Here is a 72089-nt window from a genome sequence, read left to right on the forward strand (position 1 = left end):
CGACTTGCAGCGTCCAAGACTCGAGCAGAGGAAGCAGCAGCTGGTCCTTGCTAGCTGCAAACCTCACCGATGCTCTGGACACCCCCAGGGAGAGGTGTGGCGGCACCGCCGCTCTGCTCCCCAGAATTAATAGCTTTTTAGTTCCCCAAATAAAACCCTCGTACTGTAAACCAATGCGATTTTGGGAGGGGTGAAAAAAAAGGATGCTCAGGGGACTTCTTTTGCCTTCTTAAAAAGTAAAAAGGGGGACATTTAGATGAGAAGCTGAAACGCTTTGATAAAGGTTGTTGCTAGCCAGATTTCTTGTAATTGGATCCAGATCAGCGCCATATGACCCCCAGCACCGATCGCCAGGCTCAGCTGCAGACCCAGGTCTGAATCCAGACCCCAAACAGCTGTTGAATCCCACTTGAATTGGAGGAGACCTTTCCCTCCCCCGTTATTTCCAGTGGAAAGGGACCTTTCCAAGCATATTGGAGTCTGAGAAAGGGCTGGCTGCCTAGAGGAAGGTCACTCACCTGCCAGTAGACAGACAGCACACTGAATACCTGCTCAAAGGAGCAATGAGTTTAAAATGTACGTACACTGAACTTTTCCAAATACTCCCTCTACAGACCTCCGTTCCACTCCTGGGACTTCCCTGCACACACCCCGGGGCTCACAGCATCATTGCAACACCCGGCCAACACCACCGCACCAGTAAACTGAACCCAAAGTCTGAACACCGAGCCAGAGGCTTAAGCAGGGAATCGGAGAGCCAGACGAGCTACCGGGACAGGACCCGCAATAAGCTGTGCAGCAAGGCGCAGGTGCTGGAGGGGTTCCTGGAAGAGGTCCATTGTGTCCACCCACTTTGTCACCACAAGAAAAACCAGGACCGGTTGCAGCCCAGGATCCCAGGACTTTCCTCTCCGCGCAGGGACTGCCTGGCAGAGCGAGGGTCTGTCTGCGCCATGTCAACCAGGCCGAGCATGCCCGTCCCAGAGTCCGCCAGTGCCCTCTCCCCATTGCCAGCCTCGGCCAACCCCAAGGGGCCTGGGCCAAGAAGCGTGGCCATGCAGGAGCCCCACAGCCTGTTTCTGGGTGACCGTAGCGTGAACCTTTGCCGATGCGACAACCGGCTTGGTCAGCAAAGTAAAGGAAACCATCAAACACAATTAAGCATAGCACAAGGCTGGAAAGGAAACATTATAAGGGAAGACTACATTAACTAATCCAAATAAGATAAAGCTATGATTTAGTGTAAGATGTTAGTAGTAATGAGTGATGTAACCAAATGTACTAATGTTATTGTGCTATACTAGATATATTTTGGTTAAGATGCTTAGATAATTTGTAAAAACAAAAAACAGCCTGTCAGAAACGAACATAAACTAAGGTAAAGAAGCAGCAGGCTGGCGTTGAGCAGGGAGGAAGAGAGATAAACCCTCTCTTCCTTTCCCAAGGATACAAATCCCAACTCACAGCAGCCTCCCAAGGCCACACAAGACCTGGTCCCGTCCAGTTCCAAAAGTTTCAGAAACAAAGACATTTAAATAAAACCACTCCAAGGTCATTTTTTAGAATATTAGATCCACCCCACTATCAACAAGGGGCACGGGCTGGAGGGAAATTTGGAGAACTCGGCAAATTCAAGCAGACCTCCTGCCACGCGGCGCGTGCCCTCCTCCCACCTCCCACGTCGCCCCGGCCGGTACAGGGGAGAATCCCCACTGTGCGGTTGCGGGAGCCACGTAGACTTTGGGATCGTTTGCTTTTATGCAAAGAAAAGGTCGGGCTCTAGACTTGTCTCTGCCTCTTTTCTCAGTAGCCAACTCGCACGGTTACCTGTAATCCGGGGAACAAGACCTGGCCAGGCGTCTGCTCTTGCAGCCCTTGGAGACCCTCTTCTTGGGTCAGTTTGGAGGAAGGTTGCTCTGCATTACCGCTCCGTGCCAACACGCTGCCTTCAAATCCCCTGCTTGAGCATGTGGTCAGCCGAGGCACCGTTAACTTTCAATGTGTTTGTTTTAGAAATAAGCAGGTAAGTCTGCTCACCTGGAACCGCAAAGCTCAGGCAGCGGTTTGATGCTGGACGCTGGTGGCAGCGTCAAGTTACTCCCACTGCGCCTGGGCATCGCTACTTAGCAAGGCAGCCAGGAGGGTACATGGCAGCTGGTCACACCAGCACGACAATCAAGGGATTGTTTTCCAAGCTGGCTTAAGGAGAAACAGATTGCTAGCATCCTTGACTGTGCTGAGCAAACAGCAATGCTTTTCTCGAGAAATGAAGAGGGTATGCAACTTCCGTTTCTATTTTTATAAGCTCTTAAAGAGGCTTTGCTTTGTTTTCCATTTATTTTGAGATTTTTGGGTTTTCTGACTCCTGGTATATGTGATGGCTTTTCATAAAAGCATCTTAAATCAAAACTAGAGAGAGGTAAAAAATAGAAAGTTCAAAAGGGCACAGAATTAAATTGCTAAAACAGGCTGCTGCTGATGTCAGCAAAACAGCTAGGGTTACACAGGGCACCATGTGGATTCAGGACCCCTGTGGAGTTAACTCTTACTGGAGTTCTGTAACATGAAAGGCCTGTTGCAAAACTAACATATGAATCATTTTTCGGGGCATGCAAGACAGCACAGTGCTGCTTGGGTCCCAATAACGTGCTAAATAGCCATGTTGTCATTACAGCAGTGCCTGTTGTAGACTAAAGATGCCTGGGGTTTTTTGCCACCCTTGGAGCTCGACTGCAAAAGGAGGCAACAAGGGCCAAAACTTTCTCCAGTTCAAATGCTTGTGCATGGCCTCTTTATGGCTGGGATGAATATATTCGCAGCAAAAACAAATGGGCAGGGAGGTTACTTACGCCCGTGCACCTACTGGGGAAACAGCCATGCAGTAATGACAGCTGGTCTGCAGCTAAATGGCTTTAAAACATATAGTAGCAGAAGAGTGATGTGATAGCCGTGATGATCCAGAAATACAGCAGCTGTTTGGGTGAGTTACAAAGCAGTCCCCTAAGGTTTCAGCTCTGGAAACATCTGTGAGCTCCAACTGCAATTCAACATCTGAACAGAGTCGAAAACCCCAATTTCAGGGGTTTATGTGTCAGCCTCAGAACCTATTTTTCTCCCAAATGTGGTAAGATTTGGGGGGGTGTTATTTGTAACTGGTGGGGCAGGGCCTTGCAATGAGGGCGTCCCCGTGCCCGATTTCTGGGTTTAAGGGGCTGTGGCGTCAGGGCACAACTCCCGACTGCGCTCTTGGGAGCGCTGTGGGAGCAGCAGGCGTAACCCAAGTGGATTAAGGTCATAAATGGAGTGAGTGGCAAGTACATACCAGCACTTCTCACCCTCCCCCCACTTTTGCTTTACTTTGGATGATTTCAGGTACAACCTAAGTATATACACCTGCTCATCAACAGTCAGAAAGTTGAGAGAGACAGAACCCAAACAGTCAAAGCAGAAAGGTTCAAAGCCCTCCCTGCAGAGACTGTGTTGTATCAGATTCATAAATCAGGTGGCAGGGAGCTCAGAAGATGACATCTAGTCCAACCCTCTGCTCACACCAGAACCAGCCTCAGTCCAGCAAAGGCTTCATCCAACCGGGTCTTAAACACCTCCAAGGACAGAGAGGCCACCACCTGTCTGGGTCACCCATGCCAGGGCTTCACCACCCTCCTAGTGGGAAAGTTTTTCCTAATATCTGACCTCAACATCCCTTGCTGCAACTTCAGCCCATTGCTCCTTGTCCTGTCACCTGTCCCCACTGAGATCATGCTGGGAAAGTGGAAAGAGCAGAGGGTGGAAACCAGTGGGTCAAGACTGCTGTGTCAGAGATCAGCCCTAAATGGTGGACAAAAAAGGTGAGGGCTGGGCTCTTGAACCCAGTGCTCCTTTTGGGGGTCCATTGTTGACTGAGCCAGCAAGGAGGATATATAATTTGCCGCTATCACCAACAGCTGCAGGACTAAAAGCTTTTTTGGGGGCTGACATCCCCACCTCTTGTGAGCCTTCATCCGTGAAAGGTGCCAAGTGATCCAGGCAGCATCAAGCAGCACCTCAGCTTGCTTTGGCTCAGGGGAACACCTCTTTGAGAATGAGATTTGAGCTCCTGGTCTTGCTCTTCCCTCCCATGCTGTCCCTTTTTTTGCTTTTTGCCTGTTTAATGGGAGTCGCTCTAATTAAAGCATCCCCACCCCACCCCACCCCACCCCCGGAGAACGTGTAAAAGTGCCCCGTGCTCTTTAGTTTATGTGCATCAAGACAGAGTAATGTGCATTTTCCTAGCACCTCACAATGCAGGTACTAAATTTAATGTGCATTATCGAAAGCAAATGTAGATGCACCTCTTGTGACTCTTACTGCCAGAGTATAACCAAAATTAAAATTAGAAACTGGAAACTGGCACAGATGAGGGGAATACCTGTGGTTATGTTGGACAGGCTAGAAAACTTCATAGTTTCGTAGTTGGTCGGGTCGGAAGGGACCTGAGCAGATCATCAAGTCTTACCCCCTGCCTTGGCAGGAAAGAGTTCTGGGGTCAAACGACCCCGGCAAGGTGGCTTAATGGGGCTGAGCCAAATGCTCTGCAGCGAGGAAGAAACGAGATGTTCAGTTCGATGGAGCCCCGGGCTGCCAGTCTCAACCTTCAGTGAACTATGCTGAGCACGGAGATCAGCAAACAGTTCTGTGCTGTGCGAGGAGGGACCGGCACTTGGACGGCGACAGGAAACAACACGTTCACAGAATTCGACCAGAATACCATGTTCACGGGCCACGTGACTTTCTTGGAAAATAACTGTTTACACAACTTGAGCCAAAGCACAACTGCTGGCTGTAGCATCTTCATTGCAACACTGTGGAAACGCCCTGCTGAGGGGAAGTCCAGAGAGAGCCTGCCATTTGAGAGAAGGGATTACCAATGCTACTGTGCACCAAGCTTACTATGAGAATGGCTGCTTTTAAATGCACCTTTACAGCTTTGTAAGGTTTTTTTTGTTGGTATCAATCACCCAGCCCCAGCTTTTTACTGTTTTCACAGCTAACGTGCCCCTAAATGAATGGAGGGAAGTTATCAAGGATTCCAGCTACTTCTCCAAAATGCTCCTCAATCTGAAACACTTCAGCAACTATTCATCCAGAAGCCTAGACAGGGAAGTGCATTACTTATTAAGTTTCTGAGAGATGTGAGGCTTAGGGGAGCATTCACACACTTGAAAGAGCAGATGGCTGAAACGAGTTTCTCAGCAGCCTCTAAACTCGTCTCTGCCTGTTGTCCGTCAGGAACACGCAACGTTCCTGCAAACACATTTTCACTAAATCGGAATCTGTTTCTAATGGACTCACGTGAACAGAAAAGAGGGTAAAATTTGCAACAGATATTATTAACGTGGCTGGAATAGTTTCAATAGGGAAATTAAGAAACAAAAGCCACTGAACTCTGGGGGCCCAGAAACTGAAGTGCCTGTATCGAAAAACATAGCCAGCTGCAGGTCCCAAAGCTATCCTGTTGCCTTTGCATGCTGTAATTCGGAAGGTAAATACCGCCCCGTGTGGGGGCACCAGGTAACAGGGACTTGGAAGAAGGACCAGGAAGCAATGCTGCAACGAGAAGTGCTGCAGGCCAGGAGCAGCCACACCAGTATCCCTACCTGTGGTGGGGGAAGCACTGGGTGCACGTGCTGGGGCCAATAAGAAAGCCCATTCTTTTCAAACGTAGCGCGTTCACAAGAAACTCCATGAAGAAGAGGATGGGCTGCTATGGCCTGCGATGGCACTTGCCAGGCAAAGCTGTTAGGCTGGATAGCACAGAAACAGCACGAAGGAGAATCGGATGCTCTGCTCCAGGCGATGCACACGTGTCACTTCTGCTTTCAGGATCAAATTCCAGGGTCAACCTGAGCCTTCAGCGGCCCACACACGTTACAGCCGGAGAGAAGACAAGCTAGGGAGCAGTACGGGGGGAAGCACTCCTTGCGGATCCACCGTTACGAGTTAGTCCCTACACCTACAAATATTCACAGCGCTTTATAAACTCACCACATTAAAATGCCAATTAAAATAGCTAAAGAATTATTGCATATGGGCTGGTCATTAAAACATTTTCCCATGTTAAAGGGAGTTCTGTTAAAAGGATATGCAAAGAGAAATCTCCAACATAACTTTTCTGAAGTTGGTGGGTAATAAATATTTTCTAATTCTACTTTGACTGTCCTTGTGATTAGCCTCAAGTTATTCTACAGTCATGTTAATCATTAATTTATGAAGGCAATAACCAACTGACTGTTTAAACTGGAACATAAGCACCATAATTTTCTCTTTGGCTGATTAATCAGAACATTATTATTATTACTATTACTATTTCCATCTCAACAGAGCTCTCATTTAGAAATAAAGCAAACAAATAATCACATTTCATTTTTGGGAATAGCTTTGACGTGTAAATAACATGGCAACCATCATAAAAACTTGATTTTGTTACAAAAATGTATAAGTGATTTCTAATTGCAATCTAAAAGACAATTAGAATACTTGATCAATAATTTCAGTTTAATATGGTCTCACAATCCATACGATTTTGTGATATTTTGAAGGATGTTTTGAATATTGTTAAGTAACGGCACAAAAATCTGTCCCCTCCCCTCGCCCATTTCTTCTGTAAACTCTTATTCCTTCGTATTTGTATTTTGGCTATCCGGATTGAGAATATCTACATCATACCACATGCAGGTCCCTTCTGGCCCTCCTTTCCTACGATGCTATGCTCTGAATGAGAGCACATAACACAGGACTATTGTTAAGAGATTGCCTATGCTGACAAGTGCTGCAGACATCAAACATAAATGGAAAGTTAAACTTTCTTTTGCAAGTCTCATGTCTGATTTCATAGATTTCATAGACATTAGGGCTGGAAGGGACCTCAGAAGATCACTGAGTCCAGCCCCTGGCCCAAAGGGCAGGAAGTCAAGGATAAAGGAACAGGAAGCAGAACGGACCCAGACACGACTGGTGTGTGCACGCAGAGCAGACAGAGGTGAATACGAAGGCATCAGCATCACCACCTAAGATTAGGAGACTTTAAAGGAACTGCTGCGTAAATGATATTGCTTAACCAAATTAAAAGCAAGCAGGTCTTGCAATAAAGATACTCTAGACAAGGTACTCCGAGTTCAAAGGGCTCACAGCTTGCCTGCTCTAAACACCTTTACTAATACAATGATATAATGCATACACCAGGCAAAGGAACCTGCCTTTTCTATAGCTGCTATCAGAGCATTACTTGCAGGTGATCATGAAACTAAGCACAGCCCTTGTCTGAGTCCTGTTCCCAGCAGGTGACAACCTACACAGAAATGGTTAAATAATTTCTCTCTGGATCCCCCGGTCCAATATGTTATCCCTTTCCCGCAGAAATGGATGCATTGAGAGTCCCATGAGCTCGCAGTTTTCTCTGGAAATATATCCACATGGAAAATGCAAATGTGTAGCTTACTGGAATTCCTTTATAGGGCAGAGACTAACCCCTGTGAACTTAGGAAGGCCAGACCAGAAAGGACCACCTTGTCCAGTTCTCTGCATGAAGCCACGTTGTGTCTGTGCTTTCAGAAAACACCAGGCCCTTCCAAAACAGGAAACTCAGGTCAGAATTGCAAATTGAGTAACACAGTCCCAACCAAAGATCTTTCTCTGGTTAACCCTAAATTTTAGATGTTTTGCTACAAACTATGAAACTCCTTTTCATTGTCATGCTCTTCTACAATTTCTACATTGTAAATTCTCATGACGTTTCACAACTGCATCCGCTGCAAGCAGGACTATCTTACAAAAAAGAAAGAAAAGGGGAGGAGGGGAAGGGAGAGAGAGAAAAAAGCTCTTTGCCTAATGGACAGACCTCGAAACATAAAGAACAAATTACAGTGAACAAGCAACGCGGCTGAGCCATCATTCGAGCTGGACGGAGTATTTCGGATTACAGCTTGGATCATTGTAAATGCTAGACTTGAAAAAAAGGTGTCAGTTTTTAAATGTACAAGTTATAAGAAACTTGGTGGTATGATGTAATGTAAAAATAGGAAAGCTCCTATGTCAGGAAAGACCTCAAGAGAAGCAAGGCCCTCCTTGCCTTCTCAACTTATGAGCAGCAGTCATCTGCCTCGTAGTCAATACATTGTCTAAGCAACCTTACCTATAAAAGCATCATTTAGTAAACTGAAGTAGTCTGGCAACAAAAATCAACAATTAAGGGAAAATACAAGTTCCAGTTCAGAAATTCTTGGGCAGATTCATGGTTGCCTTCTAAATGGACGTACAGCCTCAGAAAAATTACGACATGCGATGAAGTAATTGTTCAATCATTACCATAAGTACTTGACTGTTATAAAAGATTAAAAGGAATAACTGGACTACATGGGAGTTAAGAAAGAGTTTGTATTTTATACACAGAATATGTACACTGGTTTTGGACGTGTGTGGGTTTTTATCCATGCAAATTCCATACAAAACTATTTACAAAAAATAACAGTAGGATTGTTTTTTAAAGAAACATATACATGTTGGAAGCTCCAGCAATAATGGAAGTTCTGAAAAAAGACTTAAGATACATTATCATACAAATAGATGACCTTTAAAAAGGAGGAAAATGCAGTTTACAGAACATGAAATGTGGAATGACTTAAAATGCAATATCAAATAAGTTGTTCAAATATTTACAGCTTAATCACCTGGTTCTTCTTAAATGATCACTTCCAAATATCTGTCTCAGAACTACGTTGTCAGTCTTGGTCACGTGTACACGTTGCTGATTTGGTTAGATATTTTTTTTTCTGAGTTTCAGAAATCACAAGAAAAGGTACAAAGGAAAAGTATCTGAATACTGACCGAGTGATAATTTAACATGTGTTTTATGCAGTCACATTTTCCTGATTCTACATAATTACACAATAGTTCAAAGCTATTCACATTAATCCCAACAAAATTCACCAGACAATCCCTTTACAAAGCCTGTGCATGTGATACACAGATGGTACAAACATTTGCATGAACTGTAGATGCAACAAATGAACAGCAGCAAGATGGAAATTCCCATGGGTTTGGCCATGCTCACAGCAGTTGCACAGGTTCAATAAATAAAACTGCCCTAGTACTTACAAGCAACAGGCTCCACCCTGCAGGCCCTCTGCAAGCAGCACGGACGTCCAGCAACAGGCGCCCACGCGTACAGCGCTAGCGTGTCTGGGCTCCGAACCAAAATCTGCATCCTGGGCAGATTTCATTGATTCATCCACATTGCAAAAACAAAGAAAGAACACCGCAGGCTTTGGTGCTTCCCGGCAAGTACCAGATTTTTCACAATGTGGCTTAATGAAATTACTTGCACTGGGGGATAACCCTGACGTGTGCCTTACTTTGCAAGGACTCTTAAATAAGAAAAGGAAATCCTCAAGTGCCAATAGATCATTTTAAGTGGCTCAGTGCTGGACACTGAAGATCAGTTATAAACTTACCGAGGGGAAATCCTGGTTCCACATAAGTTAATGCTACTTTCCCCACAATTTTTTGTAGGTTCCCAAAAGTTACTAAGTGCTAAAAAGAGTTGGCTGTTAGAGTTGAATTGTTAGAAGGGGAGGTTTGAAGCACTTTTTAAATTTGAGGATGCTGAAGCCATGAAAAAAAGTTGTACTTAATAGCTTGTTTCTAATATCTTCATTTTTAGTTGATTACAAAACATTTCAAACATTCTCTGCCAACTGATGCATCATGGCTGTTATTGTGTCCTTTGCTCCTGACCTTCGAGGTTGTATCTAGGTGATTTTACAGTAATTCTCTTTCCCCTTATTTAAAAAAGTAAGCAGAGTAAAAGCAGCTTGAAGGAAATGACCCTGAAATTTGGTGTAACATAAAAATACAACTTAAAATGGTGTTAATCATAAATGATCTACTGAAAACATTTCAAAACTGAAGGGGAAAAAAAAAGACAGATCACTTCATTCTACCATGTTACAAAAAAATCTGCAGCATTATTCCTGTGCTATGGACAATTTAAATTGGGATTCAATCATGAGGAAATCTCTACTTTAACACAGGGCCAGTACAAAGACAACTGTTTCTAGGGTCTGTGATATTTTTTCATCTGCTTACGTCACCAAAAGAACAATGGTATAAAATGTTCTGTTTGAAAAAAAAAATAATTGGGGCATGCCATATCTTTTCTTCACCTCTGAAAGGGCACTGTGTACCACACTTCAATGCGAGCTGCATATAAAATGGTGAGACGGGATTAGTGACAAGCGACTACTGTACGGTACACTGGAGGTCAAGCAGTAATCTTAAAACAGGTGTCCTTCCAGCACCACGTGCTCGCCAAAAGGAGCGTTCCTCCTGAAAGTCCAGTTACATCACAGCGATTTGGGTGAAAATTAGGCTTTAGCAAAAGTCCGCTCACCTACAACTCTTTTGAAAGAACTATTCTCATCTTCTCCAACGGATTTTTCCTAGAAGGCCAAAGCTTTATGTACCCTAATTCTGCAAACTGTCTAAGAGAAGGCAGTCAGTTCAGATGCTACACAAGAGGATTTGGGTTTGCCCAGACACAACCTCCCCTAGCCCCCTTACTGCTTTACAGCAGCTCGGCCTGCGGACAAGATGCTGCGGATACAAGCTCTCATTGCTGGCACACCGTAATGCTCAGGAAGGAGGTGAGAAGGGGATGGTCAGAGGAGGACAGGAACATCCTTCTCTGGGTGTGCAACAGGGAGGGAAGACAGCTAGTGCACCTCACCCTGAGTCTCAGCTCTGAATCCAAGCTCCCTCAGTATCCATCATCGCACAAACACCGAGAGAGGAAGGGGAAGGGTACCAGGAGCTCTCTTTAGGACTGCATAGTCAACAGCCTTTGGGAAGCTGGTAAAGCCAGTTGTTTTCTTAGCCTGGCCTGTCAAGGGAAACACAAATCTTAAGCAGCTGTAATAAGGAGCTGCTCTTCACACCCCGTCCCCAAAGCTGTGCAGTGATGCAAGTGATCCATGGTTTTCTTCACCATCTCTCCAGCACGCTAACTTGCCTCCCATGTGAGACGGTACGGACAAAGCCAGTGCCAGCTCCCTCAGGGCACTGGCTGCACTCGAATGCTGCATGCACTCGCTTGAATGCGGCTCACTGGATCTGCCTGTGCAACTTCACGTAAAAGTGCTCTTCCTTTCATTTAAATAAACCCCATGGAAATCAAAGACGATTCCATTGGAGGCTGTTGAAAGGGAACGGCTAGTATTTCACATAATACACCTTTCAAAAAAGGACACTGGTATGGCCAGGTAAGGAGAATCAGCACAGCTGTTTTACACCAATGCAGAGTAATTTCTCAAAGGGAGCGACGTCAAAAACCTAGTATGGACGTCTCCTGGAAATATCAACTGGAATCTACTGTAATGAGATTTTAAGTACAGTAGATCATATTGTGATAAAACAGGATTTTTAAAGAGTGAAACTTCAACGGTTTTGTCAGTTACTAAGTTCTAAAATACGTGTCAGAAAAGTTACAATTTGGTCAAATTTCATCTAAGGCTTCAAGTTCACCAATCACAAAGCTTTATTGCTGCCTTGGCATGCCAATTTTGTTGTGGGGGGGAGGGGGCGGGACGAAGATAAAATATACACTCTATATTACATGCTAGCATTATTACTACAAGGAGAAGTCCGAGGCTGGCATTCATTTGCATTTGCTCTGCCTGCATGGACTGTATAAGGTTTGAAATGATGCATTTCAATGCACCATCTTAAATGTGGGGGAGAAATGTGGAACATAATGAAGACAGCCCCTATCTTGGCAAAAACACAATCAAGACTGAACACGTTTATGGCTTGAATTTGGCCCCTGCATTTGCTCAAAATTTGGGAAAGAAGAGCTGCCCCCCACGTCACATCCTAATTAACAGGAATAGTTTTCAGTGCCGCAAAAGAGCTGCTGGTAGTTCTCACTCACGCCATTCACTAAAGCTATTTAGCTGTAATATGAAGATTGACCTTCTGCAGGTATTGTTGGTCTCTTACCCTTCACGCTGCATACGGCACATAACACCTTAAAGCATTTACTGAATAAAGGTAGAAGTGTACCTATTTTAGGATTCCCTGAGGCTGACCAAACATGAATAACTCAGTACTTTTTATAAAACAGGCTAATTTACGGTGGCATAAGCTAAAAAGTGCTACTAGAGACTTTTACACCCAGGGTCATTACATCTTACAAAGCCTAGTTCTGATCTCAAGTGCCCATACCTTCCAGTTTCCTTATATAAATGGCAGGGTGAAATCCTGCCCCCGCACAGTCAGTAACTAAACATCAACTGAGTTCTCAATAAAACCAGGATTTTGCTCAGAATCACTTCTGATTCATGTCATAGTTAAACTCTTGCAACTAATGTCTCAATTTGCTCCTGAATTTTGTGTGGCATTTTAGGGACTTAGGTACATTACGGGAAAGCTTTGGAAATCTGGACACAGCTGAGGGTGACTGTCTGCTATGCCCGAAGTCACAAGTCTAATTAGTCTAGCTCTAGCCTTTAATTATTTGTGTGTAAACAAATAAGACAACTCAGTAAATGCATCTCTGAGACAGTTCCAAGTCACTCTACTGTCCACTGAGCACTTTAATGCCACTATTTAACACATGCTGGGTGCATCTACATGTGCATTAATCCACTTTAGTTAATGTGCATTAAATCTAGTACCTCCATTGTGAGGTACTAGGACAATGCTCATTAGCCTGTCTTAATGCACATTAACTAAGAGCACGGGCATTTTTACACATGCAAGTGCCGCAGTGCCAGGCACTTTGAAAAGCTCCCGGAGCTGAGATGCTTACAGTTGTATAAGCAGCAAAACGGGCATCAATGATAAGAAAATGGCAGTGGCACACTCTTGAGCTAAACCACATCAAAAGCACTCCACTGCCATTTTCTGAGTGCTGATGTGCATTTTGCCATTTGTACAACTGCACACAGCACAGTCCGCTCTGAGTGGGGGATCTCCAGCGCATCGCAGGACAAAAAGGTATGCGTATAAATGCTCCACAGTTTAAGTGACGCTTAATGCGCATCAGCCTATTTTAATGTGCATTAACTAAATAGAATTTTTTCCAGTGATGCTTTAATATGCATTAAAACAGGCTAATGCACATTAAAGTGCATGTGTAGACGCACCCTCCATTGAGGTCCTAGGAAAATATGTATTGGCTTATCTCAATATGCATTAACTAAAGAGCACAGTTTTTCACTGACACCTAATGCGCATTAACAAGACAGGACTTTTAATGTGCATGACGATTTAATGTGCATTAAAGTGCACACGTAGATGTGCCTGCAGAAGCCATCTAGGCAAGACGTACTATACTGCTCAGAGAAAAGAACACTCCCATGGGACACACTACACCCAACAAAATATCCTGAACTGATATAGGAGAATATTCGACTTCTCCACACCCCACCCAAGGAAATATTTTGGTACGTTCAGTCACACAGAAATGAGTCAAATGCACCAGGCCATAGCTTTATCTGACTGCAGTCACTCTGATTAAGGGGCTCAGTACTGAAGAACTCTAGCTCCTGGAACAGTTCAATAATCAAAACTCGAGGGAGATTTCCAAAAATTCTTAAGTCTTGGCATAACTCTGCTCCCAGCCAAAACCGGGTGGAAAAAAACTGCAATAAGATGCAACAGGAGCCACTGCTGCACCCTTCTGAAGCCCCCACACATCAAGGCCAAACTCTGAGTAACTGCATGACATCCTAAATGAAATGGAAACCCCAGAGCTCACCTAAGGAGGACTAAGGAGAGGCAAGGTATTGCCTGCACTTCAGTAAATGCCACAGAGCAGTTTCCCACAAGTAAAGGGAAGGACAGTCTCCCGAGGTCATGAGAAGGCAAAAACATATAAGAAAATGACTGATGATTCTTCAAAAGACTGGAGACTCTAAGGAACAGCACTTTAAATATACATACAAAACCTCACTAGCATGGTTCTCGCTAGAGATGAGGAGCATCTTCCCACTGCCGCTCTCCTCTGGGAGCCGGCACTGCTAATCACAGGCTTCACACACGGTATCCTGTGCATGTCTTTGCTTTTGGCATGAAAATCTAGGGCTCGCTTGAGAGATCCAGTGATCCCAGCCATTTGTTTGCTCGCTGGGGCCGCAGTTGTGGAGTTTCTATTGAATGCTGTTGGGAGTGCTGGTGGTAGCCATGTTGGTCTAAGAACATAGGCAGACAACGCCAAATGGCTACAACCAAGACCCCCGCACATTTACCCAAATAACCTTGTCTGCCTATTGCACGCTGTGGCAGGGACAGGAAAGGGGAGCATGCCAAGGAGTCAAGAGCTGTCTAAATGTGGGGGTCCTCTCCCCAGAGATTCCCAGGCTCGCACTCCCATACAGACTAGAAAGCCACATTTTTCTACGTGGTGAAGAAGAAAATACTGGAGGAAGAGTCTTGGCTTACGTGCACATCTTGGCTTATCCAGTGGGCTCTTCTTGCCAGAGGACATGGAGTAGGGCCAGAATCGTATCTGCGGACAGTGGGCAGGCAAGGCCACTTGCAGAATAGTCATGAAGATGCTACTTCTAAAAAAATTAACTGATAGCCTTAATCAACATTAACTGGCATTTTACTGTTTATCACACATATACGGAGATAATCCACAATGACTTAACGTTTAAATTTCTTTTCCAAGTCATTTTTTAAAATACTGACAGAAATATGCACTAACTTTTACATAATTGTTAAACAACTGGCACACAGCACAGAGCCAGACTTCTTAATTTTTCCCTGTGGGCATAAACTTCTATCATCTTCTGCCACATGATGATAATCTGTTTAGACTGGGAAAACTTGTTTCAAGCGATCAACAAAACAGTTCATGCGAAGGGGTACTAAGTGCAAGGTTCAGTGAACTGAGCATGATTTACAGGGGAAATATTGGTCCAGCAAAAAAATAAATATAAGACCAGTGGAAATATTTAAAGCACAAGAGTCCAATGCTTATGTCCTCACAGTCCAAATCAGATAAGCAACCAGCAAACCCATGGCTAACATACTGGAACAGAAAATTGTATGCTTGTTGTCCAGAGGGCAAAGAGCTACTATAAAATATATTTTCTCTTTTGAATGATAAACTAATTCTTCAGCTCTTCCAACGTAGCATATACAATAAAACAAAAGTCTCCTTATTGAACTAAGCTTGGCTTGTTCTTTTTAAAATACTGAAATAATTATGTTCCATTTACATGAAATGAGAACAACTTTACTGGTACATTTTTAAAAGAGCTCATTTTCAAAATAATTTAAGGTAAACGGTTAAAATTAATTTATTCAGAGAAAGGATAAATAAGGCTACTTATTTTAGTGGCTGATACTACACTGAGACTATTTCACTTTCCCCATACAACTACATGCTTAGCTGATATTTTAAATGTATTTTTATATCTATAATTTTGCAGAGGGCACGAGTCTTTTCAGTAAGCCATACTTTTGAGAACTACAATGTATTTACAATAGCATACTTTAATTATAGCACATGAATCACTTATATTTCAATGGATTTCAATTTAATAAAGAGTCTGAGAATAACGTAACCTTCTAAATCTTGTAGCCAGCATATTTTTTTAAAATTTCTTTTGACTGGCTTATTGGTCCATTGAAAGGAAAGACGGACAGAATAAAAGAACATCTGCTCCTTTGCCAAATTAAATTAAATAAGGTATATCAATTGGCAATAGCAGAACCATTTTTGTTACGTATTTTGTTTGGCACACTAGGTTTTTTTTCTTTTCACCTAAAGTAACCTAGTCCAAAAGTATAAAATCTGTGAAATACCCAGAACTCAACAAACATTTCAGAGTGACCTACATATTCACTAGAAAAGTAAATGAATGCGCACACACACACACACACACACACACACACACACTCATCTAAAACGAAGTATCCGACACACCTGAATTTGTTTTTGGGGAAGTCAACTCTGCTGCTTAGACCCTTCTAAGCAATATACCAATTTGAACAAGTGTAAAAACCAAACAAGTATTTAAAACAAGTAGTTGAGAAAACTTCCATTGTGGGGATTTTTTTTTTTTTTTTTTTTCATATCTGACCCCCAAGAGTGTCCTTGGCACAGAGTTAACTGCAGAGAACCACCAGGTGCAACCTGATTATATGCTATGCCATGCAAGTGGCTAATTTTCACAATAAATCCCAAACCAGCAAGTTCTCTCAAGAGCAAAGAATATAAAGATTCCTAGTCTGATTTTTTTTAAACTAATTTATGAAGATTCTTGTTGTAAAAATGTAATGTGAAGTCAGGAACAACACAATGTAAAATCCTGAAAGTCACAGTATAAACCTGAGATTTTGGCATTTCTATCAAAATGTCCTTAATGATTACTATGTATGCGTCACTAGTCCTTACACATCTTATTTACTGTGTATGTTACTGTTTGTCCCAAACAAGGAAAATAATTAAAAAATGACAATTTTTGTCCAACAATACATTAAAACAGAAATGATTAGATATTATCAAATTAAATAGCATAAATAAAATGTATTTACATTATTTCCCATCATTAGACACCATAATAAGTAATTAAATTGTGCAACAAACTTAAAACATCCAACATCGAAAATGTGAAGCATCATTTATATCTTCACATATTACTGACTTTACAAAAAACTATTAAAATATCTAAAAATTCCCATTGTATCTATTTCAGACAAAGAAATTGCAAAAATGTTTAAGACTATTAAGAGTCATCAATTACACAGGCACTTCACATGTAAACAATCTACAGTACAACTGAAAAAATATTTTGGCACCAACCTAGAAGACTGGAAAACCCCCCAAGAAATCTGTCCTTTTTACTGTATACTCTTTTTGTGTAATGAACTTATGTTCAGCTAAATAGTAGTGATGTTAAAAATGTATAAATTACAGGAGTGCAAGAAATGAAGAACCCAAAAGGCAGCGCTACTTGAAACATTAAAATGGATTAAATGCAATCAGTCACTCATATTTTTACCATCATACAGTCGCCGTATTTTGAACTGTATATTTAAACCAAACAATTGATTTAAATGTTTTATAGGAAGGCTTTTTTTTTTTTTTTTTAAGTCAACTGAAGGTAGCAAAAAAATTAAATTTTTAAATGTAACACCATGAAACATTAATGGGAAACTTGGAACTTATGTTACCTGGAAAGTGAACCTGATGCTGTCAAAATCTCTTGTGCATCCACGCTTTAAAAACCCCCCCAAAAGAAATCAGAATACCAACATATTCAGGTAATTGCCTGCTTCACATCAAGGTTCATGCTTAACTCCAAAATAAGGCTCTGTCTAAAGTATCTGGGCAGAAATGACTTTTTGATGGCTTGGATGTGCCCATTCAGAAAGCTAAATCGCCCAGGAGCAATCCAAATCAACAGATCAAAGGTTGGTTTGTCTGGTTTCCAAAAGTCACGTTACACAGAGGAAAGATGAGATGCCTTAGATGTAGGCAGTTCAAGCAGAGCCTGAACAGTGAGACCAACTTTCACTAGACCCCTTTCTTCCAAAATATGGTGAGGCAAGCAAAGCCTTTCCTGAAAAATAAAGCAACACATGCATCATATGGCAATCATTTGGCCCAACTTGGGTACACAATATATTCTTACAAGACTCAAGCGCTCAAATACTTCATTGCTTCTAATTAGCGTTTTGTACAGAAATCACCCCTCTTTACACTTGCACACGTTTCTATGGCAACTTTGTGTGTGAGAAGGTATGCTGAACCTAATTACATTCCACAGAAATTCTGAGAGCTGCAGTATGAAAAATGCAAATAAAAATATAAATAATTAGCAAATCAAGGAAAACATTTCTATAAAACTGAAGAACATTCATCCTGAAATTCTGACCCCCAAGTCTATCAGAAATCCCCTCCCCTCCATTAAATTAAGGCCTGTACTAATCTTAATTAACTAAAGGTTCAGGAACAGAGGTTTCTATCTGCCTTCATAAACGGATGCAACAAAACAGGCTGGCAGGGCAGTTCGTGGTCATGTTCCTCCACCCAACACGTGGAAGCTCTGTACAGGTCTTTGCACTGCCAGGGATGGGGAAACTTGGTAACAAAATCACCCTCCACAGAGTTTCCCCTTTCCCACATATCAGATAAAATAAGTGCCTACCATCTAGCATTAACTCCTTGCCTTTTTAAAAATTATTTATAAAGGCATGGGGATGGAATCGATAGCAAAATCTTTGGGAACATGACTTCTGCAGGACCTCAGCTAATCTGGGGGGCAGATGCTGGGCAGTGCAGAAGCACAGCATCATAATCCCCAACTATGGTTTCACCTGAAACAGTGCCCTTGCTCCTTTGGGGCAGGAAGAAACAGTAACCAGTCCAACAATCATCTAGCTACTCCAAGTACAAATCTTTGGAGTTTCTCACCTCTAAATGGGAAGGAAATTTCTCTTTTAATGAGTTTCCACTGGTGGAGGAGGTAAGAGAATCAACTTGGCCAATGTGAAAGCAGTACCAAGGACCAGAGCTGTTGTAGTACAGTTAAGAGATCACAAACTTCTTCTGGACAGCTCTATCTGCACATCAAAAGGTGCACTGAATCTCTCATTTTAATGTAGGGTTTTTCATAGGCAGGAAGACTCGCCATTTATACTGTAATATGCTACTAAACTAAAGGTTTCTGATACCAGTGATGCCTAGCTCTTATACAGAGCTTTTCAGCAGAAGCTCTCAAAGCCAAATGCAATGTTCAGCACCATTTTGAAGGCCAGAGAAGTACAATGATTTGGCAAAGCTTAGATGGCTGCTCAGAGAAAGAGGTAAATGTAAGACCCAGGTGTCCTGAGTCCTCTATTATAACCAGTTGACTCCCCAATGGTCGGAAATCTAAACTCCTACAATGCTGCTAAACCTTGCCTGCAGTCAGTATCAACAAGCATATTAGTCAGTCAAGTAATCTGTGTACCTGGGGGACGCCCAATTTTTTACAAGCATCCAAAAAGTTTTCAACATTTCTTCGGCACTTCGCCATGCTGAGTTTAGGCTGTAAAACAGGATGTTAGATGCTCACTTACTTCTTTAAGACAGGTTTTTGAAATTATGGTGCAAATTCTGTAACAGTTATTGGACCAGAAACTAAGGTACAATAGTAATTTCATAAAGCCTCTGTAGATAACATAGGCTTCTAAACAAATGACCTTTAAACCAGGACAGAGTACTTGTTTTATGGGTCTGGAAAGAACATGAAAAGTGATAATGTATATATACAACATAGTAGAGACCACTTACAACTATTTAGCATGGAATTCCAAGAGTGTCCTCACTTCAGACATGGCCCCCCACTACAGGAAGGACATGGACAAACTGGGCTGAGTCCAGCGAAGGGCAATGAAAATGGTTGCGGGGCTAGAGGACATGACTGGTGGAGAGAGGCTGAGGGAACTGTGCTGATTTAGTCTGGAGAAGAGAGACCGAGGGGGGATTTGATAGCAGCCTTCAAGTCCCTGCAGGGGGGGCTGCAAAGAGGATGGAGCTGGACTGTTCTCAGTGGGGGCAGATGATGAACAAGGAGCAATGGGTTCATGTTGCAGCAAGGGAAGTTCAGGTTGCATGTTAGGAAAAAACTTTCTCGCGAGGGTGGTGAAGTTCTGGAACAGGTTACCCAGAGAGGTGGTGGAGTCTCCATCCTTGGGGGAGGTTTAAGACCCAGCTAGACAAAGCCTTGTCTGGGATGATGTAGTTGGGGCTGGTCCTGTTTTGAGCAGGGGGTTGGACTGGATGTGACCTGAGGTCCCTTCCACCCCAAATTTCCTATCACTCTATGACTATAAAGATATATTTGACCTACCACTGCTGGTGATGGTACATGAATGCTGGCAACAGAACGTGGCCTTATGTGATTGGCTAAATGGCAAAGAACCACACCATCCATCAATGCTGCTCCAATGTCGTCCGGCAACATCACTTTTAACCTTGATTCAAGATTCTATTGACAGAAAAAGAAAAAGAAAGAACAGAACAGAAAAACTGTTCTCACTATCAAAGCAATTTTAATTTAAACTAAGTTTAAGATTGCAATATTTTTATGCTAACACATTATAATTGATTGCAAGTATTCCATTTTCATACAATTAACTTGTTTTCCCTTAACTTTTAATGGTGTATCTTCAAGGACATGACACTTGGTCTTAGTCAAAAGGCCAAGAAGTACTAAGGGAAGAACTCAGCCAGCAGCCACAATAATGCTCCATACACAATTGTGGAGAGCCAAGACATCTAACCGGCAGATTTTATCAAAGATCATAAAAAGATGAACTGAACACCCCATGGGAGTCCAGAACTTGCTGGTATAAATGTCAGGTTGCAAAGCTGGGTCAACTGCCTCTGCAGGGACGGACACAATGGGCATGAATCTTGCCCTTGTGAAAAGCAAGTGATTTATTTGCTTTGCAGAGGTCACCTCCAATAATATGTACACGCAGATGATAGGAAATGACACAGGGATCTCTCCACATGCTGGAAGTTTGGGCAGTGGGGGATGTCACCCATGTGATAAGTAATAGTGTCCAACTAGGAGCTGGAGAAGTGAAAAATATAACTAAAACAGGTCATCAAAAATCCTAAACTTCTGTTGTACCTCATTGTTATTTAACAGCTGTTTAACCAAATGAATGCTGTTTTATAAAATTAACTTACAAATATGATTGGGAGAATAAAGCCAGGGAAACAGTGACATGTTGACCTAACATGCAGCTAGGTACACTCAGTGCCAACTTAGTGCCGCGTGCCGCAATTAGTTCTACCTTCCACCCACATTTGATGAGGCAAGTGTTCAAAGTCCCAGGTCAGGTACAAGCCAAACTGCCAGCCAGGAGGTACTGTACTAGGGGAGCCTTCTCTTGTAATGCACTGTTTGCCCTGCATTGCTTCTAAAGACCCAAACACGATGTGCAAACTGGCATGCTAGAGAGGCCTACTAACCATACACACGTTTTCTTTTGTGCCATTTCCTCCTTGAGAAGATTTGTCATATGCAAGCTCTTAGGGTGGAACTATGTTGCTGTGGGGATGGCTCTTGCACAGCCGTGATAATCTCTATCACAGAAAGGCTTCACAACAAAGGTTTTACTGGTAGGGAAGAGTAAAGGGAAGTTCTGGTCTCAAGACTGAACCTATATAGAAAATTATAGCACATACATTGCGAAGCTGTCTTATTTGTTCCCTTTCTTCCCTTAAATGCTCCATTTTCCTTCTCATTGTAAATCCAGGGTCCACTGCTCCGTAGTCCTGCCGCGATGTACGACTGAAAGCTGTGAAAAATTAGTATAGTTATTTTTCAGTATTTGGGGAAAAAAAGCCTTATGAGGAAGAGTCCATCAGTAATGACAAATAAGAGAAAAACTCTACTGAGATGTTAAGTCAGCTATGTTATATATCATAAGATGTATCACTATCACAAGGTGACTCCCCTAATATATCAGGTAAATGGGCTAGTAGTTCAGTCAAACTTGCAGAAAAAACTAAATTAGATAATTCTTCACACATGCACATTTGTGCCTAGAAACCATTCAGAGGGAGTTGATTTAGATGTGCAATTCTGCTTGGTACATATATTTTGAAATATTTTAATGTGTGGTAAATTAGGACAGTATGTTCAAAGTTTAATCCTTGCACAACCTCTCTCATTCAGTTCTTACTTTGGTTTTTTAGCAAGAAAGCTTCCAGTCACACTCAATAATAGACATTTTAAATTACTTGTTCAGAATGTCAAGGTTATGTTTTTTTACATTTATGGCATGCATACATTATATGAAAATAAAGTACACTCTTAACTCCCAAGTCTCTGGAACAATTTAAAGGAAAACCTTTTCAAAAGCTGGAATAATACCAATCATTTTATAATTACACCATGTTAGGAGAGAGTGTAAAGTCCAAAGAGATACCATATGTGAGTGACCTTCGCTGGGTATATTCTTGTACTGAGGATCCATAAGTTAGTAACAAGGAAAGATGCATTTTTTAAGTTTGCAAAAGATAAACATGAGCCCAAAGTGTGTAGAAGCAGGACAAGCTTTTCCTATTGAGTTTTTGAAAAGAAGCTCCCAGTTGAAATCTCCCTTTTTTTGTTGATACTATGGTAGCATTCCCCAGTGACACTGCATATAGTTTATATACCACATGCAGTGCAGTATATGACTAAGTACAAAGTTAAGAAATGAAGTATTAACTAAAGGCATGCCCCCTTGCTTTCTAGGCTTCAGGGAAATTAGCACCTGTGCCAGCTGGCATTATCTAAAGCAATCGCCCTGCAAGGAGAGTGAGCAGCTGCCTGGAAAGCGAAAGGGGCACGAGATGGGCTGAGCCAGAGAACCACAGGCAGCTCCCTACTCTACACATCTATTCAAGGCAGAGCGAGTGGTCCTTGCCTCTCTGCAGTATTCCCAGGGACAAGTGTGCACTCTCATCCTCTGTCTGCACAGGATGGCTTACATCTGAGAAGAGAAATGAATGGGGTAGCAAATTACTTTGCAACTGAGGGCCCCTTCTGTGAGAAGCTTCTCCGAGCAGCTGGGCATGCCTCTCCCCATAGCGCTGTGTTAACCGTCCTGTGAGGACTTGCTCTCCCCTTCCACTTGTCCCAGTTCATGCATCTGTTGTCCTTCCCCTCCCTTACAGTGGGGAGAGCCAGCATCTGCTCTGCTACGCAGTACTAAACAACAGCAGCTTACCTGACCTAGGTTTGAGACCAAATGGACCATGAGAGTTACTGTCTGTCCTTTCATAATCCTGTTTAAAAAAAAAAAATGCGCTGTCATTTTTCCTCCAACGTTTGAGGGAATTAAAAAAATTAAAAAATTACATCTAAAACTTCTGTTCCCATCAAGACAACACTGACCATTTTCCATGTTCAGAGTACAAAACTTCCCTTTGCTTCAACGAAAGAACAGAGTTCTAGCATCTTTCTAGTAGTATCCTAGCCTTAAATCCTAGAGGGGTGCTATAATAAGGCAGCAATGTATGTTTGCTCGCCATCTGGCAAGGAGAGACAGTCTTCTCGAGGCAGAAAAGTGACACCAGTTTAACTGAAGTCTCTGTTTAAAGCAACTGAGAACTCTGTATGAACCTACTTCTAATTCTAAGTCAGCTGGAAATAACCGAAGTGTAACCACGTACGGATTGACATGGATTTAACTCAAATTATTTGAAAAAAAGTTCAGTTAATTCAGTGCCATATGCATGTATGCAGATTAAGCCACAGAAAAGAATCCCTTAAAGAGCACTGTTGAGTGGACGGACCTATTCCATTACATCTGAAAAAAACAAAAGAAACAGGTATTCGAAAAACCATTCAAGGGAGCAGTCTTTCCTGCCCAAGTGCAGAGGGGCTGGACCCGATGATCTTGTAAGGTCCCTCTCAGCCCCTAACATCTATGCATCTATGAACTGATGTGTATATGTCTTGCTACCAAAGCTCACAATCCAAACGTGTCTCACCCCAGTTCTGAACAAAACCCACTCAGCAGTTTCAGGGATAACAATCCAGATTATCATGAAGAATAAGTAGTGGTAGCTTGCAGGCAGGCAGCCACTACTTCTGCCTCCCCCTCTGCAGTGTCAGCGCAGGCCAAGGTGTGGCACTTCCAGCAGGGGAAGCAGGCCCAGGAGTGACTACCCTTTTATTTCTTTATAAGACAAAGGGTATTTTCAAGTGTGGGACATGGCCCTCTGCCATCCCTAGAGCCAGAGGAGGAAAACTTCAAGTCCTCCATTAGCAGGGTGGTGAGGAACACTCTCACCCGTGTCAACGCTTTCCTGACTCCCCACTCCACGATACCTAGCTGATAGTAGATTTATGAGTTTCTGTTCTTCTCAGCAGAGGTTTGCAATGTGACCAGTAGCAAGGGAAACATCACAGCCAGGCCACATGCATTTTCCTTCTTAAAAATCAACCAGGAAGCCAGGCTAAGGCATACATCAGGCAACCAGACACGTGGGAGATGAAACTCTGACTCAGAAAAAAACCTGGCAACACTGGATCGTGTACAGATGGACACCGTTTTAAATCACAACTGGTGTTTACAATTCTCTAAACACTGGGTCACCTGGACGCTGTCCTGTTTCAGCCCGGCAACTTTGCTTTCTCTCAGCCGGAATAAGTGAGGCAAAAAACCAACCGTTTCTTTCTTGTACAACAATTAATCAAAAAGATCCAGTGATCTTTCTTTTATACAACTGATTCCTTTTAATATCTGACTTTTAAATGAAGGTACATGCATATAGGTTTCAAATCTCTTTAAAGGAAAGCCCACTGAGTACATTTTCTGATTTGTCTGAGAGCCACCTATTTTTGTATGGTGAAAACAAATTAGTGCACACAGAAAATGTTCCCTGAAAGAAAAAAAAACAAACCAAAAAACACAAACTTGTACCTCAGATGATACAGGAGACTGTGGAGACACATTAGTATTATCACTGTCTTGCTAAAAAGAAATCAGAGATGAAATTATAAAAATAAAATTATGATTTAAATAGGTAAAATATGAAGTTATGACAATGACTACATGCATGCATAACACAGGTAACATTTCTCTTAAATATGGTGGAGTCCAGTAGCAATTAACAACATGCCAGTCAATCACATATTGCATATTTTTAGCAACAATACTTTGACAAAAGTGTTCTTCTTTCTGTAAAGTATTCAATTTGAATTCTTCCTAAGAAAAATACAGGTCTATATTACTTATTTTAATATATTCACATTTAACATTTCATAATTAAATTACTTCACTTTAAATGATAAATCCATCCCTCTTTAATCTCTTGCACTTTTAATTGTAAAAGTATTTAAATCACAAAGCCCCTACTTATCTACAAATAAATATTATTTAAACTTGTATAACACTGGAGCTAATCGCTATCTATTTTGTTTAAAGAAGATACAGGATTTAAATCAAGCTGTATTACTGGATTGTAGTTTTTTGTGGACAACAGAAAAATTATTGCTTCTACTAATTCTCTCACCCCCTGAAAAGCTGAGCAACTGTCGAAATGATAACTGCTATAGTAATCAAAAACAGTGCTTCAAAATGTTTTATATTGTTGAAGGTAAAGTCATTATTACAGTTTAGCAGTAGTCTCACTGCAAATGTTTGCAACAAGAAACCGAGTGGAAGAGAAGAGACAAAAAATGAAGACAGGAAAAAAGATGTTTAAAATTAATGTTAACTCTTAGCTCTTACATTGCAGACTTGCAAATGCATTTGGGAAATGCATTTGGGATGAGCATTATGGCATGCAGACAGCCACTGTACAACAGTATAATGAGGGAGGCACAAAGAAATCGCCCTTCCTTAGAACAACCATGTCATCTACTTTACTCAGGTGCCTGTGCGCAGTGTCTCTGGTAGGTGGTATTTTATATATATCTATATATCTCCTGTGTTCTAGGTAGGCTGCAAGCTCTTTGGGGCAAGGACAGCCATCCTGTGGCGTTTACACCCTGCTCATCAACCTGTTCCCGGGCTGTGTCTGGGCTTGCTTAGTGGTACTACAATGCAAACAAATAATGTCTTGGTTGAAGTATTTTATACCACTGTCGTGTCTCACCTCATCATTTTCATTTCCACTTGAACTCTTTCTGGAAGACTTGTACTGCAAAACATAAAACATTTTTTTTTTTTATTATTTGTAGAAAATACACAGGTTTTACATGTCCCAAAAGTAATGCATGCCAGTGTGACTGCTAGATAAATGATTGACCATCATCCTGCAAATGTTTTTAAATGGTGCAAGACTTGGGACAGGGACAAGGGCTTCTGCATTCAAGTCCTGACTACTGCTGGCTCCCTTGGGGTACCACTTTTACTCAGGTAACACTGCTAAGGCCAACCAACTTATTGTTAAAATGACTGAAAGACATGAAGCCTTATGGCAATACACAGAATGTTTTTCAAATGTTAGTGAGAAACATTTTTACATTTATGATTGCATTGTGTGTATTTTAGAAAATATTTCTGCAGAATCTGGTCTCAGATTTTGACGCCAGTGTAGCTATTCCACCACACTATATCAAACAACTACTACAGCGGCATCCATTAGAAAGGAACTTAAAATATATGTACAATTACATGTGGAAAGCAATATTAAAACATTACTAATACTGCAAAGTCAGGCACTTTGCAGAATTAAGGCCATCTGTACAGCTTTAATTCAGCTCTCTTGTGCATCTCCTTCATAATAATTCAGTCTTTAATTACCTAATCAAGTATTATTTTCTCCACAGAATCCTTCATTTATTTATATAATCCTTACATATTTATTGCATGCTATTCAAATGCTGCTCTGAAAACAGAATTATTATTTTCCTTCTTGGCTTTTCCTATATTACTCATCACCACAGTGCCTGAATGTTCATAAGCATCAGTGAAATTATTTCCACAACACCTGTGTGAGATGAAGGGCTATTTTATCTTCGCTTTACAGCTAGGAACTGAAGTACAAGGAGTTTAAGGTCACAAGATCTGTTAATTCTGGGTGCTCAAGTTGAGATGCCTTGTACCAACCTGTCTCTATCTTGGTCCTGTCTCTGGTTCATCCCAGCTTCTCATCACAGTCCCATTTTCTGTTGCTGACATGTAGGAGAGATTGATACCCACCTTGGACATGTGGATTGCACCCATTATATGCACAAAATCACCCTCCAGAGATACACAGACATCTCTCTATTCCTATAATGAGGGCACTTACATGCTCAGTGGGGGTAACAAGCACTCCCACATCTTAGTCAGGTAACGCTAGTCTCAAGCCACACTTTGATTGTCCACAAGCAAAACAGAGTTCTGCCACAGCCTCTATTCCTCAGGCCTTTTGCCCCAGTCCCTGTTTCTGTGCTTAACCAGTTTATTCCCAGAATCTCTGCCTCGGTCTCCCTCACTTACAATACTCCTTGTCTAGTGACAACCCTGGCTTCCCACCCCATGTCTCTCCTTTATCAGCACTTTGGCCTCCAGTCACCCCGTTACCTGTCCATACTCCCCACTGCAATCTCTTTGCTTTGGACTAAATTATGCACAATACCCTCTTCATTCTAAAATGCAATTAACTTCAAACTTGCCTAACATTTTGGAACGGCCACCTTTCCAGATAGAAGTATGATGGTTAAATTTCCTGAAGCCCTTTTCATAGTTCTGAACATCCTAATTCTCAATCCAGTCAGAAGCACAACACTTTCAATATCTCCAAAAGATGGACAAAGCTAACATCTGCTTTTGCAAAATGTAGACACTGACATCTTGTGATCACTGATACACATTGCAAACAAAATGAAGCAGTAATAGAAAATGTCTCAAATGCAAGTGTTCAGCTAGATGTTAATAGATCAATTATGAAAATGTTTGCTGTTAACATGCTGTATCGGGTAAGGCAGAGTGACACCTTATAGACTAATTAATGCAGAGAGGCATAAGCTTTCATAAGCAACAGGTTATTTCATCAGATACTATGACTTCAGGCTAACACGGCTAAGTACCTCTCTGCTGCATCACGATATAGTAACTGCTTTAAGATGTATTATACATTTTCTTTAGACTTTGTAAAAACATTGCACTGAGCATAAAGACTATTTTCGCACATGTCCTGGGACTCTAAGTTTGGGGAAGGAGAAAGGAAAGAACCAATTAATGTTCAGGAGAATTGGGGGTTAGACTTGATCCAAGGTCTTCAGCACACAGCCTGAGAAGGATTACTTCAGAAAGACAATATTTTCCAGTGCACTGTATTGTCACAACACCCTGAAAACATATGTATTCACCTGACCAGACTGAACTAAATGGAGATTATAGCTCATTGCAAGTTTAGGAAAGATGCTAGGCTGCTTTTTTCTTCTTTTTGCAAAAAATCCACTACACTCCCAACTCTAAATAGCCCCTAAAAGGATAGAGGCGCAGATTAAAGATTCTTGTTCAAGAGTAATTCAAATATTGTTATTTTGTACGGTTAAAGGACACCCAAAGACATACTTGCTCTTATAAAATGCAGAAGGTAAATTTAATGTACCTGCTTGTATCATACGGCCGCATGTTTCAAAATGAATGTACACATTTATATCTGTTGTTTGCCACTAGCAGTGCTTGGATGTTTCAATAACGCCCATTGTGAGCACCCGCTGTTGCGCATGCTGCAAACGAGCTGCGACCTTCTGAAAAATGAGAATCGGCACTGCTAATCAACATGTCTCTGTACTCCTAGTGACTGAAGTGCATAGACATCTTTTGAGAAATGGTGTATAGTTTAGTGATACATTAAGCTGAATTTTCTTCATTTTTTGTACCAGAAAAATGATCTCATTTTGATAATAAAGCTAGAGTTCCAAAGTGAAAAAGGCACCAAACAAAAAAGTATTTCTGATACCTTGAAATATTCCTTTCTAAGTTGTTTGCTCTTCCTCCTCTCTTCAGTCTGCCAAATAACTGGTTGAGTTTCTGGCCAATGCTGCTCATCTGTCTCATCCTTCTGATTTTCTAGAGGCTGTTTTGTTTTTTTTAAAATAAAAAAAATACACGGTAGGCAAGTATTAGAACTGGAATGAATTGTTATGAGTTAAAATTATGTGATGATAATAAAGTTGAACAGAAAAGCATGTTTTATTGAAAGCAGTAGTTTTTCCTGGGCTTTACTTCATCACACCTCAAATACAGGTAACCTTTCTGGACAGCATTTCTTGTGTTTCAAAATTTTACAATAAATTCTACATGAGGAATTGGAAAAACAGAACAAGTTTATCTTTTTAAAAAGTTCATATCTTTCCCAGTCATTCAGGCTGCACCCGGCTTTCACAAATGAGCCATGTGCCATTGCCTACAATTACTATTGTGAACATTAGTATGAGGCCTAACTAGCCTTTCACGTGCTTTTGATGGCAGTTTCCATATGGATAAATTGGGATGTGCATAAATTTTACATATCAGGGCAACTGCCCACAACTATTCTTTAAAAGCACTCTCTTGTAATCCTTAGTGGCAATGATGTGTTCATTAGATACCGCTAGAAAACTTCTATCTTTGCAACATACAAATTAATATGAGGAAACAAAGGAAATGATCAAAGTTTTGGTCATAAGAGATCAGTGAATGGAAGTAATTAAGAAGCACTGCCCTATTCTAGTAAGGGATGACTACACAGGCAAGTTACTGTAAAGTAAGCTAGGGGTGAGCCTGCGGCACATCGACTACCCCAACTGTACCTGCTCCTGTGCAAGTTCTTACCCCAAAGTTAAAGGAAGGTAGCTTCCCTCTCCATGAGAGTGGGATAAACTACCTCACATTGCTATTATTATTATTAAGATTTATAGCCCACCCTATCAGGAGGGCTCAGAATGGCTTCCGATGAATGACAACACCCTGGAGATAAGAAACAGCCATCTCTCCAAACGACACCTCAAAACTAGGAAATTTCCCCCACCCCACTTTGCTATGACCCTTAAGAGCAAACCTTCAGCCAAACCCAACTGTGCTTTGCAATCCCATTCACATCAAACAGAGGTATAAAGTGACTTCTTTCCACCCTGTCTTACTCCTGTCCCATAGCCAGGGGGGTACCACCCCCTGCTCCCTATACGGGGCAAAAGCATGCACATACGTGATGAGTGGGGAGAGCTGCCATGCTCTGACCTGACTTTGCAGGCATAGCCATACCACAAAAGCTAAAGGATGGTGGTTCAAAAGGAATAATTTAACTACAAGGAATACAAAGTAATCTACTGGCATTTCTAAACCTTGCTTCTTATTAGCACACCTGGACACCATAACAATGATCATAAAACAATTGAGGAATCAACATCTAAAAATCAAACACTCGAAATTTGGTCTTCCAAGTTTCACACAGTTTTGATGTGTAATGGAACCACTTCTCAATTAGGCGCACACAGCAACGACTGGAGCTCTACAAGATTAAGACTTTGTTAAACCTGAGGAAAACAACAATCTGGCAAGTCTGAGACAAGGAAATAACAGATAGAGACAGAAAAACACACAGCCCATGTCTTAGCAGCATTACCAAGTTCTTAAAGACAACATGAATAATATCTGAAGATACAAGGATACAGAACAAATGGGAGTGCTACATATAGAGGGAACTTAGCTTTCACCTGCAAACTGTTTGTGTGTACACATTATGAAAGAAATCTGAGGAAGTGATTCATCTATGCACAGGTTACTGCTGAAATGGTGATCAAGCATTAAAAAATATGATATAGTTGTATATGTACCTACTTACCTGCCAGCTATATGGAGACAACGGAGAGTTTGCTTCATCTGCTGAGACACTTAAAAACAAGAGCCCATATAAGTATGTATGATCTTGGTTTTATTAGCTGCTGTGTTATGACTTTTTACAAATGTTAACAGCAAGACTGCCAAAATATTTTACAGAGGTGTTAGCTGGGCAGTTTTGTGTTTTGGGTAGCAGCAGCAGCTGAGATGTTTGCACCCCATTCACTCCCCCCAGCCCAGTTACGTTCCTACTGTTTTACGTGAATACAGAAGTTTTTCGTGCAAGGGGATAGGTTACAGTTGGGCACAGTGTTAAAAATATATAAATTCCCAGCAACACTGTACTGATCTACTGTTCACCACAATTTAAAAATTGGTACTCCAAAAACAAATTCCACGATTTTTCTATTAGAATGTTACATTACATTTTTGCATCCAGATCTATTTCATCCTCTTCTGCGTGTTTCCCATTCTCCACCAGTTTATTTTCAACACAGATTCAAACAGATCCTTAAAATACTTCCTATGAAATTTAGTCGCTGCCCTTCTCCAAAAAGCAGAGGCACATTGTGTTTCAAGTTACCAACAGAGCAGTCTGTTCTGATTTTATATGGGATGCCCTGTGTACAGTCAGTTTACGGTGCGTGTAGAACCTCTACACAATCAATAGGGAACAGAACGATATTAGAAGAGAGGGAAAGTAAACTGATAAATCTTAAAAATAAACAGAGGACTAGAGGGCAATACCCCAAACTCCTTGTATTATTCAATATCACAAAATAAATTTACAGTTGGTGTTTCTCTCTATTCTTTGAGAAAAATCTTCCTTAAAGGTCATATTTCAATGTTCTCATGGGCACAAAACTCATTTCTTCCATACTGCTTACCAGCAGCTTTCCTTGCTGACAATCTGGGGAACTAAGAAGGAAACTCCAGAGCCAAAAGCAGATTCCCATCTGGAGCTGCAGAGTTTAGCTTGGCAGTTCTGAAACATGAGAGACCCCACGCTCTGTGGATTGGGGCCTGGCAGAGACCCCACACTCCCTGATGGCCAGAGTTACATCCACAGTAAACTATACCGTGGTGACAGCCAGGCAGGGACAAGCTGCAACTGCTGCTCCTATAAGAAGTTCTGTCACTCTCTGCTCCAAATTTTCACCCCCCCTTGTTTGTTTTATACACCTGACATGTCTTAGGTCTTTCTCTATGCTCGGACACGGAGCACTCTGGGAATCAACTGCAAACCACACCACTTTACTATTCGCTCCCCTTTTCAGATGATTTGTATGTCAAACACTGTACAGATTGCTGGGCGGCCCCCACTGCTAACCTACGTCCATCGCAAAAAAAGAGAAGTCTTACCCTCCGTTTCATATCTTTTCATTAGTTTTCAATCCAGGAAAGGTCTCTCACTGATCCTTTCCACTTGGAGGCATAGTGGTTGCCTTGCCCCACTTTACAGAGGGGGTACCTCATTGCTATTTGCAAGGACTCTCCTTCAGCTGGCACTGCAAAGGTCAGATGTCAGCACCAGGTGGGTTGGAAGGAAAACTGGTTTAGGGTCTCTGAAGGGACCAGTGGCTTAGAGGCTCACTGGGTTCTGTCTTGCTGCAAGAAGAAACTGGAGGAGGATTGTGGCTGCCTTGCTCTTCACGCCTTCTTGCAGGTTTACGAGGAGGCAGGAGGTGCAGGCACCATTGGGAAAATCCGACTTCCTGAGCGTGAGCTGCAAGTGCATCTGCAGTAGGTTTAGAATTTGCCAACGGTGCAGATTTTATACTAAATGTAAGGCTGAAACACAGTTAGATGCACCTTCACATCAGGATTTGAACTTTTTAACCATACTTTTCTAAAGGACCTCAACTTTCGCACTGGCTTATCTGAACACCTTCCGACTTTGCCTAAAAGTAAGTAGCCAACCCATGTAGGAGATATGTGTGTGTGAGTGTACACATACAGACAGACAGACACACACATGTGATTTCACTCTTATCTATGACAGTGAGCCACAAGATGGCACTAGTAACCTTAAAAAAAAATTCAAAAACCCATTTTTATAAAATCTTGGTCATGTCAGAGTGATGTTGTAGCCATAATGGCCCAGGAATCATGTGAGGCAAGGAATTCTTAGGATGATGTCTTTTATTGGACCAACTGCATTGTTGAGATAGAGTTAGACAAGCTTTCCAATGCAAGACATTCTTCTTCAGGTCTGAGGGAATAAAAGAAGGATGTCTTGCATTGGAAAGCTTGTCTAACTCTATCTCATCTGTACAGTTGGTCCAATAAAAGACACCACCATAAGAAATCTTTTTTCTCATATAAAATCTTGGAAAGCTCACATATATGTTAGAGAAAAAAATATCAAAGTATACTTATAATGCCTAATGTTACTTGATATGGGATCTCAATAACATTTTAAACACAGATTGGTGGAATTACCCACTGAACTCTTAGCATAAATTCAGGGAAGTTGACAGGAGTGGCAGATGTTCAGCACATTTGCAAAACAAGATCACTAGAATTTAATACTAAGGAGCTCAACATTGCAAAAGTAAAAGGAGCCAGTCAAGGAAATACAAAGGCGTTTAAAACTAAATAATATACTTACAGGTGATACAATGGTCAGACTGAAGTTCAACTAGAAAACACACAATCTGCATCCCATTTTCTTTTTGAACCTTAGAGGATCATAGAAAAAAAATGGATAGAAGGGACCTTGAGAAGTCATTGAGTTCCTCCTGCTGCAGAAGCAGAATCAACTACACCAAAGCCGTTTGTGATGGATGTTTGTCCGACCTGCTCTTAAACCTCCCAGAATGAAGATTCCCCATTCTCCATGTGAAATCTATCTGTAGATGGAACGAGGGGCATATGTGCATGACACTTTAAAACGGGGTAAATGCTTTGGCACCACTTTAATGGTGTTGGTGTTTGCATGCGTCGGCAGCGTATCATGCATAATTCCAGCCGCTGTAGCAAATTCAGCAGTGTAATGCGCCTTAAATGACTTGAGGTACAGCTGCAGAGCGAAGCACCGGGCTCTGTGCAGCTCAGGGGCTCTGCAGGAAGCCTATGCAGGCAGCCCGGCAGCACCCTGGGAAGGCAGGCTCTGCCCAAGAAAAGCGGTGAGCCTGATCTTTTTTTTTCCTTGGAGCCTGCCAGCCTGCCTGAGCTGCGTGGGGGCCCGGTGCTTCCCCCTACGGCTGTGGTGTCCCTGGGACTGCCAGAGCTGGGTGCTGTCGGGGTGAAAGGGGGGGCTGCTTCCGAGGAGGGATGCACCAGTTTAAAAACCCACCACTTAAATCTGGGGCCCCTGTTTAGTCTACACATGCCCTATTCTACTGCTTAATGGTTCTTACAGTTAGAAGTTTCCCCCTCTAAAGCATAACCTAAATGTTCCTTGGTGCAATTTAAGCCCATTACTTTTTGTCCCATCTCCAATGAACATGGAGAACAATTTATAAAGCTTCACCTGTGCAGGAATTAGACTAGATAACCCTAGAAGTTCCTTCCATCTTCACAATTCTGTTTCTTTGTAGTAACCTTTTATATATTTCAAGACTCTTCTCCCTTTCAGTCTTGTCTCTCTATACCCAACAAACCCAATACTCACATCTTCTGGATCTCTGATTCTTTTCTTTTTTTATTCCTCTCTTGTGACTCTCTCCAAATCACCCATATCCTTCCTGAAGGTTGCTGTCTGAAACTGGGGCAGACACTGCTGAGGCCCTACCAGTGATGAACGTTTACTTCACATGCACGTGTAGTACTTTGCCCTTCTTCCTACTGAATTTCATCCCATTTCAGATGATTCCTCTTGTCAACTCATTTTGAATTCTAATTCTGTCTTCTAACACACTTGCAACTCCTCCTAGCTTGATATCATCTGTAAACTTAACAAGTGCACTCTCTATTCCATCATCCAAGCCTTTTGATGAAAATACTGAATGGTAACAGATCCAAGACAGACCCTTACAGAACCCCTCAAAATATTCTTCCAGTTTTAGTAAAAGCCACCAAATACTTTTTAACTACACTTTTCTGACCACTGTTGCACCCATACAATGAGAAATACAAACCAAGTCAAAAGTCTTAACACTATTAACTTTATTCATTTCTATGTGGAACGCAAAACTAATTGCACAGTTTCAATTTACTTTGCTAGTACTGATATGCTCTGACAGTATTCAAAGCCCAACTATTTACTAACTTTGGGTGCTTGTCTTAAGAATGCTGGGGAATACTTTTCAGACCTGCAAGCAATGGACACGCCTCGATTATTAACATGGAGTTATCATACCTGGATCCTCTGGAAATCAGTCTAGGCGTCTTAAATTGGTCACCCTAAGTAAGAGGAAAGGTTTGAAAATTCCTTGCCTGGTGTTAGCTTGCTCAGCTGTTCTGCACAGACATCAGCTAACAGTGCAGGAAGAAATGGAACAAGGTCAGAAGAGTCAAAATTTAGAAGGACACAGATTCTAGCATTTTTTTTTGGTATTTTCATCTCACAGATAGAGATGTTGGGCAAAGCTGGTACAGGAACATAGATAATCCCGGGGGGGGGGTGTTAAGAACAGAGGGATCATCTGAGTCTGAGTCCAGCCCCCTGATTTCACAGGCCATAATGCTGTATCACTGCTTCCGTAAACTAATCAAGCACCATATTAAAAGTAGTTACGAATGTTCCCATTTCTCATCTAGCTCAGGCAGTGGAGTTCAGGATCCTCTCACAAGACAGGCTCCATTCAGGCAGACCTTCTCTGAATCTGTTTCACGTGAATTCACACAACTGTCCAAAATTTTACACAATATCCAGATGAGGTCTTAATATGGCTTTATATGACCCAAACACTTCCCAACCCTTTTGGAAACATTTCCCAATACATCTGAGGGCTGAACTGTTTCCCACAGCTGGTGCACACTGGCAGCTCATGCTCGCTCTGTGAACAATTAGTGCAAACAGGCCTTTCTCCTCCTCAGTCACTTCCAGCTGCCGAGCACCAGGCTTAGGGCAGTAACTCTTATTACTCCCTAAGTGCCTAGCCTTGTCTTCTGTATTATTGAGTTTTATTCCATTTCTATTACTCTCAGACCTCAAAGCAATCCTATCCTTCCTTTATGATATTCCAGTTTTCCTCTATATTGATGATGTCTTTTAACTTTGTGCCACCAGCAAATTTCATCAGCATGATTCTACTTTTTGTGCAATGGTCATTAATGAAGACACGAAATAAAACTGACCCTGGAGGGACTCTACTAGTAACTTCCCTTCCCATATGAAACTTCTCTCTTCAACACCATCTGTTATCATCTCCCTTTAGCCAGTCCATAATCCCCTTGCCTATTTGTACTAATACCCATCTTGTCCAACTTAATTTACAATTTCTCAAGTGGCACCACTTCAGATGCTTTTCTGGTCCTCTATACTGATGACCTCTATGGCATTCCCTTTGTTTACAAAAGCAGTTATCAGTCAAAAGAAAGACAGGTTAGTTTGGCAAATTCAAGTTGTATTTTATCTCACTTTCCATTTACTTCATATCCTTATTTTTTCCCATCAAAATCAGCTCTAAAGCCTTCCATACTACTGAGGTCACAGATCTGCAGTGCTCAGATCATAAGTGCTTTTTCCATCCCTACTATGGGTACAACATTTGCTACTGTCCAATAATATGGTACCACAGGGAAACCTCATTATTTGAAAAATTATAGCTATAAAGAGCTAAATGAGAAAAAATGAAAGAGGCACTGATTTCAGTATTTTAGAAACTTGTTTTCATAGTCTTCTGACATATAATACGCTCATTTCTCATAACACGTGTAGCTAGTACATGCAGTACCTTCCAGCTCTTGGATAATAGATATTGCTAAAATGCTACAATACCAATACTGTACTTAGGGAAAAGAAGAAATAAGCAATGTCCTTCAAATACTGGATCTTATGTGATGCTGGTGTGCAAAGCTGTAATATATTTACATTACCATGCTCCCTTCTGCTGCAGAAGAAAGGAGGCTAATTACAGTTGCAAGGGCCATGCGTCATGAGAAGAAGGGGCTGAGCATGCACCATATGACTCCCTGCACCTTCTCACACTGCTGTAAATACCACTTGCTTGAAAGTTTGCAGGCGATGAAGGGGCAGGTTAGGCAGCATTAGAAAACATGCGCTTCCCCTGAAGAGCCTAGGGGGCAACTGTTCCAACATCTGGCAGCGCATGTTACTGCGTGGTCAATTATGACGGAAAGAAACACAGAAAGTGGTCCTCATCACAAAGGTTCTGCCACTCTAGACAGGCTTACAAACATGAACTCTTACCCTCACGGGACATGGCTGGCGTATACCCAGACTATCAGCCGTATGACCAGAGCACATGGAACAATATAAAGGTTATAGATGAGGATACCAAGGATATCAGGTACTCCACAAAGGAGAAAAAAGATTCATGGGCTGTGGCTACTAACCGTTCTTTCTTGCTTTTGAACCACTGAGTGCTGCTCAGCAGTGAGCCATAGGATTTCACTTCTCGCCACGTGACCTAACTGAATACAGCACCTGAATCTATTAGCTTTCTTCCAGGATGCAGAAGCAAAATCAGGATTATTCTAGGAAAACAAAATGCAAATTGGGAAACTCCCCACTGAGGGCTAGTATAGTGTACAGTCATCTTACTTTGAGGATATTTGTATTGGAAAGCCTAAAAAGGAAGAATAGGAAGGCAGTAACCACAGACAGAGAAAACTCCTTAAGAATTTACTTTGGGGTCATACAATGATAATGTGTCTTTTGTAAAAGACAACATACATCTTCCTGCTTAGAGCCATGCCCCTGCCAGAAACATCACAGGCAGTTTAAAAACTACTGAACAACACATATACATGACACATATTTCCCCAGAAAATCAAAGCAGAAAGAGAAAGCACTGCAAAGCAGTTACACATGGAGAAAATGTTCCTTGTGCATTTATTTCTTTTCTGCATTTCCATTTGTTACAGCAAATATTTAAACAGGCAACAGAATCTGCTCAGGTTGTTTCTTGCTTGAAGTGAATCCTATAATTAGCATCAGAAACGGTTGCTCTGGAGGGCTGCAATTCATCTCAGACATGGGACTGTGGCTTTACCAGTTCTAAACTTTTTGGTTAACAAATTCTTCTCTTTGACATTGAAAGGAAGTAAGTTTGTATCTGCCAAGCTTCCTTCTTACAAATATCACATCTGTTCCTCACCTACTTAACACTGGTTCAAAACAACAGACCAAGTGATAAAAAGATGCCAGTCGCCCTTGGACAAGGGACTTTCTCATTAAACTTGGTCCTGATGGTAGTCAGAAATCGTGAATGCTATCTCCCACTGCTTTGATGACTGAACTTGGAGGAGTTAAGCATTACTTTCAAGACATATCACTGCTTCCTCACATATACTGTAAGTTTTTTGAGACAAAGCTGTCTTGCTGTGTGCATTACACACAAGCACCAGCACACCTGTCAGCTCACTGAATAGCAGCGCTGTACCACCCAGCAGGAAAGGATGCTTACTGACACAAGGGGTAAAATCACTGTAAAATACATGGGAAAGGAAAAATGCCTGAATGTCCCAGAAGCTTTGAAGCTGAGGAAGACGCAAGACTACAACTTTTCCAGGTGAAAGGATAGTAAATAGACTGAACATCAGACTTGGCATGAATCGTGCAGGTTCACTATGCTATGAGGTTATGACAGCGAGATGCATACCTGTGTTGTCAGTACATGAAAAACCATTTGTGGCACAATGGCAGAAGTCCTCATGAAAGTGCCAGATCAACCAGACAGGTTACAACAGTGATCTGAATGGATTTTTTGTATGACCACAGCGCCTACGAAGCCTAGCCATGAACCAGGATCCTTTATTCTAGGCACTGCAAAGAAAACGTAAAAGCATAAAAGGAGCCATACCAGGCTGGACCACAGACCCCTCTAGCTCGGTATCCTGCATCTCACAGGGGCAGAGAGTGGACACTAAGGGGAAGAGTATTTATGCAGGACCCATCCAGCCTCATCTGCCCCCTGTCCCTTGCAGGATCCAGTACCCAGAGGCCAGGGAATTTCTAAGTTGGAGGTTGTGTTTAATATTCCCCAATGGACTGATCCTGCATGAATGCTCTTTGGTTAAATTATTGCTTTTTACAACAGGTGTGTTAAACCTATGGTCTGTGAGCCAGATCCAGCCTGTAGGTCAGTGAACTAGCCCCAGCCCATGCACTGCATGTGATGTGCAGGATGGACCCAGCGCCATGCATGCTGAAGGCAGCACAGGGGGATGGAAAGTCAAGGATGCCACATGCTCCACGAGCACTCCACAGGGGTCAGTCCTGGTCCAGCCCTCAGGCCGGCTCAGGAGCGCTCATCTGGCCCACAGGGCCACTTGAGTTTGACACCCTTGCTCTGCAACATCTTGTAGACATAAGTGACTTCCATGAGTGAACTGCATACTTCCTTTTGTCTGCTGCTGCCTGGTAATGTGATTGCATGTCCCCTAGTTCAACTACTGTGGGATATTCAGTAGTAAAGCCTTGTTTACTTTCATGCCATTCAGCATTTTATAGACCACCTGTGTCCAACCATGTAGCCCTGTGGGCTGGATGAGTGACCTGGGGATGGTCTGGGAGGGGTCGGTCTGTAGGTGTGATCCAGGATGCTGGCTCGACCCCACATGCCCTCTGGCCCAACCCCACACACCCAGATCTGGCTGTGCCGGCCTGGCCTCGTGTGCCCAGATCCAGGCACATGCTGGCACGATTTGGCACACCGAAGCCATGTGATCTGACCTGCGGGGCTCCCCATGGGTCCAGAAATTTGGCAGTAGGGAAACAGCAATTAACGCCACCACTGCTCTCCCACTGCCAAATTTTCAAACCCCTGAGGAGCTCCACAGGCTGATGACATGACTCCAGAGGGCAGATCTGGCCCGTGGCCTGAATACCCTTGTTATAGACCTCTCTCACCAGTCATCCCCATCAATCGCCGTTTCTCTAAAATGAAAAGACTTAGCCTATTTCTCCTTGCACAGAAGCCTCCCCATGCCTAGTCATCTCTGCTGCCCTTCTCTGTGCCTCTTCTATCTCTGCTACATCCCTTTTGAAAGGGGTGGACTAGAATGATAAAGAACAAAGAATAACAAGACTATCACAAAAAGATTACATCTTATCACAAAAAGATTACATCCTATCTAGACAAGAGACAGCACACGGAGACCAGACAGGGAAGTGGGGGAAAACATAAAAAAAGACAATGCTGACTGTCATGATGAACCAGCAGCCCAACTATTTTCAAGTGCTTTGCAGGAGTTGGGAAAAGAAAGTTTTAATGAGGGTTTTGAAGGAGTACGATGAGATAGTGTTGTGGATGCCTACAGAAAGTTTCTCTAGTATGAGAGGCAGCATGGAGAAGGAACATGCTTGAGTATTTAACAAGTGGGCTAAAAAGGCTGCCAACAGCTGACACAGAAATCTGTGAGCAGCCAGCAAAGAAAAGTTTGTTGGCTAATGCTGATGAGGCAGCTGTAGTATACCAAGGTTTCTAAGTACTGAACTGCTTTCTGTTCCTTGTGTATAGTATTCTCTCTCATCTACTTTCTCTTTCTCACCTTTTAGACAGCTAAAATTGCTTTTCATCCATTAGCCTCTACTCGTCTCCCGTACAAACAGAACCTGAGTTAGTGGCGCAGCATGATGCAGCATGCATCCCTGGCATGAATGCTGCATTAAAAGTGTTACTCATTGTTAACACCCCCTTCTCATAACACCACTTTATGCTAAATCCAACCATTTTGCTACAGGAAGGATTTGACATTGTTCACTGGCAAAATGTTAAAAGAGTTTTTCTACCCCCCCACATTTCTGAGGAAGATGACTTGGATTCCTCAATGCTTCTTTTTAGAGTTGGCAAATGTTTGGTATTAGCTGCAACAACTTTCATTAAAAACTCGAGTAAACAGAGTTAAGGATATCCCTGAAAAAGTGATCATATAAAACAGTTCACTTTCAGTTTACTGTTAAACATTTCAGTGCCCAAATAACCTGGAAACACGGTGTTTACAGCATAGAACAGCTGACAACTTTTTAAAAGTACTAACAGTTTAAATACAGGAGCTCCTCGACAAACACAAAAACTAATTATTTCTTACATTCTACTCAAGAAATGTTCAAAGTGAGACATTTCACACCTACTGCCGTGTTAAACATCATACAGAAGTTAAACATCATACAGATAAGAGTCTAGCCTACCTGTACCTCCAGGATTATAAGGGCAAATTAAATTCAGAGGATCAGAGAATGCTTCATCTGGATGATGGCAAAAGCTAAACAATACTAACATCTCTCCAACACCACCAAAACACATTTCTTAACTGACAGAGCAAAAAAAGTGCCTGAGGCATCCTGAAAATGTTTAGAATAGTTTATAAAGGTGTTGTTATTTTTCTGTTCCTCTGTTGATGTTTAGAAAGTCCTCTTCAGCAGGAGAAATGGTGATATAAACTGACTGTACACACACAGAGTGTTTAGCACACAAAATAAAAATGAAGCAGCAAGCTACTTGATCACTCACTCCTATTACTTAGTGTCTCCAGTAACTATACTAGCTACTGGTAACTTGAGTAGACAAATAAGACTATAATTTTCTTAATACCTTTTTTCAGATTCCACGGTCTGCTGCTTTGGCCTGTTTCTCGTGCTTACTGAGGTTGAATGATTAAGGAGCCTGGGTGGGGGGGAAAGTATATATTTATCTAAACAGCACTCTTTTTAAAAACCTTTCCAGTGTACAGAGCACACTAACAAAACACTTCCTGCAAAATAAACATTCGAAACATGTCAGGACATATGTCACACGCAGGCTGAATGCATTTCTCTCAAGGGAACTCAGCAAAACCCAATCCTGCTCTCACTGAAGTCAGTAGCAAAGTTCCTAACTCTCATGGTACCTCAGTCTTGTAAACACTGCGTATCCTTTTCATTAAAGCTCTTTAGAAACAAGGTGCCCCAGCTGATTTTTACCCCAGTGGACACCACCACAATTGTTCTCCATGGATGGAAGCCAGGCTGCTTTCAACACAGAAGCTCAGCCTCGCGCATCACAAGTGGCAGAGAGAGGAAACAGTAGGACACAGTGCAGTGAATAAGACAGGGACAAAAAACATGCGGGAAGGAAGACTGCAGAAGTGGTTAGGTGGATATGGAGGAAGACAGTGGAGGGCAAGGAAAATGCAGAACTTAGGACGCTGGGCAAGAGAAATGGTAAGGTGGGAGTGAGGTGTTGGGCAGGAGGTTTTAAGGCGTAAAAACTAGAGAACTAGGAAGAAGTAAGAAGAGCAATCAGAAGGTAAAATGGGGATGAATAAGATGGGGATGAACTGAGGCTGGACTCTGTTATCTTCTGAGGTCCCTTCCAGCCCTAATGTCTATGAAAGATGGTAACTGCCTTCTCCTAAAACCTAGAGAGTCCAGTCCAAACTAGTTAATGGTCTGCATTTGCGCGTGCATTTCTAACTTGAAACAATCACCCAAAGAACTGGCAGGACATGTGGGGTCCTTTTAAAGATTTGAAAAACAGAAGGCAAATCAACAAGGGCAATTTGTAATCGTAAAATCTTTAAGCAAGTCAAGATATTTAGGGGGCAGACTTACAACTTTTGAATTCTTTGGGGCTAACAATTTTGCACCACTAGATGCCATTAACGTCAATGTGTGCAGGATTAAGCCCAGAGTGCAGGGTTTTTTAAGATACAAAATGGGACTGTAAAATCGTCCTTCTAAAACTGCCTTTATTAGTCATCAATTCGAGTAATGTATTAAATACTTCCACTGTGACCCATCCTGGACTGTTAGAGCAGCATTAAGCTAAGCAGTCTCAGCAGTGGGCTAAGTCTTCTAGATGCTGCATGTTTATGTAATTACGTAAATCTTATTTAACTAAATGGATCATGCAGGGTCAAACCTGTGAAATAAACAAATGATCTGCATCATGCAGTGCATACTCCCTATAGTTTATCATCAAGGATCCAATTTTTCAGGTCTTCTAACAGCATCAGACAAAAACAGCTATATATAAAGCTGCAATGTTTGCATTATATGACATAATAACTATGGAAAAACAAGAAAAACTCCCATTGAAGTAAACGTATTAACTTTAAACCTTAATGTTAAGGAAGCAGGAACTGCACAGGGGTAGTGATCCCTGCAAGGTGTCCAAGGTGTTTGATGGGCCTCACCAATGGCACAAGAGATGCAGAGGAATTTGAAAATCAAAGGAGAGATGGACTCAAGTCACATTTCCTATCTTCACAGATGGCTCTTCCCTTTGCATACCAGTACTGACTTTCTTTACTCCCATGTGGCTTTCCCTGTCTCTTCACTCCTTGGTTCCCATACTGGAACCAAGAAATCCACCAAACCAGACTCAATTTCAAGCTAGTATTTCCAAAAAGTACTGCTTAAAGCCATTCAAAAACAAGTCTTCTCGTGAAATACTGTTCTTTCATACATAGAGATGAAGGCATTTGGAGAGGAGGGGTCAAACATTCCTGAGCTATACTAGAATAACATTTTTTTTGCAAAGAACAAGATGTGAGGTTTGAGAATTGTAGTTTGGCGAGTCACTGGTGGAGCTGAGGGAAGAATTTAAGCTAATAAACTTCCTAAACTCCAGTTTTGGAAGGGCATCTAATGTTTTGAAATGCATACTCTCTCCTTGGGGATAATACTGGATAATCATTTACCTTGAGATCTATTTTTAGTCATTAGGGATCTTATGCCAATTCCTCCAGTCACTTTATTTTATTTTGAATAAGCAAATTTCAGTTAATGTTGCTTTTGTTCAACACATTATCATCTTCTGAATTTTAAAGCTCCACAAACACTGGATACCTTGATGCACGTCCTGCCGCCCTTGTCCTCTGGAACAGCTTTTCACTGAATGAAGTTCTATAGCTTAATGGTCTCCGTCTGTATTCACATTTCATGTACATCAAACCCAAAGATGGAAGAAGGAAGCAGGAGAGGTTGATGGGAGAGGATAGGGAAGTCATTAGTACAGCAAGGAGAAAGGAGAGAGTGGACAGACTGCATAGGATTAAAAGTAAACATGCCAAATGATCAGTTATTGTTAATAAGAACTTACTTCTGCGTGCATACATTTTAGAGAATTTCATGTGATCAGATCAAAGCTATACATTGAAAGTATTTACATATTTTCAGATTCAAAACCAGAAATATTTCTACTGTAAACATCTAAAGATTATTTATTGCTGTCACAAGAAGGAATTATAAATTGACAAAATCACAAGCAAAATTAAGGCTAACTTATCGCTTACTAAATGCTACTGACCAAGGAGTGCTGAATTTGTCGCTATATGTTTAGAAGTAAATGTTATTCTTGCAAGTTCCAAAGGAAAACTTTAACAAATAATAAATAGGAATATGCAAGGACAGAGCCACCTGAGGCAAAAGACAGAACTAAGAACTAAATTACCGTATACGGTACAGTAAAGGTTATGTTTAACATGTGCAGCTTAATTTAAATACTGAGGTAGTGAATGACTATGTAATTGGGAAATTTATTAAATGTTTTTCAATCTGTCGTATTTACTCAAATTCAAGACAAGCCCTCCTCCTCCCCCCCAAATAGAGGAGGAAAGCCCCTCATTTTGGATTCAAGTACAAGGTTGTGAGGCAAACCCCAACTCAGGCTCTGGGCTGCAGCCGCTGCCCCCCACCCGTCTGCTGCTGCTTACCCTCAATGGTGGCAGCAGGTAAATATATATGATGTTTGTCATCAATTTAAAAAAAACAAACTATTATTAGACAAGTGGCAGCACACTGCAAACAATGCACACTACAACTTCCAAATACTGCCTTTACATGTCTGTATTTCATATCAGAGAAAGGATTTCAGAGATTTGCCTTTTCTTGGCAACATCTTTGCCAGCCTGCCTCTTAGCAAGGACGGCTCTTCCTTAGATGCTAATCTCCTTACTTTAAATCTCTACTACAATAAAACAGCAATGATATACTTAATTACGTTTCTTTTACTACACTTAATTATGTTCCTATCTTCATTATTTTTCCCATCCCAATGGACATGTCCACATTTTAAATACAATACATGAAACTACAAGTAATTACTGCTATAGAATCACTCCGAACAATTCACACAGAACTCAGATGAGGACGGAGCACTGGCACGGTCCTGAAGACAATTTTCCAGCTGCAGTAGCAGGGTATAATGATCTCTTACTGTTTATCTTTCCCCACTGCCTTTTAAGAAAAACTGCAGCAGAGCATCCGCAGCAATGTGGAAACTCAGGACTAATGAAAATGGCATTCAGTGGACTGTGGGATGTGTCATCATCTTGTTACATGGATTGTGATTGCTCAGCAGCAGAGGTCCCTTCCTGCTCATCGCCATTCACCGTCAGTACTGTGCTCCTCTTCCCTGCTCTTCTCCTAACTATGACCACGATCCCCAGACACCTTCTGGCAAATGACTCTTCTCCTCATCTTCTCCCAAATAGCCCACTAAGAGCAGGGCCTTTGTCAGCCCTTTGCCCCGTCTCACATAAACACCCTGTGTGCTTTCTTCCATGTTATGCACAGAATACCACCCCTGAAATAATCCTCAAGGCCATTTTCCAGTCCTGGCTCAAATCTCTCCTCAAGAACCCATTTCATTGCAATGCTCAAGGGAAAATGCCAATTGATGAGGAGAGATAAGAAGTCAGGAAGAACTTGTGATACCTCGGTGGAGGAGAGATAAGAAGTCAGGATGAAATTAATGATACCTAGCTTGTTTGCACACATGTTCTGTCATGAGAAAGAAGCATGCTTGAACATGCCATGATCTTTCCTCTATAAAACCTAGAAATACACATTTCAGCAATCTGAAAGGATGTATTATCCTACAAGACCATAGAACTTTGATGAAAACTTCCTTTTTTGTAAAAACAACAGCTGCAAAGAAATAGCATTTGCATACTTGTATCTTCATGCTTAAACACTAAGCTGAAATGAATTCATCACATCAGCAATAGTGTTCAAAAATCTTCCAATACCAGATTCCACTACTTCCAAATAGGGATGTTTTGCTTTGAAAAATAATTACACACCAAGACACATAATGAAAGGGTAGGTTAGCTCCGTAATATATGATATGTTCACTTCAGACTCATTTTCTTCTCTTTTAATGACAACATGAACTACAAAAAAAACCCAATCAGCTCCTTGCTCTGCATCATATGTACCACTGTATTTGAGTACTGCTGTTCATCTATCCAGTAGTTCTATGCAGGCAGACACATGGCACAACTAAAAACATTTTATGAACTACTTCAACTGTTTAATGAGCTTAGTTGCACAAGTCTCTTCTCAAAGTTATAAGATACCAAGGATTTTAAGATGCACAGCTGTATGTAATCTGATAACTAAAAATAGAGTGCAACTTGTTTAACTGACTACTGAGACACAAAACCCAAATACCTGTTTTTTTGCTCCTGCTGTAGTAGCTGAGCTGCTATTTTTCTCAAGTCAGTCACTTCTTTCAGTTCATCTTCTTCCTCTGCCAGCAACTGTTCTTTCTGAAGCCTGAAAGATGAAACATTAGTTTAGATTAAAATCCTGTTTTTGGCAGATCATGGATATGCATGCACGTTCTGTTACTTGCTTGTTTTAAGTAAATGGTGATGTTACTCGACTGTAATTGAAAAGACCTTGTTAGAAGTTTTAACTTTTTCTCCCCAACCAAAATTATTTGCATCCATCATAGCACATCCATCTTACAAACAGGAGTTTTAAAAATATGTCTTTAAGGCTTACTGTTTTTCATCTCCCCATTCTTCATTCGGTTCTATTTTCTGGGATTTCTCAGGATGCTTTCCTTGTTCCTTATACAGAATGGAAAAAATTAAGAGTTTAGATGTTAATGAATTAAATGTACCATCTAGTTTTTTCCTCTTCTGAAGTTACAGTACCTTAATGTAAGAGATAAATGGTCCAATTTGTACATCTCCTTGTTCAGGAATTGCTGCATCTTCTGCATTAGGGTCAATATAATCATCCACCTCCTGGTCTAGTGATGATTGATGGAGATTGGAAAAGAGAATATTAAACAGTTCTCTCAATCTAATGTTACTCCTAAGAAAGAAAGGTACTTGTAACAAAGTCAAAAAAGATAATATGGTGAAATCTTGACTTTTGAATGTAGAAAGGATCTCCAAGACACCTATTTCTTTCTCATTGTGCATTTTCTGACTTGATCTTTATAATTTTATTACAATGATGTTTGAAATGATGAACATAGATGTACTACACCATCATACGAGATTATGAAGTGCCTCACTGACATGATCTGTGCCCTGACCAAACAAGAATTTAAGCACATTACAACAACACACATGCCATAGGCCTTACCTTTCTGTGAGTCGTGTTTATTTCCTATTAAATGATTGTCGTTTCTTAAAGTCTGTTCCCTTGTTGATTCTGATACCTGAGAGTGAAGGCTGATTGTATCATCATCAGATGGCTGTAAAAACAGGGACAACTCAAACATAACTTCCATGTTCATTACTTATTTCACTGCATGTTTTATTTTGATAAACCATAAACTACAGTAAGGAATCTGTCCTTAATGACCCTCAAATGAAATTAGATTTAAGGAAAAAAAAACCTAACAATGAATGCAACAATGAATGCTTAAGTTGCTCGGCTTCATTTGCAAATCAGCATTTCTCATTTGCAGAACACTTGCAGCCCAATGCTCTTGACAGAGTAAAATGTGCACCTGTGAAAGCAGCAGTTCCTGAAACACCCAACTATTTTTCCTTCCAAATGCTCACTCGGCACCACCCAGTTTTTCGAGTCTTCGTGACCACTTTCCTCCTTAGTTTTCTCTTGACACAACCTTATGATATTTCCATTTTCATGAACAGTCTAATTATGTCTCGGTCCAGGGGTCAGCACCCATGGCTCATAGGCTGGATCCAACCGACAAAGTGACTGGATCTGGCCCACTGGGGACAGGAATCGCTGCCATACATTGTAGAGGTGGCAGCAGGGGCTTGGGTGCTGCACAGGGGAGCAGTGGCCTGCAGTGGAAGCCTGCTGCTCTAAAAGGTTGCCAACTCCTGCTCAAGTCTCCTTTAACCTGGATTTTAAGCATTTTAATAATCTTCATTTAGTCCCATTTTCACAATGTTCTTGTGTTTAATTTTAATACTGCTGTTACACAAACTACAGCTGGCTAAACTCCAGAAGTATACAGCTACATGAGCAGGTTCTTGGAAAAAGTAGATGCTGCTGATCACTATACATCTAACATGTCAAACAGCATTTTCTACCAAATTTGAATTCGGAACACATTTTTTCAACATAAACATCCCTTTCATTAAAAATACATTATGCATCACTTCACTTTATTTGTTTTAATAAGTGAAAGTAAATTTAAAATACAACCTTACATGCTGCATCTAAAAATGTGGTTAAAACGAACCACATTTGACTGAATGTAACTGCAACACCCTTTCATTTATTTAAGTTTTCCTAAACGTTACACAGTAAGTCTGTAGACTCTGAAGGAAAAATAAAACTTCTTAAAATAAAAAAGTTTAAATAAGCAGTACAAGAAAACTCACTTCAGTGGTAGACAGTCTTTTATCTCCATTATCACTGCCAATGCCAGAGTCAGGGCCATGATTTTTATTGGGGTAAAAATCTTCCATACTATAAGGAGGAAAAAGGCAAACACAAAGTAAAATTTAACTTTTCTACATGAGAAGTGAAAAGTAAAACACCATTTTCCAAGCTGCGACAGGTGTGACTATGGACATTCTCAGTCTGCTAAAAAACTATTTTAAAAGAAAATTAAGATTCAAAAGATCAACCTACAGGGTGGCCAACCTGTGCCATGGGCAGCCTGTGCATGGCACATGGCAGACTGTGGAGGGGACAGCACGGCAGCAGATGGGGCAAGGAGCAGAAGACAGAGCCACAGATCATACAGGTAGCAGAGGGCAAGAACGAGAAAGCAGAGCAAGAGACTGGGCAAGGAAGATCAGAATAGCACTCAGGGCACGCTCCCCAACAAGGCTGGCCCCCACTGAATTAGCTTATCTTGTCGAGTTTCTTGTAAACTCAGACCACTTCTCACAGTCCACCCAAGTACTACGTCTGGGGGCAGTGTTTAAATACCAACTGCATCACTTCCTTTGAGAAACTACAACGCGTTAAACTTCACCCAGAGTTGTGGTTTCCTGACTACTACCAAGCCTGCCTTCTGGTCGAATGCTGTCATCTCACTACCCCTTGCTAACCCTGTCTGGATAGCTACTCAGGGCTCTGCTCAGAAACTAAACGTTCCAGAAATTCCAGCACAAGGAAAACCTTGTTTCTTTTTTTCAGCACTAAACACTGACAAACCTAAAGGTTGTGAATGCAGCTTTAAATTTATTGCCAAGAATACAACAATGCTGTATAGAATATTTGGTTTCCTAAAGCAAGACAGACTGAAAGTCCAAGCAGAAGGAAGTATATTTATTTGCTTATTTCAAAAAGATCTTCTATGAAAAAAGTCAAGTAAAATATTCCAAGTTTCTGATTTCAAGAGAACTCAAAGCAAAAAAGCCCAAATTGTTTTAAGCTTTGCAGGGTACAGTTCAATTTATAGTTTCTTCAAATATATACAGCTGTCTCATGGTCAGGAGAGGCAGGCTTTCTTGCTAACAAATTGTTCCACTTTGAGCAAGTTCAGGGAAATATAACCATAATGCCATACTGTACTGCAGGAGCCCTAAAGAAGTGACCTGCTTCAATGAACACATTCAAAATAAGACTTTAGTCTAATTTCTGATATACTACATTAATTCTTCAGTGAGAATAATTATAATTTGCTTTGTAATAAGAGTTGAGTGAAATTTTGCTGAGTGTTTAATTTCAAAGCTGTTTCCATGCATTTTGAGCTCAAAACAGCAACACAGAAACAAAACAAAAAGCTTCCAGATGAAATGAGGGCACTCGAAACTTTTTGAGTTTTGAAGCAGGTGGCAGGAGGCAGGGGAGAACCAGGGCTGCGCTGAGTGGCTCCGCAGCCCCCTGGAGCTCAGCCCAGTGGTGGGAGGCGGGCAGAGCCAGGGCTGAGCTCCATGGAGCCCAGCGCTGGGTGAGAGCTGCGCTGGTCCCAGGCGGCAGCAGCAGCCTCCTGTCATCCAGTGCAGATCCGGGGGTCTGCATCCCCACGAGGAGTCCGGCACAACCCTGCAGCCCTCCCGAGGGTGCAGGCCCCGGATCTGCATGCTGGATGACGGGAGGCTACCGCTGCCAGCAAGTGTCACGGAGTTTTGCTTTCAGGACTTTGAGGTGCAGGTTTCCAAGAAACCCCTGCACCTAACTCCTTGAAACTTGGCAGGCTTCATGCCCTCAGAAGGGGCTACCATCCCTGCAACCTGGATGTGAATGAGACAACAAATGACAATGATTTAGGAATTTTCATGATGTCCCATTATAGCCTATGAGCAAAACACTGAAACGCGTCAAAACAGCGAAACAGTTTTGACGAAACGAAACGGGACAGTGCTTTGAAATGAAACAACAAAATGAAACACTGTCTCTTTGAAATGGCAAAATGGACGTCGAAACAAAACAATGGTGTTTCGCGCAGCCCTGCTAAACATTGAATTCAAAGCAAAAATGAAGAAAGGAAAATACCTGTCGGTCAGTGGCTGGGAGGGGATTCGTTTTCCCAATGATGGAAGATCCAAAGAATCTGGTTTTTTATCTATTCTGAGGCATGCCTGAATGCTGAGGAATTTAAATATGTGTACTTTGCCCTTTAAACATATCTGTTAGGAAACACACAAAAAAATTAATTTAGCTACACGATATATTTACAATACCATGTACGAACAAATACCTTTTATATCTAAGGGATTTCCGCCTTCCACCCACCCAATAAAAATGCAGCTCTGGTAGCTCATTAGTCAAGCTATAAAAAAAATCCTACTGCCTAGAAGCCCAAGACAGACAGAGCTGCTATGTAGGCAAATGCAAGTGCCAGTCTCTTGCCTGCAGCAGAAGGGTACAGCTGATCTAAGTGACAACAGGAGAAAAGCATTTAAACCATCTACGTGAGGAGAGGGTGGCAGAACAGATGAACATGTTGAATGAGAGAGGAACAAAGGGAAACACAATGTCTCTGTGAAAAATGGAGAAAAGGATGATGCATTTGGACAGGCCTAGTAACACGGCCTAGTAATGTCAGGGCAGACAAAAGCAAGTGTAAAGATGGAAAGAGCTTGCAGAAGTAGGGAAGTGGAAAGATGACAGGGGATCCTGTGGGAAAAAGGAAGCTGATCCTAATGCTGGGAGCTGCAGTTTTTCTCCTGGGCTGCACCACTGGAAGTTCACAATACCTTATCAGTTTGCCATGTAATGTAGCAGTTTCTTCTTCCTTTTCAAAATTTGATTTCTATATTTTGAAGGCCAGAATGGAACATTTTGATCAACTAGTCAGACCATGGACACAACATAAGGCAGAGAAGTTACCCCATGCTGAACAACTTCAGCGACTTGCACAGGAATTGGGGGTGATTGGGCAGGTCCTATGTACTTCCTGATCAGCTACAGTAAAGGGTTAGATGAAGGACAAGCTACAAAACAAAACTTCTGAGCAAGGATCATGGGTCCAGAAACATTCGTAGATGTTTTATACGAGTGATAGCTGGTAATGAACCAAACACGCCTTCCCCTTCTTTTAAATCTATGGTTAGCCAAGGAACCAGAAGGGTTTTATACTAACCTGTGCTGGTGGTATCTGCATTGGATTGTTATCCAGAATTATTACTTGTAAATGGCATAATTTCCTGTAGCAAACTGGGATCTCTGTAATTTTATTACACGAAAAATCCAGCTTTACCAAGGGGAGGTCTCCCAATTCTGTAAGGGGGGAAAGACAACAGAATTAGACATCCTAATGCTTTGTGTAATAGACTTAAATCAGCGAGAGGATAGAGAGAAGCTTACCATCTGGCAACATATGGAGATTATTTCTTCTTATGTTTAACTCTCTGAGTGACTGCAATTTTCCTATTTGCTGGGGAAGGACCTGAATCTCATTACAGCTAACATCCTAAGCAAAAGATAAGGAGTCAGTGAGTTGAACGATAGCTTGACTGAAATAAAACAAAGGAAATGTTACATTTTAAAAAAGGCAAACTTATTTTCCCTTTTCCAAACAGAGACAGCTGCAACCTAAGTCTTACAGCTTCTTCCTCAACCTAGAGTAACATCTAGTAGTATGAGTGCCCAAGCAAGAGACCTAAACCTGTGGACAAGTGATATTAACTTTGAGGCTAATGCACTGGACTGCAGATCAGAAGATGCACCTGTTCCCATCTCTGCCAAAGATTTCTTATGCAAGCAAGTCATTTATATTCTGTTCCCTCTGTAAAATGGGGATAATAATCCTTCTCCTTCAGTATGTTACGTGACCAAACCATTATTGGATCCAAACCCCTGAGCTTCTACTCCCCGAAGTAAAATACCCCAGCCTGTTATCAATAAGGAGCAGCAATCTCTAAACGAGCACATGAAACAGTATAGTTACCCCAGGTGCTGCATGATTGCTTCTAACCTTTGCTAATGTATTGAACCTGGAGATGACCTCAAATATATACACAAAAATGCAAGTTTCCAACCTGTTTTAATCTCAGTTCAATAAAGGAGACTGCAAGACCTAGTTTGCCAGGTGTGATTTGTATATCTTACAACATTTAGATGTCTGCCTACCCAACATACAGGTGAAGAATCAAAGCTTTGTTTAAAAGGTTAGGTCTTTAGAGGCACATTCAGCTTTCCTCTCCAATAAGGAAATCCATAAGCTTCAGAATCAGCGCAACTCCCCGGTGCTGACAGAGGGACGAGGCAACCCCAGTCCTGCCCAGAGCTGGATGTCTGGGAAGCTGCAGGGTTGCCTCCTGCACAGATACTCTCATTCACTATTTCACTACGCCCTAGCTCAGGACAGGATTCCTTCCATCAGCATGGCTCTCCAGCATCCATCTGGGCACTTGTGTTGCCTACTAGCCTTAAAAGTGTGAAATGACTGTTGACCCATTTTCAATATGGGTGTAGACATAACGTAATGGTTTCCCCACTTCTATTCTGGGCGCACGAGAAAAGAAGAAATTTAAAATTCATTCATACTATCCCAATCTACTTCCAAGTTAAACGACTCCTATTTGTATTCACCTCTGAAAAATTAATCAAGGGTAAACAGGCTGAATTATTTCTGAAGTGTGCATGTCTATGATAAAAGCAGTCAGAACTCCTGTGGCAGAGGTGATATCTTTTATTAGACCAACTAGGTAGTTGCAAAAATATTTTTATATTTGCAACTTCTGGGCGCACACGCCCTTCCTCAGGCAAAGGAGAATAGTAAAATGTCTCCTGGGTAGAAATAAAACTTCATACTGCACAGGGGACTGGAGAATGCTATTAGTTATCCTGGGTGGGAAAGTTCAATTTATGCAAATTAGGCTCGAATAAAAGTTGGAGCAGTCTATTTGCCCAAAGGTGTCTAATGGCAATCAGGATATTGAATTTGGTTAACAAAAAAAGCAGCAAAACAGCAAAATTCAACATCCTGCTTGCCATCAGACACCTTCTGGTAAAAGATATTGCCGCCCCTGCCACAAGAGTTTTGACTGCTTTTGCCTTTAGACCAACACGGCTGCAACCTATATTCCTGAGACATGCCTACAACAGAAATGGGACACTGGTTGGTTGCAACGTCCAATTAGCAACACCCCTAAGAACTGACGAGACACCCGCCATCCCCCAGTTCTCATTACCGCTGGGGTTAGTGCAGGCACGTTTCGTTCTGGGCGCAGCAGCTGTTGCCAGACTGCAAAAACTAATCTTTACTTAACACCAGACTGCCTCCTTACGCGCAATTACTGCTTGTTTGGCTTTCACAGATTAACTTTATGGCAACACATACGAAGTTCTGAAGAGCAAAAACAGTCATCCCATTTTCATCTGTAAATATTTCTGAATCAAGGAACTTCAGTCAGGGGACAGGACAGTAGGTAAACAAATTATAGAAATGTCAAACATATTCTAACAAGGATCTTTTAAATGTGCAGGCTGACTGACAATATTTCTTTACCCCTGTAGAAGGAAGACTTCCAGGTGAAAGACATTTAGAAAAGGAATGTGATAAGTAATGGCCTTTAAGTATAATATATTGTACAAGGGGTATAAACACTGTCTTTGGAGCAGGATGAACTGTGCTGGGATGTGTCCTGACACAGCCGACCTGCTTACTGGTGTCTACAGACATCTTTTGGAGCCACTGTCCTATGGCGCTGGGCTCCTGCCTCTCTCAGGGCTTTGGGAGCCCAATCCTGCAGAATAACAGCCCCAGGTGCCATGTCCCAAACTGGGATGTGTCTGCAAGTGGGGGAACCCCACAGTTCTGCAGGCCACAGGCATCCCCTCCCATTTACAGCATCACAAACTGTAACCTCTTCTGGTTGCAGCAACATTTTTGGGCACTTGGAGTGAGACAAAGGGCTAGAAAGTTTGTTCGCAATTTGTGCTTCCGTCAACATTTTTATGGGGGCACAAGGGTGACATCTGTTTGCACCCAAAGGAGAATCTCTCAGAGAGATATTCTTTAAATCAGATGTTCGAATGCAACATATTGTTTTACAGGGGAGGGTTTAGTGTTCTAGACTGATGACAAAATTGAGCAAATGTTTCATTTGCATATGAACTATGACAAAAAAAATTAGAACAACTTCAAAATTTTGCACGCTTCATAATTTCCCAATTACAACAAACTGAACATTTATGTAAGGTCAGTCATGCTAGTAAGAATAAGTTTAATTACATATTTCAAGATTCTCTATAATGTAAATGTTTAATACAAATATACTCACCAACTCCATTAGGTCTCTCAATTTTCCAATTTCTTCTGGAATGGAAACTAGCTTATTATTACTAACAACCAACACTTTAAGGGGCAGGTCAAATAGGTATTTTGGCAATGTTGATAAAAGATTTCGACTAGGAGAAAAAAGGAGAGAAGGAGGAAAAAGAAGAAGAAATTTTAATATTCCGCTGACAATTTACATTGAGTTTGAGATTCTTAATATAAAAAAAAAATCCTTTTCCCTTCTATCAGTTATACTAATTTATCTATTATATAGTCATATAACTAAATCCAACTGTAAGCTATATTTTCTAGCATGAATCATTTGCCAGATCCCCGTAGTCAAATAAATGTCATGTCCCCATCCAATCTGAATAAATGATACTCTACTGTAATAGTTTAGAGCTGCCCATCTTCCAACAATAAAATGGGGAACTAGATGCTGATTTAAACTGCTTTCCTGACATCCAAGCATCATTGAGTGAAAGGGACTAGAAACAAAATGACAAAATGTAAAAACCTACTGACTTACTAGACGAGAATTTTAGCTGTACAAAAATACAAACCAAGCTGAAACATGCATTCTTGAAGTTCTGGGTAATGACACCCAGGAACATTTCCTTTGTTTGGCAGAGCTGATCAATGGAGAGGTGCAGTGAACCCTGTATTATGTCGCTGAAAGGTATGTTTTAATTAATGCTGACTTGTACATTATGGGCCTCAGTAACCGCCCTGCACAACAGAAGCATGCTACACTAACAAGAAAGATGTCCCTATTCATGCTGTCATTGCACTCTTCCAGCTACAGGTCACCCCTTGTCACAGGTCTATATAAAAATACATTTCCTGGTAAAATACCTGTGCTAGACAAGAAGTGTGTTTTGAAAAGCAGACTGTTCAGCTAGAATAATGAATCAATTGCTGTCAGGCATAAAGGCGAAGCTGTGGCAGTTTTCAATGGTTTAACAATAGGCCAATCTGGAGAGTTTCAAAATTCTTTCAGTTCTTAGTTTTCCTTTCTCACACATCCTCCACCTGCCTACTTCCGCAGCACGGGACAGCGTACCCATCTTTCCTGGAAAGCTGATGCTTATTTCTCGTTCCTCCTCTCAGATGATGCGGCTAATTGTTTTCAGCACTGCAGGCACATCGAGCATCATTTGTTTGTATGACAGGCAAGTTGAACCTACTGTGCAGAATGAGCCTACAGCCTATGAAAAGTTATTACTCCAAAAAAAAGGAAGGAGCGAGAACAACGTACAGTAGGTTATCACCAACTGTGGGGGTCTAGTGTTGAGATACAGGACAAGGGGAGAAAAGGTTACTCACCTAATGTTAAGATACGTTAACATCTGCAGATTTTTAATAGCTTCGGGAATGGATTTGATGCAATTGTGATACAAATTTAATGTCTCAAGTGGTGCGAACAGCCATACATCAGGAGGAATTTCCGTGAATCTATTTTTTGATAGGTCTGTGGGAAAGAAAAGAAATTTCTTAAGGTCAAAAATTTACCCAAGACCAGAGAAATGCAGAGGACCAAGAGGCTAGTAGAGAAAAATGTTCATAAAACAGATGCTGATAATTAACCTAATCAGGTTAAAACCTTGAAATAAAAAAAAGGTTAATGGTTGTACCTTTCACCATTTTTACCCTCTGCTTAAAAAAGGACCCAGAATCTAAACTTACGCCACCACCTATTCCCTGTAAAATTAAAAATGTTCAACAAATATCAATCATGATTTTCAATTCTCTTTCTCTCTGTCTTTAATCTACACGATTCCCTCTCATCTTTCTCCCTTGCTAGGCACAACAAGACAACACCTAACAATAAGATACAAACTCGGAGACAACTATGGTCCTTTGGAAGCGTGTAATTTTCTTTAACGTCAACATTTATTCTTTCAACCAACCCAAAAATAATTTAATATTCAAGCAAAATTTATTCAGCTAATTAAACTAAAAAACAGCAAAGAATGGGCAAAATCCACGTGTCTATTTTAAGAGAATTTATCCCAACCATGCAACTGGTCCAGTAAGAGATATCAGCTACAAAAATCCTTGCTTCACATCATTCCTGGACCATCGTGGCTACAACATCACTCCAGAACTGCCACCTTTGTTACCATGAATGCAGGCAATGTCTGCTTTCCCAATTATACAGATGGCCTAGGGACTTCCCACATACACTGCCGCCAAGGCAACATTAAAAATCACTTTAAAAAAAAACTTCCGATGACTCCTCTCAAAATCCACCCTAGACATCCACGTGCTGGGAAGTACCGCACATCGCCCCACTGCAGAATAGAGAGAAATCAGCAGCTCCTCCCAGAAAACATTATTCAGCATTGCCACAAACCTAGCATGATCTCCATACAACACACTGGCAAGAAGGAAGGAAGGCTGTCAGTCACCTATTTGACATTCTCACGCTGTACTGAAAAAACTGAACACCACTTTTAACACTAAACCCCAAGCCATAAAAAGTCTTCTGGCAAACTGAAGCCAGACTGTGTTAAGTGGGACCGCACAGTGAATTAGTATTTGCAGCTGCCATTCAGAAAATAAACTGGATGAACACTGTGAAACAATGGCTTCCAGGGACACTGATTTTGAAATCCTGCTTCCTAAAGTCTAAGACATGTGAAACTTGAGTGAACAACTACTTACCACCAAAAATAAATGGAGGAAGTTACTGATATTTTTAGCAACTCTTCTGTACATAAGAAAAATGCTCAACTGTAACTGCTAAAAGTCCTTCTGTGACAATCAATGTGGACAAGTAAGGAGCACTCCTTGGTGTTGGGTCCCGGAGGCTATAACAAGCATCTGCTCCACTAGCAAAAGCACCTTGATATTGGAGAACGGGGAGGAAAAATATTTATCTGCATGTAGGGAGTTAACTGAAATAAACTAGCTGGGTAGACTTGTTAAAGCCTTTCAGAGAATTTGGCTTTCTGTCCTTTCTGCTTCAGGACTGCAAAAGGTTATAGAAAAATATAGGTCAGAAAAGTTGCCCTTTTCCTTTTTGACATTGCTAAGATCAATACCCTTTAAACACGATTTCTGTGCAGGGTGCAGTAGCTGGGTTCAAAGCACACGGGGCTACAGGTCCATTTCCAACAGTCCCAAAGCACCCAGGATGGGAGTGTCTAGGTACTGAGAAAATTGAAGACTACTCCAAATAATGCAACCAGGCCATTCTGCAACAGGAGACAAAAGGAGGAACTTCTTTTGTGGAAGAGCCTGAACCTGCTTGCCATGGACAAAGCAACGTTCAGGGAAAGCAGCCACCCTCACTTGAACCCTCAGCTCTTTTGTGATGGAAAGCCTAAGGTTTAGAGAGTTCATGAAGATCCAAAATGCTGGAAACCGGAAGCCTGAAGGGCAGGGCATCAAACTTCCAGCCTGCAGAGCCCCGCCATCTGGCCCCTGTGCTGCCTTGGGTCTGATCAGATACACATGGGGTACGTGCACGGCCCTGGTGTGGAGCTTGCCCTGGGATGCATGCCACACACACTGCCCACGCCAGCTGGTCCAGGACCCCCCGACTACAGGGCTACCCAGAACAAAATGTACCTGTGGGATACAATGCCACTTTTCCCTGCTCAGATTCTCTGTCCCCGACACCTTCTCGCACGCGCTCCTTTCCCTCCCATCAGGAATCTCATTACTTTTCAAAGATACGTCCCTTTTGTTCCCGTTAAACGTCCTCCCACTTACTTTGCTCTGCCTGATCTCAGTCATTTTTTTTCTCCATTTGACCCAGTTTCTGCATTTTTAGGGCTCTTCACCCTTACCAGCTGCATTTTCACGAAAAAGTAGTTTCTCATCCCCCACATGAATCTTGCAGACAAACCCAGACTGCTAAAATAAAGTTATATTTGCTTTAACCAGATGTTAGTATAATATGACCAGTCAGAAGCCCAAATGCCATTTTTGTACTGCAGGTTTCTGAACAGACACACTAGTTCAGAGCTGTGCAAGTGCATAAATACATTTAGCCACCAGTGTCTAGGCAGGTCTATTTGGGGATATCTGTACTAAGGAAGTTATGCTGTCAAAATACATGTACTGCACATGGAGATAAGCTTCATTACACACTTTTTTCAGGAAATTTATCGTGCAGTTTGCAGACAGCTGTTTTATGTTTTGTCTTCCGGAAAGCACCTCACAACTCAAATTCCAGGGAAACTGAAAGAAAAGACTTTTATGTTCAATCTTGATTGAAAACAAAGCTTTATAATAGGGGATGAAACACAAAACACGCCCTTACTGGCTTCAGCCTTTTGGGCTCCTCAGCTATCAGTCGCTCAGTTTCAATAAGGTGCAGTCTCGTGTGGTCTGGGTAAGAACCGTCCAAACCCACAAAGTTACCTTCCCTCTTTGAAATGCACCACTTCATGCTACTTCATCAGAAAATGTGCAGCTGGGCAAAACCTGAACCCTGCACTTGAGTCAACTTGTAAAATAAAAACAACTGCCTTGCCTACAATCAGCAGGGAAAATGTCTGTGGGGGAACCCACATTGTGCTAAAAAGAAACAGACCTTGAAATCCCCCACTATAAGCTTCTGCATGCGTGCCCTCTAAAAAAGGCATTTCCTGTGCAGTCTAGTTTAGCCATTTGAAGGGAGAATTTTCTGCATGCACAGAGCTTTTTCAGGGCTTTGCCAGGTACTGCAAAATAACTTAATATTCTCTATGAACAAAGATGCTGTATTTACCCAAATCCAAAATGACTTTGAATACTAGACAACCCTCCCAGTAATTAGCTTCTATATATGTCTATTCTGTTCCCTGTACAGAACCTATTCATTGGAGTGTCGCCTTCAATTTGTACTGCTCCACCACCGCAGCAGAGAAAGCTGTTGAACTTAACACAGGTTTGCAAAACTAGTATGAAACTGCCAACGCCCAATGTAAAAATCAAAGAAATCTCTGATGTGATAGCGCACTACATTTAAGCTACTACTAATCTTGTGAGTACTGGACATCCATAAAGCGCACAAGAGTAAGAGTAAAATACATTAAATGTCCTGGAGTATTTTCAGTTTATATAGCCTGTCTAATGTGCCATAGACTTGGCTACAGATATCACACCAAAGCGTAACCCCAATCCTTACTGTTTTACGGGGCTTGGGACCACAGTATGTTTTAGTCACTCAGCTCTACGCAGGAGAACTGGGAGAAATGCAATGAACTGTTGCACCCAGGAGGTCAGATCTGATGGCCTGATTGTCACTGGCCTTAAGAATGAGTATTATCTCTCTCGCTTTTAAACTCCTGAAAATTATTCCAAAACATTAAAACCTTCAACCAACACCTCAGATCACAGAACTATTAAAAAACATAGAGCCATGACACTGCATCAACATGTTTCTCCACGTACTTGCAAGAGGCACCTGTTATGTGGAATAAAAATGGCATCCTAAAATAACAAAATCTAATTACATTTTACACAGCAGATTAAGTCAGGTGGTATCAGAACAGTATTCAATCAATTACATGCTAGGAAATACTACACTCGTTGCACACAAACTAAAATACGCACTGAGCTTACAAGCCCTAGCAATTATTCTGTTGTCATTAATGGAGTCACAGGTTCGATCTCTCTCTTACCCTCCTCTCAGACACTGAACCAAATGCCCCCTCCTAATTATTCTCTTTGTGGTATTTTAGAGTCCCAACAACAAGCACCGGATCTGCACATTCATGGACCGAGCTCCAATGGTGAGAACCTGTAGTGCAGACATGGCCGAGACATTTTATTGCTGTTTTGTCTAGTCCTATAGTTAACAATACTTTTGCTGCACGAGAGTTTTCATGCAACAGAAATAAGGCAAAGATGCACAAAGGTACTTAGGTGCCTAGGTGCTTTTGCTTAGACTCTGGGCAGCAAAAATGAAGGTTGAAAGCAACTGGCCAACAGACACTGTTAGTTCCTGGAACTTAATTAAGGAAAAGGGCCTGGAAAGGGGTAAGGAACAGAACTAAGCAAGCACAGATATGATCTCTATATTTGAAATGAGCAGGTTGACCCATAACTAAAGGTTATCATACATTTACCTCAAGCGGTTTGCTACTGAACTGCTGACCAGTGCACATCAGTGGTCAAATTCTGCATGAGCTAGCCCTGAGTAAAAAACTCTTCCCTCCCCTCAACTGTTCTTTGCTACTGGGTCACATCCATTTCACTAATCCCTGTCAGTGTTTCTAAAATCCAGGTACGCTGTGATGTAAAACACAACCAGAATTTACACAAAAAAAGAAAATCTTTCCAAACAGAAGATTGTGTGCCTGGTAAATAAAAGGAACCTGGTACATAACCTTCTAAGTAGCAATCCTGAGTCTTTATGATCTGTTTTTATAAAGGAAAAGGCAGGAATGAACATACTGTAGGGCACAGGTATCAAATGTTTGGCGGCTCCATCCAGCCCGCTATGTCCTTGGGAGTCCAGGGTTATGGGACCCCAATGAATGTGGCCAGTGCCCTGCCACCACTGGAGCAGCCGCTGCCAGCCATGCTGGGGCACAGGGCGAGTTTGACACCCCTGCCCTAGGATGCACAAGGACAACACCTGAAAACCTGTAACTTGGTTTATCACTACTCACTTGTCATTTCATTTGGACACACGCTCTTGGGAACATAGCCGTCCACAAGAGCTTGGTGAGCTTCTTCAGTAAAAGACAGTTCAAGCATAAATGCCTCCTCTGTTCAGGAAGAATCAGAACTTGTGGTAGAGGTGATATCTTTCATTAGACCAACTAGATCTTTGCAAAGGGTTGCTGGTTTCAGCCGTGTTGGTCTAAGAACACTGGCAGGCAAAGTTCCCAGGGAGATGTAATATCTATTCACAGGATGCTAAATACCTTGGGAAACCCTGCTATAAGTAGGTTGCTTACACAGCAATGCAATAAAATAAAGCCAGTTTTGCTATCATCTGTATTACAGGGGCTGATGTGGCATCTACTATGAGCATGGAGACCGAGGACTTCAAAAGGATTCCCATCGGCGCAGGGAACGCAGTACTGGCACCTCTCTAGGAACACAGCAGTGAACACACCTGTGTCAAACACTGCCACCAACCCAATCGTACATATTTCTTGCAAAGAAAGTGATGTTTTAACATCCAGTGCAGCAAGTGCTTAACGCTTTGCTCTTCATTTTTATTATGGAGCTTAGTCCTCTAGGACAATGTTCTGTAACTAAAATGGTTGAATAATTATAGCATGCCAATGAGATGGGATTTACATTTTAAAGGGATTTCTGGTTTCCTGACATATGCAAAACAGGATTTATTAATGTCATGGAAGCTCTCAAGCTATATTAGCTCCAGAAATCTGTCATTCATATTGGCAGCGTTCAAGTTTTTCTTGTTTTCTTCCATAGTTCCAAGATGGTACCAATCAGGAAAGGCATTTTTTTTTGGAAAATCCTGCAAAAAAAACTGAATATCCAAGCACTAAAGCAAACTAACAACAGCCAAATTAAAGTGCTGGACACAGCTTTGTGACCAAACCACCTTACTCAGTTTAAGTTGTCAAAATACAGCACCTCAATTGGAAAGAGACTTTCAAATTCATCACTCACTGTACAACATGTGTTGTTTGGAACAAGTCAGATGTCAAAGAAGGTGCATACGTCATTAAAACACAGGACATGTTTACTATATGTTGTTGCATTAATTTTCCATCAGCAGATCTCCAAGTACCAGCTCCACTAAGAGGTAAAGGTTATTCATATTTTGCATTTTCCCAGCAATCCAGAACACAAGTTGAGCCTCACAATGTTATCTTCTAGCCTGCAGAAACAAGATTGTTTGATCCCAGTACTCTTTCCTGCCATGGTAGGGGGTTGAACTTGATGATCTGCTCAGGTCCCTTCCGACCCGACCAACTGTGAAACTATGAAGATGTGTTGCCTTCAATAAAGCAAGCAGGGGAACAATGAACTCCTGCTCCAAGCAGATCTCCTACTACAAGAATCGGCCAAGCAAGAACTTCACCATAGGTTTTTCTGCTGCTCCAGTCATTGGCCATGGAAAAAAACGCATTATCCAATAAAGTATTAAGCCTTCATTCCAATAGTAATAAAGTTTTCCAAATACTTGACAAAGCAAATAAGCAAATAAAGTGAGATCTCACACAAATGATATTTCTGTTTCTAAGCAAGTTTTAGGTGACTGTCCATTATACAGGTTCTTCTGTTGTCCTCAGAAGCATAAGCATGGGGTCTTAGCTGGTATCAGAGACTGGGCACGTCTACACATGTAATTAATGCTATTTGGCTTTAATCAATGCGGATAGTAAATTTACTGTGTGGTACATGCCTGCACGTGTAGATGGTGATGTTTTACTGTGCAGTTGATTAATCTACCACGCAGTAAAGAGTCTTGTGTAGACACAGCCACTGAATGCCAAACTAGACTCATCTCCTATGTTAAGGCAAATCTTAGGTTAGGAGATGCATGTTTTATTTTTAGCTCAATGCTACTGACTCATTCTGTAAACTCTGTTCACAGGTGGGTAAGATGAGCTGAAAACCCGTATGGACATTCAAAGGCAACCGAGTGCTGCAGAGAATATTATTGGGGTATTTTGTAAGATTTCTGTATCACAGAAGTTTACAGAATTACACTCTTGGAAGCACCACCTTTTCCCTCTTAAGTGCTGGCACAATTTAAACCAAGCTGAAGTTCAATGGAAAATCCTCAGTAAGTAGCTGGATTCAACTATTAGTCTCTGCAAGAAGCATCTATTTCAGTGAAGTTTCCTACATTTGCATCACTCCTGATGATAGCTGCCTGTCAGCCCTTACTTAACCTACCATTTTCTAACTGATGACTGATGATGGGGGGAGGGAGGATAACACTTTTTCATTATCTTTGACATTACAACTATACAGCTTAAAATGTGTATTTTAATCCTAGACTCTGTTAGTGTCATAATTTCTGGCTCCCCTTCCTTTTTAATAAGCTCACAGGTAGAAGATTTACAGAACTCTTTTACATGTTGATATTGTTCTATAAAAATTATTTAGACTGGTTAATGGGAGCTAATCATGATCAATAGTACCTTATTTTATTTTAACAGAACTGCTCTTACAGTTTTAGGGGTGGTTGCAAATAGTTTGTCATTTATTTAGGAGGTGGGATAATTGCTACTCTTGAAGTCCTGCCAACCTAGGCTGAGAACTGTGTTGGAAATTAAAGTGGATTTTATTGATATATCTATAGGATTGTACAATCACAGGTAAGCAGGAATGGAAAAGATCTCACAAGGTCATCTAGTGCAGCCCCTGCTCAAGGCAGGATCATCCCTGAAAAAACCATCCCAGTCAAGTGTCTGCCCAACCTACTCTGGAAAATGTCCACGGATGGAAATTTTGCAGCTCATCTAGTCTGTTCCAGTGCTGGACCACCCTCATAGTCAGAAACTTCCTCCTAATCTCCAGCCTACATGTCCTCTGTTGCAGCTTGAGGCCATTGCTCCTAGTCCAGTCCCCCATGGCCACAGAGAAAAGCCCATCGCCATCCTCTCTACAATCGCCCCTCAGGTATTTGCAGACTGTGATCAAATCCTCTCTCAGTCTTCTCTTCTCCAGACTAAATAAACCTAGCTCTTTCCGCCTTTCCTTTTAAGTCATGCTTTCCAGACCTCTAATCATTTTTGTGGCTTTCTACTGGACCCTTTCCAAAATATCCACATCCTTTTTCAAGTGTGGGGCCCCAAACTGCATACAGCTTTGTCATCTGTCTTTTTTCTTTTCTTCCTCTATAGAAACTTCCCTCACTTCAGTGGAAAGTGAGGAGGAAGGAGGATGTTTTTGTGGCTAACCTATAGGACCAAGTCAGGAGATCTGAATTCTCTTCCCAGCACTCCCACAATCATTCTGTGCTGTCTTGGGTAAACATGTAAAATGGGGATAATTATAATTCCCTTTATCAGAGTGAGAGGGTAGGCTTTTTTTTTATTATTATTAAAAGCACTATGTATATCTACCATGCTTTAGGGTAGTTGTTTGTAGCCATGTTGGTCTAAGGAGGGGGTTGGACTTGATGATCTGCTCAGGTCCCTTCCGACCCTACTAACTATGAAAGGACACAGACAGACAACATTCTTTGGGTAGATGTGATAATCTTTTATTAAACCAACTAAATAGTTGGAAAAATTGTTCTTTGCAAGCTTTTGAACACAAACACAACTTTCCCTAGGCCTGAAGGGCATTTGTTGGTCTAATAAAAGGTAATCACATGTACTCAAAGAACCTTTCCTGCCTACGCAAATTCTAAGTATTACCAATAAGTAAGAGACTACTGACTGCTGAAGGGAGCTAATTACAAAATACAGTACATATACATAGTGCAGATTCACCTGAGCGGACCGGCTTCTCTGTAGGGCAAATCAGCCCAGGTGGGACTGCACAAATGTGATAAAACTGCTTCCAGTACCCAAGAGAGCCAAGGCCAGAGTGGGGACAGGCCTGGCTTGGATTTAGGCGCTACACAGCCACCCAAGTCAGAGGTAGGGCCCAGGTTGAAGATAAGCCTCATAAAGGCTCTGCACCACCCAGGGGCAGATGATGATAAAAGGTGCTATTCAACATGGCCCATCAATGGGGAAAAAGGGGTTACATGTTCATCTCAGCTTAATTATTTTTAATTGCATAAGGCATGTTTTGGAAGGATGAGGAAGCCAAAAGGATTGTGGGAACAATCTTAGCCCCTTTGACAGAGGGAGGGGGCTCCCCTGGATGAGAGACCGGGGAGTGGGAGAGAATGGAACTCTCTCAGGTAAATTTTCTGCTCTATCAGGATCAAAAGATTTTGGGATCAGGCCCTCCTTCCCAAGCTCCCATTTCATCACAGCGTCCATGGATTAGGGCAAATGGTCAGGCCGAGGACTCAGTGGGATCCTCCACTAGTTGGAGGGTACTAGTGTAGCAGCGGTGATGCTGTGCAGAACAAAATATGGGGGAGAAGAGAGGCAGAGAAAATGCCCTCAGAGCACAGGGGGTAGCACTTGGTGCCTGTTCCCATCCTTTTCTTCCTCTGTCCCTTTGTACATGATGTTCAACAACATCTGATGAAGCCAGCTTCAATTCACAAAAGCTTGTGCCATGTATCTACTTTGGTTAGTCTGGAAGGTGTAGATCTACCCTGGCTTCTACTGGACTTCAGACTCATAAAGCTAACTACATAGGAGTCATGGGGCCAGTGAAAACTTGATCGACCAATATTTCCAATTGCTATTTTATTCAGACTCATAGATGTAGGGTCAGAAGGGACCTTGCAGAACTTTCAGTCTGACCCCCTGCCCTGGGCACGAGAGAAAACTGGGCTCAAATGACCCCAGCTAGGTAATCATCGAGCCTCCTCTTAAAGACCCCCAAGGTAGGAGCGAGCACCCCTTCCCCTGGAAGTTGGTTCCAGATCCTGGCCGCCCTGACTGTGAAGTAGCGCCTTCTAATGTCTAGTCTGAACCTACTCTCTAACAACTTGTGGCCATTATTCCTCGTTACTCTGGGAGGTGCTCAGGGGAACAAGGTCTCTCCCATTCCCCCCGGTCCCCCCCCAGTAAGTTTATAGATGGCCACCAGATCCCTTCTCAGCCTTCTCTTGTGGAGGCTGAACAGGTTCAGGTCCTGTAGCCTCTCCTCTTAGGGCCTGCCCTGCTGCCCCCCAACCATGCGAGTGGCCTCCTCTGGACCCTCTCCATGTTGTCCACGTCCCTCCTGAAGTGCGGCGCCCAGACCTGGACGCAGTGCTCCAGCTGCAGGCTGACCAGTGTCACAGAGGGGGAGGATCATCTCCTTAGACCTGCTCGTGATACCCTACTGACCGCGTCCTCACACTGGCAGCCCACGTTCATCTTGGAATCAACAATGACTCCAAGATCTCTTTCTGCCACTGTGCTTTTGAGAAAGGAGTTCCCCGGCCTAAAGGTATACTGCTGGTTCTTACTGCCCAAGCACAGCACCCTGAACTTATCAGTACTGATTCCCATCCTATTCTCATCCGTCCACCCCTGTAACCTGTCCAGGTCTAGCTGTACACTGTCCCTCCCTTCTAGCGTGCCCACCTCACCCCGAATCTTGGTGTCGTCCGCAAATTTAAACAGGGTGCTTTTTACCCCCTCGTCCAAGTCGCTAATAAAGAAATTGAACAGCATGGGCCTAAGGACCCTGGGGGACCCCACTGCCCACACGCCTCCAGGTCAAATATGACCCATCCACCACCACGCTCCGAGTGTGGCCCCACAGCCAATTTGCGACCCATCTGACTGTGTAAGCATCAGTCGCCTAGTTTTTTAATGAGAACTGGGTGGGAGACAGTGTCAAAGGCCTTCCTGAAGTCCAGAAAGACTACATCTACCGTGACACCTGCGTCCAAGGATTTTGTGACCTGATCGTAGAAGGCAATCATATTAACCACTGACCTAACATTAGTAGCCTCCATCCTGAGTAGGATTGGAGTTGCTGACCTTGCATGCATCACTGAAACCTTGCTGGAAGAGGCTTCTGGGCCAGCATTTGCCAAAAATAGCTGTGGCCAAGGTACTTGGTGCATCTTCAGCCTACAACTGGGGGGGGGGGGTTAATAATCTTCAAAGGCAATTTAGCAATAAGCAGTATTTGCTGCCAAACTTGCCCACCATGAAGTGCACCCACCCATTTGAGACCAGGGATGGAATGGGGATCCTGCTGGTGTACCAAGAACATGAGCTAGCCTAGCTGGTTTGGGAGATGGTATCAAGGATGCCCAGACTTACCATCTTCAGTGACTAACATCCACATGAAGACTAACTCTTCAGGGCTGGGGCTGGGGCAAAACTTCATCACCTCCATGACTACCATGGGTCTATCCCAGGCAGTAACTGGATCAACACAGGAGGTATGGTGTATGTTGGACCCAACGTTTTGCACCTTCCTGGATACAGGGGTCCTGTTTATTGGGGAGGAAGTCACCTCTGTCACAGTCAGACCACTTCCTTCTAAAGGTGCACATCCTGGACCTCCAATGCCCCCACCGGAGTGGTGGACCGCTCAGGCTGGTCTTCCCTGACTAATGGAGCTAGTAGGATCCCAGAACTCCCTGGGGGACAATCCTACTGACCTTGATAGTTACTGATGACCTGGCCAGTTTGGAGAGGCTCTGCTTTGTTCAATTAATATGGGTCAGTTGTACATGCTGCTGCCTACTGAGACAGAGGATGTGCATGGGCGGAAGATCTGTGCACACCCTGGCTTCTAAATGCCAGATGAAGGAGACTGGGGCCACTGCTGATGGGGGCTGTCAGTGCCTCCTTTCAGACACCTCTGTATCTGCAATTGTATGGCCTCTACGTAAGAAACCATCACTTGACATTGACTCTCCAGCCAGGCTACCACTTTATTTAAAGCCTCCCCTTTCTAGGGAAGGTCACTAAACAGGCGGTTGCCAGACAGGATGTAAATGGATTCCTGGACCCTGTCAATCCGGCTGCTGCTCTGGTTATAGCACAGAGACTGCGCCCTGTGCTCTACGTTACTATCTGAAATCAAAGAGCAGCAAGGGAAAATTTGCGTGGTTAATCTTGCCCGATCATTCAGGGACTTTTGATACAGCTGAGCACGAGGGATACGGCTTTTATACACAACCTAGCAGGTTGTCACAGGCCGCTTTTAATTGGTTCCACTCTTTCCTAACACGGAGGTCCCAGAGGATGGTAAAGAGTGAGGGCTCATCACCCCCTCAGCACCTTCCCTGTGGCGTCCCAGAGGTCTCCACTCCACCACCCCTCCTGTTCAATGCATACGTGAGGCTCCTGGGTCAGACAGTGCAGAAATTTGGAGAGAGAAGCCATCATTATGCTGATGACATCTGGTTCTACCTTTCTTTCACATCCAACCTGCAGCCCAGGGTCCCTCTCCTCTCCCAGGACCTGACCACAGTTGAGGACTGGATGCAGCTGAACCAACTGAAGCTGAACCCAGGCAAGACAGGTGATAGGGGTGAGCAATCTATGTGGCCTGAAAGAACGGGACACCTATCACTGATGAGGTTCAGCATCCCCTTGTCACTCAGGTTCACCGTGCTGCTATGATCAGGTGCCCCCAAATCTCCAGGTGGCAGCAGTGGCTAGGAGTGCCTTTCCCCAACTCCATGAGCCGAGAAAGCTGAGATCCTTTCCTTCAGATTCAGATTCTGGTCCCTGTCTTCCAAACTAGACTACTTCAAAGCGCCCTATGTAGGGCTGCCCTTGAAGACCACCTGGAAGCTCCAGCTGTTGCAAAATGTCTCATCCCACCTTTTGACAGGGGTGGATGCCAGGAGCACAACTCGTGCCCCAACAGTTTTCCAGGTGCAATTAAAAGTGCTGATTTTGACCAGTAAAACCCTAAATGGCTTGGGCCCGATGTACCTAAGAAATTACCTTCTGCCTTATGCCCCAAGGCAAAGTCAGTCACTAAAGTCAGTCAAGGGCAATCACCTGCAAGTACAATCAATATGCCAAGCTGCTCTATTAGCTTTGAGACATTATTTTGGTTCTCTTATTTGCTTGTTTTGCAGGTTGTTTTGCTGTTTTTCAAGCCACCTGAGCCCTTCTGGAAGGGTGGCACATACATTTAATCTAATAAATACATAAAGAAAAAAACAATGTTAAAAAAAAAAAGAGAGAGACTTCAGGCCTTTTATTAAAACTTTTGTAAATTTTATTGTTAAGAAATCTGAACAAGGAAAAAAGAGTGACAGACCCACAAAGCTTAAACATGTCCTTAGTTGAAAACTAAAACAATACTTAAACAATGAAACTGGATTTTTTCCGTTACACAGTAACATTTGTTTCAGTCAAGAAACAAAACCTAACACAGTAGTTTCCAAGGTAATAAATACAAGAAAACTGATAGGGTTTTATTATGCTTCCAAAGTAAAAATAGTTTCCACTGTATTTTTTGTTGTTGGTATTTTAACTTCTAAAATATCAGCCTGATGAAATGAAAACTAAATGTGCATTTGGAAAAGGCAGATGTGCCCTAGGGTATTTCTGCCTTACAGAGAGATCTCTAATGTTTCTTCCTCTTATGAATTTATGTCCTAGCCTTCCATCAAACATAAGTGTCCCTAAAACCAATATGAACATTAGTAGTAAAAAGAAAAAAGAATTAAATGATTTTAGCTAAAAGGACTTCAGAGATTAGTATGTCATCAGCATACCACGATAGAAATAAATGCCACCATACTGTTAGAAACCTTTTTAGTGCCCTATCAAAAAGGAAGTCTGCTGAGCCCAGAAAGCAAAAACACTGTTGAAAAAGATCAGATGCATGATGTTACAGCTTTAAAAATGTATTTTGGGGAGGTGGTATCTATTCCTATGCTTAAGCTGCTTAACAATTTCTATTAGAATTCCAAGCCTTTAGCAGGCTAGGTTCCCTCTGGATGCACCAATTCACCTCAACAATCTGCAGGCACCACACAGGGAAAGAGCCTTATCCTGTTGTCAGCTAATGCTGCTAGCCCTGTAGCTTTGTAGTACTGGAAGTTCAGTGTGGACACCATAATGATGATGCATGACTTGCAGGAAGCCTAGGTAAAGAGTCATCCAAAGGCAAACTGGGGACCTTCATCCCTTGCCCAGGATCCCCAAATCCTGTTCCCCTGTGATGCTTAAATGAACCAGTTCCACTGGGCCGAGACCTTCCACACACTCACCAGGTGGTGTTGAGGGAATGACACCATGTGCCACTTCGTAAGCTAACAAGACTCCTTAAAGGAGGTTTGAATGGAAACAGGCTTCAAGGTGAGCTAATGAATGGGCTAGATTGGCCCAGTGGCTTTGTGCAAGTTCCTTATTATATTAGTGATCCTATTTTGGCTTTTGTTATAACCTTGACAATACAGCAATACGTTTATTGAATTATTAAGGCCAAATGATGCTGCCAGACACACTGGCACAGTTGCTACTACTTCATTCTTCACCACTGCTTTTGTCTCAATCCCTTTTTGTTCACATTTCTTTACTGTGCACTGGTTGTATTTAATTCTTCTTTTACTGTTCTTTTATTAAGATCTTTTGGAGATAACCTCTCTGTGTAATTAAGATTACTATCATATACCAGTGCCTCAAGTATACTTGGAAATGTACAAACATAACCATGTCCCTGCCCCAGGGAGCTGACAGTCTAGAGCAGGTGCATATGCGATAAGAAAATACCTGCCTCTATCAATTCCTATATCTATGCAGCTCAGAGCTCTAGCAGATCACAGGGTGATACGAAAATTAGGCTGGAAAGGACTTCATTTAGTCCAGCTGCCAGCTCAAAGCAGTATTGGCCCCAAGATGCCCAGTAACTGGCATGCCTTATTTTCTGGGTACCCAGTTTGAAACAGCCAGGATCTGTTATGCAGAACTGCAAAGTTTTTGCAAGTTCTGTTGACTCAACAGCCAACTCTGTCAGACCACATGAGCGCATGCGCATCACTGGGCTTGTGCCAGCATCACACAGACACTGAGCAACCGTGTCAGATAAACAGAACAGGAGTTCCTGCTCCACCTTTAGACGGAGGGATGTCGCAGACACATTATGGGATGCTCACACCACTCAGGGAGTTGTGGCTGAACAGCACCTACCTTCCATGACAGCATTCTACTAGCTCCTTTGTTTCTTCTGTTCAGTTGCCCATTCATTTTTGAATGCCTGCAAACCCCTACAATTTCTTACCCCTTCCACCAGCATGGATTCCAAAGGTCTTTCCAGCATGATCGAACCCTTCCTTATTATGAATAGTGCCATCCTTACCTGTGCCACATGACTGGTAGGAACAAGAAGCAAAGATACTGGAGGAAGAATGGCTGAATAAGGGGAATAAATCAATGCTGTGGCAAAAGGTTAGGAGCAGCAGCCCTGAGGGTGCCCACTGATTCCACTGACATTTGGAAACCTTGGTGCATTTCAGCAGCTCCACAATCCCTTCCTCCTTGAAGCGTCTCTCTTGTCTCTTCATCACTGTCAGCTTTGCTGCTCCTGTCAAAGATGCCCCGCACAGGCCTGCCTACTTGAGGGCACTGATTTAAAAACAGGAAGCTTGTGAGATATACCAAGACATATAGCAGTAGCATAACACATTAGGAAGCTGTCTTTTCTTTTTCTAACAAATTTGCTATTGGTAGCAATGCAGGAGCCCTACAGCTGACATAGGAGCTTGCTGCAGAACCCTCTCCTGCTGCTGCCCTGGTTCATTTATCAGTTACTAAACCCAGAACCTGAAGGAAAAGATACAAGGAACCGGCCACAGCTCTTTTTGGAGACTCTCACAGAGGATCTGATAAAATTTCTATCCTGGTGGAAAAGATACTCTGCAAGGATTCCTGGTCTGGACCAACAGCTACACATGGTTTCTAGGTAGCCTGGAGAGACTGGGACATAATCACTACCTCACCAGTATCACCCATCCCCTGTCGACCCCCACAGCCTGTGTGAAGAAGGCACCTGGTCCTGGGACATTTGTTGCACATCATCCCGACAATGCTGCAATCCTTGGTTTTCAGAAATGAAGCACAGTGTGGCAAGAGCAGGCACCATTTACCAGAGGACACTGAACTCCTTTACTTTTACTGGTAAATGTGAAGGGCATCTCTTGCTGATAAAGCAGCTCGAGACTTCTCTGGTTTGTTTCGTTTTTGCTTTGAGTACAAGAAGTGTACCAAATGTAATTGGGGTGGAGGGGCTTATAAATTCATAGACTGGAAGGGGCTGGAAGGGACCTTGCAAGATTATCAGGTCCAGCCCCCGTGCACTAGGCAGGAAAGATGAGGGACAGGAGGGAAGCACAAACAAATGCAT

At 42.1% G+C, this 72089-nt stretch overlaps 1 protein-coding gene across 1 annotated transcript; it reads right to left on the bottom strand.

Moving 5' to 3' along the window:
* Window positions 1-14625: 14625 nt before the first annotated feature.
* Window positions 14626-55907, bottom strand: LRCH2 (leucine rich repeats and calponin homology domain containing 2). The gene is made up of 21 exons (XM_019536161.1): window positions 55898-55907; window positions 55590-55734; window positions 54268-54394; window positions 51347-51452; window positions 51123-51259; window positions 50033-50166; window positions 47965-48052; window positions 46745-46856; window positions 46306-46403; window positions 46151-46218; window positions 45815-45919; window positions 40971-41042; window positions 30308-30356; window positions 28445-28561; window positions 25643-25687; window positions 24466-24516; window positions 22765-22822; window positions 21233-21345; window positions 19884-20021; window positions 19002-19079; window positions 14626-17609 (listed from the first exon to the last, which is right to left on the bottom strand). The coding sequence occupies exons 1-21, from the start codon at window positions 55905-55907 to the stop codon at window positions 17490-17492; spliced, it is 1971 nt and encodes a 656-aa protein (XP_019391706.1). The 3' UTR covers window positions 14626-17489.
* Window positions 55908-72089: the final 16182 nt, after the last annotated feature.

The sequence above is a fragment of the Crocodylus porosus genome, unplaced genomic scaffold (genome assembly GCF_001723895.1).
Source record: "Crocodylus porosus isolate Cpor-Errol unplaced genomic scaffold, CroPor_comp1, whole genome shotgun sequence".
Lineage (NCBI taxonomy): Eukaryota > Metazoa > Chordata > Crocodylia > Crocodylidae > Crocodylus > Crocodylus porosus.

Coding starts and splice junctions, on each gene's coding strand:
- LRCH2 (XM_019536161.1), bottom strand. Junction 54,395..55,589: donor TTAACGTATCTTAACATTAG/GTGAGTAACCTT, acceptor TTTTTCTCCTAG/TCGAAATCTTTTATCAACAT. Junction 51,260..51,346: donor TCTCCATATGTTGCCAGATG/GTAAGCTTCTCT, acceptor CCCCCCTTACAG/AATTGGGAGACCTCCCCTTG.